Consider the following 72,089-nt stretch of genomic DNA (forward strand, 5'->3'; position numbering starts at 1 on the left):
CTGCCTTCCAGCCGTAGCCCACCCCCTTCCCCATGCAGATCCTGGGGGGAGAGGGGGAGGGAAGGGGAAGGCAGTGCCATGCTTTTCACAGCAGTGGTATGGGCTGTGCTGTGCTGCATTCAGGCCAGGTGGTGGTGGCGCTGAATGGTGGGGGTATGGTGAATTTTAGGTTGCCTCACGTAGCCCCACATTCCATCCCCAGCCCGCAGCGGCAGCTGGCCTGGCCAACATGCAGATCCAGGGGCACATGCCCTGCTGTGCCCTCCTGGGGTGTGTGCCCCCCCCCTCCCCGTGACCCCCGGACAAGCCGTTCATGACTTTGTCCCAAACCCCACCTGTACAGGGCCTGTTTCTGCTCTGGCCCCCTCCCTCCCTCTCTGCCATTGGGGGGAAGATCAAGGCCCCAGTAGTGAGGGAGGAAATGGAGCTAGGGCTGGGGCCTTGATCTGACCCCCACCCAGCCCTTTCCCCTGCCCCTTCCCCCACAGACTTACCTGCTGCGGGAGGCATGCCCCCAGATAATTTTTTCTCCTTCTGTCTCAATCTGCCCCTCCCCCTTCCCTCCTCACAGACTTACCAGCTGGGCTGGGGCCAGGGGTTGGCACATGGTAAATCTTGGGAAGCTAGAAGACTGTGGAGTGGATGCCTCCACGGTCAGGTGGGTGGCCAACTGACTTAGGGACTGCACCCAGAGAGTGGTGGTGGATGGTTCCTTCTCAGCCTGGAGGGAGGTGGGCAGTGGGGTCACACAGGGTTCAGTCCTTGGACCGATATTTTTCAATATCTTCATCAGTGACTTGGACAAGGGCGTGGAGAGCACCCTCTCCAAGTTCGCTGATGATACCAAGTTATGGGACAAAGTTAGTACACCGGAGGGCAGGGAGCAGATTCAGGCTGATCTGGACAAGTTGGATCAATGGGCAGAGATAAATAGGATGCAATTTAATAAAGATAAATATAAGGTACTCCACGTGGGAAGGAGGAACCCTCAGCACACCTATAGGTTGGGGAGTGTCCTTCTCAGCAGCTCAGAGGCAGAGAGGGATCTTGGAGTCATAATTGACTCCAAGATGAACATGAGCCGGCAGTGCGAGGCCATCAACAAGGCCAATTGCACCTTGTCATGCATTAGCAGGTTCATGACTAATAAAACAAAGGAGGTGATGTTCCCCCTCTATGCGGCACTGGTCAGGCCGCAGTTGGAGTACTGTGTCCAGTTTTGGGTGCCGCACTTCAAGAGGGACGTGGGAAACTCGAGAGGGTCCAGAGGAGGGCCACTCTCATGATTAGTGGCCTTCGTGATAGACCCTACGGGGGGAGGTTGAGAGAGCTGAATCTTTTCAGCCTTCACAAGAGACGGCTGAGGGGAGATCTTGTGGCCACCTATAAATTTATTAGGGGAGGTCAACGGGGAATAGGGGATGCGCTGTTTACTAAGGCGCCCCAGGGAGTGACTAGGAATAATGGGTGTAACCTAGCTGAGAGTGGATTTAGGTTAGATATTAGGAAGAAATTTTTCACAGTAAGGGTGGCCAGGATCTGGAATGGGCTTCCAAGAGAAGTGGTGCTATCACCTAGCTTGGAGCTCTTCAAGAGGAGGCTAGATAGTCATCTGGCTGGGGTCATCTGACCTCGGTCCTCTTTCCTGCCAGGGGCAGGGGGTCGGACACGATGATCCATTGTGGTCCCTTCCGACTCTACAATCTATGAATCTATGAATCTTGGGTTGCTTTTAAATGCCAAAGGTGATCTCCTACTTAAAAAGGTTGGAGACCACTCACTTAAAGGGACTAACTCTCATTAAAGGCAGTTCTGTTATTTCAGTAAGAGTGTTTGTGGCAGTGCACTTGTGGTGCCTGCCACTTAAAGGGATGGAGCCAGCAGGTGCTTGATTAGGGTGGCCATTTTAGGACTCAGCGCACACAGTCTGGGGCAGCAGTCTGCTGCTAGTAGCCAAGGGAGTAACATCAGCTGGCTGAGCAACTGCTCCTAGAACAACCTTGGAGGTAAGGGCAGGAGCTTTGGGGATGGCAGGAGGCTCCTGGGCATGATGTGAAATGTCACCTTTCCAGGGAAGGGGGGGTCTGGTGGGACTGTCTATGGTGGGACAGTTCCCAAGAAATACCAGACCAGTTACCCCCTGCCCCAGGTGAAAGGCAGGTAGGGGTGCCTTAACCTCAGCTCCCACCATTTGGTGGGTAATTGTGAGAGCAGGATGGGGCCAGGCGCACCTAGAGAGGTACCTGAGCCCAGCAAGGGTGTGAGATCCCAGAGGCCCCAAGAGGGGTAGTATTTGGTGTTGAGGCAGGTACAGAGCAGGGTGCAAAGAAGCGTGCAAAGGATTGTGAGTGAGTGGGGTTCATAGTAGGGCTGCTGAGGGAAGTTTGAAGGGCTGCACCACGGGTGTATTGAGTAGGGCTGCGAGGGGCAGCTTGAAAGGCAGTACATGGGCCATCCACAGGAGTGAGATAAGGATTCAGTTGCCCGGTGTGGGGCTAGGGGCACAGTCAGCTCAGTGTTTGGCACAAGGAAAGGCCACGTAGAGAAGGGGAGCTCGAGTGAACCGAAGTTGCTGTGTGCTGACCCAGAGTTAGAGTAGCAAAGCCTGTTGGCTGAGTGGGGTCGCTCGAGAAAGCGGGGTAGTAGAGAGTGGCCCAATGACGGGAAGTGTGCAAGAGGCCCCTGTGAGAGTGGGGTGGAGTGATTGTGAGTATGAGAGAGGCCTAGCAGTGTACTGAGTCTGCCCCGGCCTAGAGCTGGGGAGCAATAATAATCTGGATGCCATCTGTGGGGCATGGGCCATGTTGTAGGGGAAGGTAGGGAGCTGTGGATAGTGCCCCCTGGCATTGGGGTACTGAAGAGGCAGCCTCCCGTTTAATATATTATGCTAACTTTCAAGTTATGTGTCACAGGCCAGCTGGACACTGTGAGTGCATCAATTTTATCACGGGCCAACTGGGCTGTTTGGTTCAGTTTCAGATCAAGAAGGCAAAGTTGGGAGTGAAGTAAAGGCAAATTTATTATAGCTTACACACACGCAACAGTTAGCAGAAAGATAAATGCGATAAACAGATAATGTACTATTAAAGAGCTAATAGTAAATAACAGATAATAACAACAGATAGATCAATTCTGTTGCAGACCAACTGGGCACTGCAAGAGTATTAGCCACTGGGCTGTTCAAAACAACAGATAGACAGACATGCGTTGGCAACTTATCTATAATCCCTCAATGCCAGGTACGCATCAAGTGATTCCAGTGAAGTCAGGCGTCCCCAATTGCTGTCAGAGGGATTACCGGGAAAGGTCCCTTGATCAGGATCTGATCTTCACTCACACCAGAAGTCTGGGGTCCGGGCATGGAATAGAAATAACTGTTCTGTTCCCTCCTTTCTGCTGGTCACCTGATGCATGCACTTTTTATACCTAGTTTTATGCTAATCTGTTGGCTTTAGAGCCACTCACAATGTTGTGGCTGTTACCCTATGGGATTGAATAGCTGTTACCTTATGGGATTGAAAGGTGTTAAAAATTATCATAAAAGGTTACTACCTAGACTCAGGTTTATCCAATAAGCAAATCATAATGCAGCACCTTTAGGTTTGAAATTGACATTGCTCCGCTTAAGCCCCAACCCCTTTTAGGTTTTCTTTGAATAAGCTTTCCTGGAATGTGTTGGGTGTGCCAGGCAGTTGGATCCAGTTTTTTATCATTAAAGCTGAAACCTGAGCAGAAACTGTGAGGTCAGCTAATCTTGCATCTACAGCTTTGCGTATGGGACTCAGTCAGTTCCACGAACAGTTAATTTTATCATTTTGGTTAAACTTATGACAGACAAGTTACATTTTCAGTTTACAAACTTACAAGTTTTATATTAACTAGTATTATCTGTTTAGGCAAAATACCAAATGCCTCTAAGAAGCACATATTTATTGTTTATTAATCCCTCTGGTTCTGGCCATCACAGTCATGGCAGGAAAGTCAGGGCAGACTGCCCTAGGCAAGTGAGTGGGCTATCATGAGTCCTAGCCCCAGGAAGGCCCACTGTCACAGTGTTAGAGGGTGATCTGGCTCTATGGCTAGGGACAAACATTACACATAAACTGGTTGAAGTGATCAGAAACTGGTTTAAACCTGTAACAAAACAGATGTTCAGTGCACACAAACAAGTTTCAAAATGGCTGAAACCAGTTTAAGATAAACCTGGTTGAATGTAGTATCAGACTTAACTGATTTGGCTCAAACTGGTTTATACAATGTCTGTCCCAGACCCCTGACTGGTTTAAGTTAAATCAGACTCCCCCAGCATCCTGGCATGCTCTCTGGGCTGGGCAGGGCTCTCTGCTCCACAGCAGGGCTGGCCCCTCCCCTCTGCTCCCTGGCAGCAGCTCTGGCACAGACTGCAGGCATCTGCCTGGCTTTTGTTCCCCGCCTCCCCTCTAAGTAGGGATACCCTGTCCCCTCTGCCTTATACAGACACCTCTTGGCATTAGCTAACATACCACATGCTAGCTATGGTCCATGCTGTGGCAGATGGGACAAAGGCAGAATCAACAGGTAGCTGATAATGTCTGTCTGTTTTCTTAATGTAGTGATAAACACCAAGTTAGGGGTGATAAACACTGTGTCATCAATTCCCTAATCAGAGCATCCTCCCGGGGCCTGGCCACACTCATCTCAGCTCAACACTGTGGAAGGGAAGGGAGGGTTGCTCTAGCAGCCCCTGGCTTCTAGCCTGAGCCACTGCAGGCTTGTGCCTGCATGTCTGGGATGCCTGTGCAGTTACAAACTGATTTAGTCTACCCAGGTTAGACTAACCTGCAAAGATTGAATCAATTCAGGCTCAGGCTTTTTGAATGTCTGTCCCTAGCCCTGGATCTATGAGAAGCCAGGGTTCAGCTCCCACCTATGCCTACTTAACTGCCTCCCTAGGTTATTCTTTTCATATAAGAAGTCTGTTCTGCCCACTGAAGGCAGGAACCTATCAGGAGCAGGAAGGGAATAGGAAAGCTTTTTTGCAGAAATGCTGGATATGTGGCAGAAAATGGCAGGAATTTCTTTACAGTGGTTTCAAAAAAGAGGTGGAGTAAGAAAGAGAACCTCACCCAAAGTGTAGGATGTGACTATGGAAAAGTCCTAGAAAAGCTGAGGTAAGAAGTGGCCCAGGGAGGTAAAGCGAAGGCGTAGATGGACCTTGGCTGCTTGGTACAGGTTTTCTGGTTTGAATCCACAGCAAACAGAAAGGAAAGTAAAAAATACCTGACAAGAGATGGAAGAACTATCAAGCTTTGAGTGAGGCTGAAGACTCAGTGTGAGATTGCTAAGTGACTGTCATGTTTGACTGTCTACTCCTCTTGGAGAGGGAGGTAGTCTTATAGACTGATATGTTGAAGTGTAAGAGATTCAAATATCTGAACTTGGAAGATTTGGTCCTGCAGCATATTAAAGATCACATATGAGAGGGAAAGGTGATTTGTCCTTAAGTCCTTAAGTGTTACAACAGCATTATTTCACACTTGATACCTTTTCCCCCTAAGAGTGAGAAATGGCAACATGGCATATTTTCCCACTAAATCAAGGGTTGGCAACCTATGGCTTGTGGGATAGGTCCACCTATATTTCTTTTGAAAGAAGATATTGGGGGCTTTAGTAGATGAAGGACTTCACCTGTGTCACAGCCAAGCAGAAGGGAGGTGTGGTGGTAGCAGAAGCAGCAGTGGCCAGGTCCTAGCACTGACCCACCTTGGACCTGAGCCAAGTCATTTTGGCCTGCCTCTGCAAAATGTTACTGACTACTGCATTAAATGGCAAAAACTTCAGGGATGGAAGAGTGAAGGCACTGCTCTTAAAGAGAAATTCCTTAATTTTGCCTGTCCTTTTCAGAAATGTTGTTATCACTTTTGCTAAATATTGAAGTTATCCATGCTAATGTAATGATTTCTCTCTCAGAGCTTAGATTAGGAAAAAAGCTCTTTTCAAAATAAATTTCTTGTGCATTTCCAACCTAGTCACTGGATCTTTCTTAATTCCTAGATATGTAAAGCAATATGGTGGGAGTCTGCAAGAAACAGGCATTTCATTCAGCATATTACATCTCTCACCTGTTACCAGTGTCTAGGGATCAAGTGACAGATGAAGCTGGGTATAGAGGGAGAGAGCTAATTCAAATACAAAAGATCTTTAGTACTACTAAAGGGGTTGAGGGAGTGCAGAAAATTAATGGAAAAATAAATTACTTTTGCATAAATGTTCTTTTTTTTCAAATTTGTCCTACTGTAAGACTCCCTCTTTGAAGTAAAATTAGCAGTGACATAGTACTTGGTGTTTAATCAATGTTAAACCTTCAAATGAAAAGACAGCTAGATAGACAGGGAAAATAATTGCATAATCTGAGAAACAGTAGCAGCAATTATCTAAAGAATTACATGGTATTGGACCTTGAGAGGAAATGAAACTGCAGGAAAGAGTAAAATGTATTTATAAGATTTTAGGCATATGGGGTGAAACATCATAATATTACTGCTGCCAATTTGACATTGAGGAGAAAGAGAGGGATATAGTCCAAATGGACAGAGTTCTTTTCTAAGAGAACGTAATGGGCAAAGGAGGGAAATAAACAGTATAATTGATTTAGTTGACTGCTAAGCCCAGCAGTTGCGATGATTGCCAAATTAAAAAAAATACCTTTGCACTGGTTGTAGATATTAAAGATTGTAAATGCAGAGAACATTCTCTTCTCACTACATCCTGTGACTCATTGTGGAACCAGACAGCAGTTGCACAGTACAATGACCTGAGAAGGGGTCTATAACCATACTATTCTGATGAAATTCTGACACAGTTTATTTGATCCTGGACTGGGTTGAGTGGGAAGTGATAAGCAGAAGACACTGCAGCTGAATGTATCTATTCACACTTCTAGTTCCTTTCCTCCATGTAATGCTGATTTTAAGTATTAACAACATTCCTCTCTAGCTGAATGTATCTGTTCACACTTCTGTTTCCTTTCCTGCGTGTAATGCTGATTGAAGTATTAATAAAATTCTCCTTCTCTAGGTTTACAGCTAGTCAATTATAGAGAAGGAACATAATTCAGTGATTTGAGCATGGTTCTGTGAGCCAGGAGCTCCTAAATTCTACTCCCAACTCTGATACAGATTAGTTATATGTCTTTGGGCAAGTCATTTAGCCCCTGAAGATATAATACCCAAAATAATAAATGAATAAGTAAGTAACAGTCCTGTCTTACTAATATCAACCAACTGTATAATCAGTCAATAAAAATGTCCAAGCCACCGGGTTTGTCTTTGACACATGATTCTTTAATTGACTGGCAACTACATTGGTTATATAGCTATAACATCATTTGACTATTACATCTATTGATCTAGGTTCATTATTGTGGTATTTGAATACTCTGAATAGGTTTCAACTCATAAACAGTTTAAAATGTCTTCCTTGTTTTAATACTGATGAAGTCAGTGGAGTTAAAACCAGACTTAAATACAAGTCAAACTCTCCAGTAATTATGCCATTGGCTCAGTTAAATACCATTTTTATTTTGGTCAGCGAATCACTATGGACCTGATTCTGAAATCCTTGTGCAAGAGGAGTCTGCCACTGATAGACTATTTACAGAATAAAGTTCTGTTCAGTGTGAATGCTTGCCAGAACACCAGGAAGCTAATAGAAAACCCTGATTGCATGTGTTCTACAATGATACACCTATGAAACTGCGCGTCTTTGTATCCAGATTGCTATGTCTTTTGCACAGTATGTGTGTCCTTTAAATGAGTAGTATAAGGCCTGATTGACTAAGAATATGTTAATAACTTTGGTGGATCATTTAGCAGCAGCCCAGGAAATGAAATGGGGGCCCTAAATGTGTAGATGAAATGGGGGCCCTAAATTGAAGTGGTGGGTGTGGCAGGGCACTGCCAGGTGCCTGATGAGGGCAGCCATTTTGAACCCTGGGCTGCCCATATAAACAGGGCAGTTTTGCTGCTGAAGTGAGGCAACAACATTGCCTGGCAGCAGGGCTGCTAATATCATCTGGAGGTAAGGGCAGGAGTGGTAGGGGATGGTCAGGAGGCTCCTGGTCCTGGGCATGACCTAAAACTGCACCCTGCCAGGAGTGGGTAGCCTGGTGGGGCTCTCAGTGGCATGGGAGCCCCCAGGAAATGCCAGGCCAGTTACCACCCCAGTGAAAGTCGAGTAGGGTAGGAGTAACATCGGTAGTAGCACCACAACCTGCTGCTCGGGGGGGGGGGGAGTGAGAGTCCCCTGTGAGACCCTGGGGCACCAGTTGTGCTGTGAAGTACCCCAGCTCCCCCACATCAGTGAAAGGGGACCCAGGGAGAGTGTGGGGCTAGTGAGGCCAGGAGTCAAGTGCCCCCTCGACTGGCCCATGCTGGGGCCAGGACCAAAAGGGCCAGGGGCTCACCGCGAGGGGTACCCAGAGCTGTGGGCCTGGGACCCCACCTGGCCTTGGAGGTGAGGCCAGGGCTTGTGTGTGGCCAAAGGTCCTGAGCGGGGGACCACACCCGAGAGGGGAGCCAGCTATGAGGAGCTCGGCAACCTGGATGAAGGTGGCGTAGGCCGCCTGAGTGGAGGGTTCAAAGGAGGGTCCCACCAGGAAGATTCTGGAGTCCAGTGTGCGGCTGGGGTACTTGTTAACATCTGGATGCCATCTGCAAGGCTTGGGCCATGGTGTAGAGGTGGTACGGAGTCACGGGCACCCCCCTAATATCAGGGTGCGAAGAAAAATGGGCAGCCTCCTGCCTTATTTACCAGCTTATTAATTTCCAACAAGGCGTTGCGGGCGAGACAAGTGGGTGGCATGCCCAGAGGCAGGTGGGGGGGCCAGCGACAGCTAACCTGCGTGTAACCCACTTTGCCACAGTGGGTTTTTAAAAATACCACTTCAATTTAGGGCCCTTTAAACCCCCCATGCACATGCCCAAACTTTCCTGCCTCTCCAGCGTTGGGGAGGGGAAGGTGAGCTGCTGGTGGGTGGAGGTAGGAGGGGGGGAGTTTGGTGCTTCCCTCTTTGGCAGTGGCGGCTCCCCCCAGGTGGCATCCACCCACAGGCACCCGACTTGGGCAGTTCCGGGGTGCACCACAGCTTCAGAGGGAAGCACCAGGCCCCCACGCAGCTCAGGCAGGCAGGCTCCAGGGAAAAAAGGTGGAGCCTGATTTCCTGGGCTGCTGCCAAGCTGCCTGCACAGGCTTCCTGCAGAGCCTCTGAGCTGCACAGAGCCCGGTGCTTCACTCCACAGCTGTAGGGCAGCAAACTAAAACTCCTCGGAGGAGATCTAGTTTGCTGTGCCCCAAGTCATTTAAGGTGCATTACGCCGCTGAATTTGCTACAGTGGCTGGAATTTCTGCACAATACACCGCCAATGCATGCAAACACCAACACTATTAAAGTGATGCAAAAGCATTTAACCCACTTCAAAGTGTTGTGCACATATACCCCTCATTTCATCTATACACGGTTTTAGTTTCCTCCCATTTACTTCCCTGTTCTCTCCACCTCTCCCTTGTGTCAATAGCCTGGGTTTCCTATGTGGATTGGATAGGATTCTTTTGTAAGTCCGTTAATGCTGCAACTTACTCAGTGAAAAGGCCTGTGATGAGTGATAGAAAGCAACTGCTCTACAAATGGGAAAGAATCAAAGGGAGAGGAACAAAAATTATTAGAGATCCAGAAGGTTTGAGAAACTGGGGTTAAGTAGTGTGGAGAAGAGATGCCTGAGGGATGATTTGTTAACAGCCTTCAAGTACAAAACAGATTTTTATGAAGAGGCTGGCAATTAATTGTGTGTGTGCATGTGTGTGTGTGTGTGTTCACAGGGGACAGAACTAGAAGTAATGCTCTTAAGTTACAAGAAAGATTTAGGTTTGATACTAGAAAGAACTTATAACTATGAGGATGGTTAGGCACTGGAACAGATTATCAAGGGAGATTTTAGAAGCACTATTACTTGAAATATTTAATGCAGGTTTGATACATTTGTCTGGGATGTTTTAGACAAGGGTGTAGGATTAAGTGATCTTCTGAAATCCCCTCCAATCCTTTTTTTTTAATTTTTTTTTATGTTTCACTGTTTCTACATAGGCCAGATACAGACATTACACTCTTTTACCATTAAAAGGGATCGGAAACCAGTCTATACCTGTAGCAGAACAGAAGTTTGGCGCACAGACTGGCTTAAAAATGATGGAACCTGATCTAAGATTCATGTCCCCACCCCAAAGGATAAATGCATGTTCTGTTCACTACCAATCTAAACTATGCCATTTAAAGCAAACCGTGGAACTTAGATTGATTCTGCCTCTGGCTTTTTGATTGTCTGTACCTAGCTATTAGAACTCCACAGCCATTTTTAACATTAGAAGTGACTGAAATTTCTGCTTCTGCCTGGGCTAAGCCAAAAGGCAATTTATGATGATGTGAATGTGTTTTCAATTAAATACTTTCTTCTAGAAAAATAAAGTTTCCAATGGTTCACTACTTACTTCCATCTCTGCCAAAAGACATTTTTTAGGTAAATGGGTTTATAAAGCTCATCTAAGCTTGATACAGTCCCTGTAAAAAAAATTGCTATGTCTAAAACAACAACTATCACTTAATGATGTATTATGTAGACAGGTCAGTATATATCGAATTGCTTTGCGTACCCTCACAGGAAATACTCATGCCTTCATGTACTGTGAAATTCCATAGGACTAAATGAACTGCATCTGTATGCAGAGATATGAAGTACTTCCATTTGATCTTTAAAAGGTGTAATGAGAATCTGATGGGCTTTTTTTCATTATATCATCTTTGTGGTATCATACTGACTAGTTACAGAAAGATAAATTTACAAAATATCACCTAGGTAAATTATCTCCAAATGTTTTTAAAATGTGTCACATTTATTTGATTTAATTGATGTATTGGATCATACTGACTAGTCAATAGGTGTGGCCACATTCTCTTTTGGGGTAGAAGTAATCTTAAAACAATGCTAAGTGCTAAATAATATCAGTTGTTTTCTGAATGGCTGATCTGGCAGCTTTCAGTTCTAAACTATGTTGCTGCGTGTTACGCGCAGCAGATATACACAGGAGAACCACACACCAAGGCTTAGAAGTAGTAGAACTAAAGGAACTTTGAGACAGCAGGAGCTAAGTGAAATGACCTCCTAGTTGAATACAGTAGAAATATTCAGTCCTCATATTTTAGGTATAGAGCCAGACTCTGCCCTCTTTTAAACCAGTATATTTTAGTTCTATTGACATAACTGGCATTACTCTGCATTAAAGCAGCAGGAATGAGCCAATATATTTTGTCAGCCAAGCAAAAATGGCTACAGCATAATAGTAAGTAAATGGATTATCTGAGTCAAAATACAATTCAAAGGCAATTTGTCTTACATAGGTCACTGAAGCAAAATTAATGATAGTCTGATCAAAGTTTACATCTAAATTTTTTTTGCAAAAGATGGATGAAGGCTGAACTATAAACCTCAGATTCCTATATCAAATCAACAGCTTTGCAGTTAATTTCTCCCCCGTGTATTCACTACACATGGGGTTGGGATAAAAGAAGTTGTGAGGTTGTTAAAAAGTATAAAAGATTTTAGCCTACAAGTTGTACATAAAAAGGAAGAATATAAATTACCACAGTGCTTACTGTGTCAAATATCTAAAATGTCAATGTTCTAAGTGATCTTAGTCTGAGGACTGAGCCATTGTTTAGCCCATTTGATTTCAGGGAGCCCCAACCCTATTTCAAAAACATCATGGCTCCACAACTTCTTTTCAGCTTTAAGTTCCTTTATCCTTTGGCCCAAGAGGCCTTTGCTTTCAATCACAAAAATCATTAAAGAAGAAATATCATGTTCAATAAAACATGAAACAATTGGAGAACCTAACTCCTTCCTCCTAATGGCACTTTGATGATCACTTCTAGTTGTAAGGTTTCTAGAAGCTTTGCCAGAATTCAAGACTTAAAGCTATCCCATCCTCTCTTTCAGAACTGTGGGATTTCTGATTTATTTTGTTCCATTATTTAAATGCTATACATTGAGGATTTGAACTCTGAGGCCATATCCAGATGAGTGCGGATGTGCCTCTTTCCCCGCCTCAAACACCTTTGAGGTGGGGCAAGAGGCACGTGAGGGAACGAAAAAATGTTCCTTGCGCTGCAAGTTTGCAGTTTAAAATCTAAGTTTAAAAAAGTGGAGCAGGGCACAGTCCCAGACCTGCGCCCTGAGGCAACCGGAGGCTGAGTCCTCCATGGAGATGCTTTGGCTGCCAGAGCATCTTTGTGGTTGGCCCCTCGCCCTGGTGCTGAAACACGCGGCTGGCCAGGCCGCGTGTTTCAGCACCAGGGCTCCAATGCCAGTGAGTAAGGGGTCAGGGCACCTGGAGGAGGGTGGAGTGGACCACGGGGGGGACCCCTGCAGGCCCTGTACGCTCCCCAAGCCTCCCTGACCTCTACCCTGGCTGGCCCCTCCCTACGCCAACCCCCTTGGGGCCCTCAACCTCTGCCCTGCCTGACCCCATCCCCTCAAGCCCCCCAATCCCTGCCCCCCACCCCATAGTTTAAAAAAAAACAACCCAAAAAACCCTGGCACTTACTGGCAGCTCCAACTGCTGTCTGGCTGACTGGGGTCCCACCCGCACAGTGCCGGGCAGAGGGACAGTCCCAACAGCCCCAACCCAGGCCCTCCTGCCCACCCCTGCTGTCCTGTGCTGCCTGGGGGGCTCTGCCAGAAGGCCCTAAAGCACCCCCACCCCTGCTTCTAAGGTAAGCAGAGGCTTTTTTTCCCATTTTGGGGGTTTTTTCCTGTGGTTTTTTTGGGTTTTTTTTAATTGATGGTGCCTAGAGTTGTGGGGTAGCCAGGGGGGCCTGCAGGTGCAAGTTGGGGGGTGAGGCTGGATGGGGCAGCTATTGGGGGTTCTGGGGAAGCAGGGGGTGGGGCTGAGTGGGGCAGCCATTGGGGGCTGCAGCAGCTGGTGGGGGATGGGGCCAGGTGAGGCAGCAATTGGGAGGCTGGGGTAGGGCATGTGGGCCTTGCAGGGGGGTGATAGTCCCTTGTGTGGGGGCCGTACCCCCTCTGTGGGGGGCATCACCCCTGTGGGAGGGCAGCAGAATATATATTCATGAAACATGTATTTAGAGATCACTTTATTATGATAAGAAACATGCTTTAACACTGTAGATATATCAATAAAACATTGCCCAACTGATCGCTGTCTCTGTCTCATTCACTCTCTCTCTCTTTATAGTGGTGTTTTGTTTTACTTGTGGAGAACATGGATTGGGGGGTATTTTACAGAGTGACTTTGGGATTTTTTTTTTTATCAGGGATTTTTCAGTTTCCCAATAGGGAACACCAGAATTCCTGCTAGGGAGGCCAGTGTCAGGACCCTGCCTGCTCAGAGCTGGCACCTTGAACCCATCTGGCTGTGGCTGACCTCCTGGCCAAATGGGGCCAGGAGGACATGCTTTAACAGTTCAAAGCAGGCCACCACACCCGGAACATCTTCTGGGCAATAGCTTCCCAGATGGCCGGGCAGAGGGCACACGTGGCAGTAGTGCCAGTAGAGTAGCCAGTCAGGGTCAGATGACCCTTCACCTGCCCATATAAAACCCTGCAGAGGAGATGAACATATCTGGGCAACAGGGCTCAATCTCAACTCTGACTGAACTTCAGGGGAAGGGGCCTGGGGGCAGGGGCTGTGATGTAGGGGGACAATATATGCACCCCCAGCTCAGATTGGGCAAACCCCAGCCCACAGTTCCCTCCCCTCTCCCATCCTCCCTATCTTCCTGCAGACAACACTGGGGTTGGAGCTGGGCTGCATCAGCTTAGACCCAATCATATGCAGAGATTGACAGAAGTTACCTAAGGTGCTCCGCTTTGGAGCACCTTCATCTGATTCCCTCATTAGATGAGGGTTAATTTGTCATGCGATTGGCCCCTACGACCAGGTCACAAAATCCTTAGACGCAGGTGTCATGGTGGATGTACTCTTTCTGGACTTTAGGAAGGCCTTCGACACTCTCTCTCACCCCACTCTCATCAAAAAATTAGGCGACTGTGGCATTGATGCCTACACAGTTAGATGGGTTGCAAATTGGCTGGAGGGCTGACCCAGACAGTGGTGGTAGACGGGTCATTTTCAACCTGGAGGGATGTGGGCAGTGGGGTTCCCCAGGGCTCGGTCCTCAGGCCCACACTGTTCAACATCTTCATCAGCGACTTGGACAAGGGGGTGAAAAACATCTTGTTCAAGTTTGCTGATGACACTAAGATGTGGGGAGAAGTGGGCATGTTAGAAGGGAGGGGCAGGCTACAAGTAGGCCTGGACAGGTTACAGGGGTGGGCAGATGAAAATAGGATGGGTTTCAATAATGACAAGTGCAAGGTACTGCACCTAGGGAGGAAGAACCAGCAGCATACCTACAGCCTGGGGAACTCCCTTCTTGTTAGCACAGAGGCAGAAAAGGACCTTGGAGTCACTGATTCCAAGATGAACGTGGGCCACCAGTGTGAGGATCTGGTTAGTAGGGCCAACTGCACCTTGTCATGCATCCACAGATGCATCACGAGCAGGTCCAAGGAGGTGATCCTCCCCCTCTATGCGACATTGGTCAGGCCACAGTTGGAGTACTCCATCCAGTTCTGGGCGATGAACTTCAGGAGGGATGTGGACAGCATCAAGAGGGTCCAAAGCAGGGCCACTCACATGATCAGGGGGCAGCAGGGCAGACCCTACAAGGAGAGGATATGGGACCTGAACCTGTTCAGCCTTCACAAGAGAAGGCTGAGAGGAGATCTGGTGGCTGTCTATAAACTTACCAAGGGGGACCAGCGGGGAACGGGAGAGACCCTGTTCCCCCAAGTACTACCAGGAGTAACTAGGAATAACAGCCATAAGTTGACTGAGAGTAGGTTCAGGCTGGACATCAGGAAGCACTACTTCACAGTCAGGGTGCCTAGGATCTGGAACCAACTTCCAAGGGAAGTCGTGCTTACTCCTACCCGGGGGGTCTTCAAAAGGAGGCTACATAATTACTTTGCTGGAGTCATTTGACCCCAGCATTCTTTCCTGCCCATTGCAGGGGGTTGGACTTGATGATCTGCTCAGGTCCCTTCCGACCTTACCAACAATGAAACTATGGAAACACTCTGCAGCCATGTACATGTGTGGCAGCATGGCTGTAGAGCATTTTCAGGGGACCAATTGCATGAAAAATTTCACTTCTCTCAACACCCTGTTTGATCTCCTGGCTTCTTGATTCAGCTTGCCCTCTGACTCCATGCTCTGTCTCATCCACAGGTAGCCATGGCAGTGATTGGTGACCACCCACAGATGCTGCTGGCGGTGTTGGTGGTGGGGTGGGGGAGCAGCAACCACTTGCAGGTGCCACCGGCAGTACTTCTTTCAGGGGGTGTACTGTCAATCTCAGGTGGTGCATGCACCCCCTATGCAACACCAATGGTCACAAACTGTGCATAAGTACCAAAAACTTCACTCATGTAATACACATGTGGTGAAATAGGATTTAGTCCTTAATGCCAAGAGCAGATTTGATAAATGTATTGATTGCAGGGAACTTTTTTTTTTTAAGTTCCTACATGGTCTAGGTCTTCATCTCGTTGGAAATCAGTAGGACTTTGATTCCAAACTATCTACAGGAAGATTTCTTAAAAGTATTTAGGACCTAATACTGCAGACATCTGACTAGAGGAGGCTTGTCCAACATATGACCCGCAGGCCGCCATGCGGCCCGCCAAGCCATTTTCTGTGACCCGCGGTGCTGCGATGGAAAATGAAAGTAAATGCTGTTTACTTTTGTTCCCACCCATTGTCCCTCCCCCAGCCCCTCAGCAGCTTCTTAATGGCTGCTGAAGGGTTGGGGAATGGACAAGGTTCCTACACGCACCGCGTCAGCTTGACATTGCCAACATGGTGCGGCTCCTCTCCTCCCCCTCATTTCACGCTGTCCCTTCCTTGCCCTATCCCTCCCTTCCTCATTCGCATGCCAGCTCCTCCCCTCTCCCACATTGCAGGGTTTCTGTTCCTAGCCCTGCCCCTCCCTTCCTCGTTTGCATGCTGCCCCCCCCCGCACCGGTGCCCACCGGCTGCGTGGGCTGGAGCAGGTCACACTGCAGTGGGCACGGATGCTGGCTTGGAGGGATGCTGCGGCCGGGCCTGTGGGAGATGCTGCTGCCGCTGCTGCTGTGGCTGTCGGGGCGGGAAGCCGGCACCGCTCCCACCTCCCTGCATCCCCCCATGCCCACAGACATTGTGCTGGGGGTGCTGAGGGACCCCTGCCACTTGGGCTCCGGTTGCCCCAGGGGAGAGGGAGCAGGGGGGTGTCCCTGCACATCCCGCACTCTCTTGTAGAGTCCCCACATGTCTCCCTGGCTGCTGAGCCCAGGTGTGCAGGTGTGGGAGCATCCTCAAGGCTGCCCAGGTGGCAGGGAGGATACGGCAGGGACAGGCAGCACCCCTTGATGCCTGCGCCCCCAGGCTGCAGCCGGACTGGACAGACCACACGAGTGCCTGCTCCTGCCGGCCCACTGGGTGATAAAAAGTTCATGATCTGGCCCCACATTCAAAAAGGATGGACACCCCTGGACTAGAGGGATTTCAGACTTGTGTGGGCACCTAACATGTCCATTGACTTCGGTGGAATTTAGGAATCTCGTTTGCTGAGATACTTAAAAAATTTGTCCTTGAGTGAACTTAGGCTCTCAAATTGCTTAAGAATTATTGATTATTTTACTCTGTATCTCGAAGTGGAAATTTTTATCAGTAACCTATAAATACATGGTGCATCCACACTTTGAATATTGTGCCCAGTTCTGGTCTTCATACCTCAAAAAAGGATATAGAAGAACTAGAGAAGGTACAGAGAAGGGCAACAAAGATGATTAGTGGTATGGGGGGACTTCTATCTGAGGAGAGACAAGAGAGATGCTTAAGGGGGGACATGATAAGGGTATACAAAATACTAAATGGTGAAGAGAAAGTAAATAGGGATTTATTATTTACTGTTTCTCCATAATTCAAGAACTAGTGGTCATGTAATGAAACTAGTAGGCAGTAAGTTATAACTAACACAAGGAAATATTTTTTCACACAGTGTATAGTTAAAATGTGGAACTCATTGCTACCAGGTGTTGTGGAAGCTGACAGTTTACCCAGATTCAAAAAGGGATTGGACAAATTCTTGGAGGAAAGGTGCATCAGTAGCTCTTAAGTATGGGAATTAGGGATACAGCCTCTGAATCAGAACTTCCTAGACCTTACATGCTGGAGGCTGCAAGTAAGAAAGGAACAGTGGAAAAAAACCCTTAAACACCTGATCATACCCAGTTCACTCTCCATTTCAGCATCCACACTGCCGTTGTGCGTGCAGACAGAAGTAACATTTGTCACATGATTGGCCCCCTGAAAACACTCTACAGCCATGCTGTGACACATGCATGGCTGCAGAGCACTTTAAAAGTAGCCAATCATGTGACAAATGAACCTTCATTTGTTGAGGGATCAGATGAAGGTGTTCCACTTTGGAATGCCTTAGGGAAATTCTGTTCCCTAGTGTTAATCTATTGTACAGTCAGGGCTGGGCTGCTGCAACCCAGCCCTGTCCCCCAGAGTTGTCTGCAGAAAAGGAAGGGAGGAGAGGTGAGGAAAGGGAAGTTGAGGGATGGGGTTTGCCCTGCCTGAGCTGGAGGGGGAGAGGGGTGGATTAGAGGCTCCCTACTGCCCCCCCCCAACCCTCTCCAGCTCAGGCCTGGCAAACCCCAGCGTGCAATTCATTCTCCTTTCCTTCTTCCCTCTCCCTTCCAGCAGACAGCACTGGAGTCTGGGGGGCTGGAGTGGTGCTATGAGAGAGAGGCTGCAGATAGGCTCCTTGGGCTCAATTTGCTCCAAAGCAGAGCTTGATTTTCCTCCCACCCTGACCCAACAGGTGAATGTCTGTTGAGTCAGGGGAGCTGCTCTAACTCATGATGCTTTAATGTAAAGCGCCATAAGTTAGAGCAGGGGCTTGCACTTCTGTCAGGCCCTGTGTGACACAGGAGACTGGACATGATGAACCTATAGTTTGACCCAGCAAATGGCAGCTCTTATGTTCTTAAATTTTGCTCTGCCCCAAAGGTAAATTGGAAAGCATTTGTTTTTAGCATAGATACACTGTATGAAGACACTAACATTCCCGATGCATAAGGCTGCCTGTGGGAGCAACAGAAATATTTCTAATTTTGATCCTTACAGATCACAGTGTAGAAATATCAGCATGGTAATCTCAAAAACTGCTGCATCAATGGAGGTGATGCTATAAAACAGCATTTGGACCTGTGTAAAAGTGTGGCACTTACCATGCAGTCCTTAAAATTGATAACTACTGTAGGGGGCACAAAGAGGAACTTAAGAGCCATTTATGCAATTGAGAAATATGAGGCTCCTAAAAATATTGTAGTCATGCAAGCTTACATGTTTATTGCCACCAGACTCAGGTAAGAAATAAATCTGCTGAACTTCATTTTCTTTACCAACAAAGAAAATGGCAGGTAATCAGTAGGCTTTCTTACGGTTGTAAAAGGGGAACATTTGCTAATCAAAAGTATATACATTTCTCAAAAGAAACACAAAAGCTATAACCCGATATACATTGAGATGTTGTTGTTGTGTCATTTCTTAATGTCACTCAGAAAACGACGAACCTATACAGCCACCACTCCATAAGCAAAAAGGTTTGTCATAGTACCCATAGGATATCTCTGTTAAGCTCAGGAACAATTTGCATTTGTATATGCTCCGCTTATATCATTGCAGCTGAAGGTTGCTTTCTTTTGGCCATAGAAGTGCCAAAGCACTCTCTGGGGATGTAGTAGCAATGAACGCTTTACACACTGATCCACAGCAGCCCAGGCATTTAGCAACTCAGTCACTTAGAATCCTAGTGGGAGCCATTCAAGTAGTGTTTGAGCCTGTAGATTCTTGGAAACTCCACAAAACATCATGTGGTGGTGTGTTTTTTTAAATGTGTGCCTAATAACTATTTTGGTAAACTTCTATCAGTTAACAAACAGAGTCAGACAATCTGTTCAATTGAATGCAATGTAAGAGATAATTAACAATTAAATCAAAAGTGCCAGATTATGCTCTCTCTCTCAGGCTTTGATTATCCTATCCCCTCCTATTGTTTTACCAGACTCCCTTACACTCTAAGCCTACAATCATCAGTCTGAAAAAAGTTAAGCTTCAGAATTCCTGCCACACACATTATCACAGAGCTGATATCTTACTCCAATGATTAATTTATTTCTCCCCATGCCAAATTGTATAGAAAAGGCAGTTAAGGGGAATGTCAGCCATATAAAGACTATGACATTTATAAAAAATAGACAGACAGCTTGGGAAATGATTTGCCATTTAAGTCAGATGTATTTAGAGATGTGTTGCTCCCTTTAGGTTCAAAATTGTGTGGTTTTTTTATGGTAGAAATATGATATGAATGTGAGGAAAGCAAGACTTATTCTTGACCGTAGAGTTGTTCTGTGTTTACAATATTGTAACACGGCAAAATTGTCACCCTAACTCTTCTACCTAGGCCTGATGCACCAGTGCAGCAGAGGCACATAGGAATTTAGTTATCTTCCCCCTATTTAAAAAAAACACAACACTTTAAATTGTCACAACCCAAGGGTGTGATTTTTGTTTGTATGTGCTTCGGCACTGCTAAATTATTTCCCGCCACTCATAGCTTTCTTTGTAGGGTGCATTTCTTAGTTGCAAAAAGAGAAATGCACGCTGCAAGGAGTTCCCGCCATTCGTATTCAAATTTGCGTCCCACTATTGGCCAGTTCTAAATTATTCCTACGTGGCGGCTAGCGATTGGCTTGCTAGCCGTATAAGAGGCTTGAGTGGTTTCCGCCCAAGTTGGAGAACTCCACGACTATCAGGAGGAGGAGAACTTCACGTCTTGTGAAGATCTCTAAGCGCTGCGGAGCCTATCGGACCCAGCGTGTATCTCAAGAAGGCTACAGGGGTCTGATCAACCTCTCGCCTCTCCCCGTCGCCGTCTGATCCCTCGACGTACCCTTCCCTGCGCGCAAGTTCCACGGAGCCTAGCAAACTTCGTGTGAGTTTATTCAGAGCTCTTTGCTTCAAGTACTTTCTTCGGTTGGCGTGACAGGCTCGCGTTTTAGAGCCTCCAACCGGATTGGGCTAGAAGGTTCACGGGAAGGAACTCTAGTCCGCCTCTCTTCTTTTCTGTCTGTAACTGCAACTCAAGCAAGTTTTCCTGCCTGCACCGCGACCATCTTCGGTGTAAGTAAAATAATCTTAAATCAACCACTAAGCTTCCGTGCCTAATTCTAGCATGCCGCCTGCCTTCCCTGACCCGGCGTGTCTGGGCTGCTGGCCACAGCCCGCCGCGCGAAACCCCCCCCCCCCCCCGAGGGCCTCGGACAGCTCCCGGCCTGCACATAAATAAGAACCAGTGAAGAAAGAATCACTACTGAGGAAATATTAAGCTCACTTCATTGGAAGCACATAGGGTGTGTGTAGACAAAACAAGGGCCCTAAATTGAAGCAGTGGGTTTTTAAACTCATTGTTTCAATTTAGGGCCCTTAAAACCTCAGTGTCATGCACATACCCTGAACTTACCTGCCTCTCTGGTGGCGGGGAGGGGAGGTTGAGTTTCTGGCAAGCGTAGTGGTCCCTGGGCTGTGGTAGGGGGACTGGTGTTTCCCTCTGCAGCAGTGGCAGCAACCCCCCCCCCCCCCCGGCAGCACCCACCTTCAGGCACCCGGCTCAGGCGGTCCTGGGGGGCACCACAGCCATGGAGGAAAGCACTGGGCCCTTGCGCAGCTCAGGCAGGCAGGCAGACTCCGTAAGCGGGGGTGGGGGGTGTGCAGTAGATCAGGCTTGCTGCTTTTTTTTTTTTTTTCTTGGGTGGAGCCTGTCTTCCCAGGCTTCTGCCAGGCTGCCTGCATGGGCTTCCTGAAGAGTCCGTAAGCTGCATGGAGCCTAGTGCTTTGTTCCGTGGCTGTAGGGCAGCAAACTAAAACTCCTTGGAGGAGTTTTAGTTTGCTGTACCCCAAGTCATTTAAGGTGCATTACGCCACCAAATTTGCTACAGCGGCTGGAATTAATGCACAATACACTACTGAGGTGTGCAAACACCGACACCACTAAAGCAGTGCAAAATCATTTAGACCGCTTTAAATTGTTGTGCACACATGCTCCTCATTTTGTCTACACACAGCCATAGATACTATGGCAGAAAATACTGGAGCCAAGTATACCAAGGGTATTTTTCTAAGAAATGTTTATTTTTTAGACTGTTTGGAGAGCTTTGTGTACTTCATAAGTGAAGAATCTTCTCTTCCAGTGCATATATATAAGCTTCTGCTGAGATCACCTCTGCATGGATCAACACAGGCCTTGTTACGCAGTAATTTTAGGATCTCTTAACCCCTAGATTGTACTTCCAAATACTTCCAGTCCACTTCCAGGTCCACTGCTGAGCATGCAGGGGGGCCCCCTGTGCTCCTGTGGGATGCTCCATCTGCCCTGCCATCGCAGCATTCACAGGCCACACCTGCTACATCAAGGTATGTAGAAAAGACATTTAAAGCTGTGTCTATGGCTGAATTGCTGATTCTCTGAATCAGCATCAAATCTTCAGATTCATATTCGGCTGAATCAAATCGGGACAGTGATCCAAATCAACAAATTGAATCACTGTCCCTGATTTGAGCCGAATCTGAATCTAATTTGGCTCATTTTGCACACCCCTACTGAATATATAGATATACATATACTATTACGCGTACTGCATGCTGTCTCTGTTAGTATGTATGAAGCCTCACTGTAATAGAAGCTGTCTCCATTAGTAAGTATGAAGCCTCACTGTGAAAGATGAAACAAGGTGGACAAGGGGACTGCTAATCACTCCTTTCTCTTCCAGAGCCATTTCTGTGGAAGAATCAGTATTTTCTGCACCTCCAAAGCAGATCCCAATTGGCCTCACTTATAGACGAGTACCTTTGGCCAATTTACCAAGCTTGACAACCCTGCTCAAACACAGATGACTACGCTGTACAACTGCATTAGCAAAGGATCTGTACTATAACTGGCAAGAGCAACGCCAAATTGCTCAAGATTCACTGCCATGTATGCTTCCAGCTCAGCGACAAATGGTGGATGCAATCTTGAAAGCAGTGAAGAACCAAGAGCCACTTTGTACATTTGTTGATGCACCTGGTGGTACAGGAAAACCATTCTGCTTCAACATGATTTTTTCAGTAGTGCACAGGGAAGGGAAGATTGCATTGGCTGTGGCATCCAGTGGAATTGCTGCTACCATGCTTACAGGAGGCAGGACTGTCCACTCAAGGTTCAAGATACCTCTAAGTGTGTTGAAAACCAGCACTTGCAGCATATCAGCACAGTCTGACCTTGCTGAGCTGATTTGAGAAGCAGCTATCATCATCTAGGATGAAACTCCAATGGCTGATTGGTACATGCTGGAGGCTGTAGAACAGACGCTGTGAGATTTTCTGCAGAGCAATTTACCTTTTGGTGGAAAGGTGACGTGCTTGGGGGTGACTTTTGGCAAATTCTGCCTGTTATGAAAAATGCCTCATGACCACAAATAGAGAGGCATGCTTGAAGCAGTCTGAGTTGTGGAACCACTTCCAGATTTTTCAACTTTGTGAGAACATGTGAATATGTAAGGGAGGTTTTGATGCACAAAGTGCAAAATACACTCAGTGGCTTTTGGATCTGGGAAATGGTCAAATTCCAAATATTGACGAAATCATTGCCCTGCCTCCCGAGCTCTGCATGCCTCTGGAACTCTTAGCAATGATAGAATGAACATTTCCAAATCTATTGGATAATTATCAAAATCCAGGATGGATGTCTTAAAGAGCTATTTTGGTGCCACATTACTCTGTCGTACAGGAGATCAACAATCATAGAATCATAGAAGTAGGGTCGGAAGAGACCTTGTAGATCTTCAAGTCCAACCCCCTGCCTGGGGCAGGAGGAAAACTGGGCTCAGGTGACCTCAGCCAGGTAGGCATCGAGCCACTTCTTAAAGATCCCCAGGGAAGGAGCCAGCACCACTTCCCTTGGAAGTTGGTTCCAGATCCTAGCCGCCCTAACTGTGAAGTAGTTCCTATGGATGTCTAATCTAAACCTACTCTCCAACAACTTGTGGCCGTTATTCCTTGTTATCCCGGGGGGCGCTAGGGGAAACAAGGTCTCCCCCAAACCCTTCTGGTCCCCCCTAGTGAGTTTATAGACAGTCACCAGGTCCCCCCTCAGCCTTCTCTTGTGAAGGCTGAACAGGTTCAGGTCCTGTAGTTTCTCATTGTAGGGTCTGCCCTGCTTGTCCCCGGATCATGTGGGTGGCCCTCCTCTGGACCCTCTCAATGTTGTCCACATCCCTCTTGAAGTGGGGTGCCCAGAACTGGACACAGTACTCCAGCTGCGGCCTGGCCAGTGTCGCGTAGAGGGGGAGGATCACCTCCTTGGCCCTACTTGAGATGCACCTGTGAATGCACGATAAGGTCCCGTTAGCCCTGCCGACCGTGACCTCGCATTGTCGGCCCATGTTCATCTTGGAGTCAATAATGACTCCAAGATCCCTTTCTGCCTCCGTGCTCTCAAGAAAGGAGTTTCTCATCTTATAAGTGTGCTGCTGGTTACTACTGCCCAAGTACAGCACCCTGCACTTGTCTGTATTGAAACGCACCCTGTTTTTGTTAGCCCACCCCTGCAACCTATCCAGGTCTTTCTGCAGTCTTTCCCTTCCTACTAGCGTGCCCACCTCACCCCAAATTTTGGTATCATCAGCAAATTTGAACAGGTTGCTTTTCACCCTGTCATCCAAATCACTGATAAAGAAATTGAACAGCGCGGGCCCAAGGACCGAGCCCTGGGGGACTCCGCTGCCCACTTCCCCCCAGGTTGAATATGACGCATCCACCACCACCCTCTGAGTATGACCCTTCAGGCAATTCACAATCTGTCTGACCATGTAGGCGTCGATGCCACAGTCACCTAGTTTTTTAATGAGGATGGGGTGGGAGACAGTGTCAAAGGCCTTGCTGAAGTCCAGAAAGACTACTTCCACGGCGACACCTGCATCCAATGCTTTTGTGACCTGATCGTAAAAGGCAATCAGGTTGGTCTGACATGACCTGCCCCTAATGAAACCATGCTGGTTGCCCTTGAGCATCATCCCAGATGCCGGCCCATCACAGATGTGCTCCTTGATGATCTTCTCAAAGAGTTTCCCCAGGATCGAGGGAAGACTGATGGGCCTATAGTTGCCCGGGTCCTCCCTCCTCCCTTTCTTAAAGATGGGGACCACATTGGCTATCTTCCAATCATCTGGCACCTGGCCCGAGCACCATGAGCGCTTGTAAAGCCGTGCCAAGGGCCCAGCAATAACCTCTGCTAGCTCCCTCAACACCCTGGGGTGGAGAGCATCTGGACCTGCTGACTTGAACACATCCAGCCCCTCCAGAAGCACTCTAACCCGGTCCTCCTCAACCTTAGGTCTTGAGGCGTTCCCCTCAAGTCCATCTTGAAACACGGTGGGGGAGTCCCGGTCCCTGCACAAGAAAACAGAGGTGAAGAATTTGTTAAAGAGGTCTGCCTTCTCCTCTGGTGCAACCACCAGATTGCCCAGCGCATCTTGCAGGGGCCCCACATTTCTCACTGCCTTCTTCATCCTCCCTATATATTTGAAAAAGGACTTTTTATTATCTTTGATCTTGGACGCTAGTCCTAGCTCTATGTCCACCTTAGCTTTCCTAACAGCCCCCCTATAGGCCCGAGCAGTGGAGTTATACTCTTCTTTGGAGATAGGCCCCCCCTTCCACTGGGTGTACGCTGTCTTTTTGGCACCCAGGCATTCCTGGATGTCCTTGGTGAGCCAGGGAGGCTTTCAGGCACTCTTGCCCCCAGTGCTATTGTGGCAAAATTTCCAGGGCAAGAATGGATTTGTACAAGCGCAGTTGCTCTTTCAGAGGATGAAAGTGTTATGGCTGTGCCGATTGCATACCTGAATTCCATGGCGGTGTCAGGTTTGCCTCCACATCAGCTCCACGTTATGCCTGGGTTGCTCATCATGCTTCTGCGAAACCTTGCCCCCAAGGATGGTCTGTGCAATGGAACGTGGCTATTGGTGCAATCTATCATCAACAGCAGACTACTTGAGGCAAAAATTGTTGGATCAGAAACAACAGTACTAGTTCCTCGGATAGCACTGAAGCCGTCTGACGACACATTTCCCTTCACATGGACACGTTGACCGTTCCCTGTGCAGGTGGCATTCAGCATGACCATCAATAAAGCCCAGGGGCAAACATTAAAAACAGTAGGAGTGTTCCTTTGGGATCCTGTCTTCATCCATGGACAACTATATGTGGCTGCTTCCAGAATCTCCCATCCAGAAAACATCCGATTTGCAGCGACTGCTGACTTGAGTAACAAAATCAGGAATATTGTGCATACAGAAGTGTTGTAAAGCTCTTACAGTAAGAAAGTTTCAGGATTTTGTGTTTGCGGAAGTGTTGTGAAGCTGTTGAAGTGTAGTAAAATGTGATCTGAGCCCCTAAGGTCTGGAATAGCCTGCCATCCGAGGTGGTTCAAGCACCTACTCTGAATGCCTTCAAGAGAAAATTGGATGTTTATCTTGCTGGGATCCTGTCACCCCAGCTGACTTCCTGCCCCTCGGGCAGGGGGCTGGACTCGATCTTCCGAGGTCCCTTCCAGCCCTAACGCCTATGAAATCTATGAAAAATTGGCTCATTCAATTTTCAAGCAAGCAACGCTGCATGGGGCATCTAGTATGCATATTATACACACACACACACACACGCTACTCTGCTCACACACACATATATGTGTGTGTGTGTGTGTGTGTGTGTGTGTGTGTATAATATGTATTTATGTATATTCAATCACTGTATATATAGTACATACTCAGTTTAAGACTGGCATAATATGGACATTAAGGTCACAAATAGTGATAGCTGCATGCCAAAATGGGCTGCAATTTATTTTTTTTTCCAAAAAAGAGAGAGCTACTTTTCTGACAAGTATAAAAGCAATGCTCTGAAGACAAATCTAACTGATATAATAATGTTTCTATAATTATATTTATCCAAGTATCTTAAAGCATTTCATAAGCATTTATTAATGAAGATTTATCTGGTTCAAATTGTGATTATCCCTATTTTACACAAAGAAATGGACACACACACAGACAGGCACAAAGTCGCACATTAGAGTCAAAAGCATGGTTTGAACTAAGAAGTAGAAGCCTTGTCACCCAGTCAAATGCCTGGACAGGTTTTTGGTACAGCAGAAATAGGCTTCATAAAATGGTTTCCTGTTTCAATTCAACTCAGCCTAGTCTTTCTTTGTGTCTGTCTTCAATCCATCATTATGTTTGTCTAGTGTAATATTCTACATGGTAAGATTTCAGACTTGGGAATATGAGGAAGGTCATCTTCATGGAAAAAAAAAGCTTATCTTTTTTTTTTGTTTAATCCTTACTTTGGGATAAGGTCTTTAAAAGTCTTACTGAGTCCTGGACATTTATTTTGAATAAAATTGGAAGAAAATGAAAGAAGTCATATCCATCTTTACTGTATTTACCTTTCCCAAAGATTTATGCATTCCCATATATTTGTGTGTATACACCTGAGCTTCATCTTTAAATTTTGATTAATTAAAGGTTTTTGGATGGCTGCTATAGTGATACCTCAATATTTCAATTTGCAATTCAGTGATTTAAATTCTCAGGTGGAAAATCTTGTTTGGAGTTTGTCATGTAATAAGATTATTTTAGATTTCTCTCAGTAAATTTTAGAACTTGCAATTAAGCTACAATTGCACCAACTTGTGGAAATTAGGATTTAAAAAGATCCCAGAACTGGGAAAGAGGGAGCACACTGACTATCTGATCCTACTTTTCACTGAAAAAAAAGAATGTGAGGAAGAAAATACCTCCCTAGAAGTAAGTGCTGATCAGGGGAGTTTTCTATAATATTTTGTGCTGATATTTTTCATCTAAGACTTTCAAAACACTGTACAGAAGTAGTTAAGTATTATATTGCTGGAAAGGTTGGGAAAGAAATAGTTTGGGAAGAAAATATTTTCATGATGAAATAGAAAATCTCAAAAGATTTCTGTTTTTGCCAACGTTTTCAGGTAGCATAGGTGTCAGGGGATTTTTTGACAAATATCAGAAAAATTCCCCTAGGATCCCCCAGCCCCAGGCATCCCCAGGGAGATGAGGGGAATTCTCCTCCTGAACCCCAAAGCTTCTAGTTGCTGCTGCTGTGAGTCTCAGGGATTGCTCTAGGCAGCCTCAGGGAGCAAAGGGAAATTCTTCCATTCACCTGCAACAAGTTTGGTCTCAGACTCACAGCAGCTCAGGCAAAACTGGCTGCAGAGGAGCAGGAGAATGTCCCTCCATTCCCTGAGGCTGCCTGAGACTTGCAGGGGCTGAGGCAAGCCACTCTGGAGTTCAGGAGGGGAAGAATTCCCCTCAGCTCCCTGGGGCTGCCTCAGGCTGAGGGACTCTGGGCTGGGGTGGGGGGAAGCCCCCCAAGGTGGGGGGTCCCCAGTGTCCTCATGCTGGGCTGCAGAGGCAGGCTTCCAGGCAGGGGTATGACTTCTCCATCCCTCCTGTGGTAGCTGCTGAAGCAATCAGCAGCTGGAAGGGTGAGGGGGCAAGGGAAAAGGGCTGCTGAGGGTTGAAAAGCCCCCCCCATGGGGGCTTCCCTCCCCCCACATGCTATGTAGACCCTGGCTAGGAGAGTTTGTGGGGTTCTGTTTCCCTGCCCCACCCTCCCATCCCTATGGGCTGACAGACATAGGCAGGAAGCAAGCTAAGGAGCAGAGGGGCAAAGCAGTCCCTGCTCCACTGGAGCAGACAGCATAGCCCAGGGCTGCAAAGCATCCTGGGATACTGAGGGAGTGTGAGTTAACTTGAACCAGGAAGGGATCTGGGACAGAAGTTCCACAAACCAGTTTAACCTAAATCAGTTAAGTTTGATACTACATCCAACCAGGTTTATCTTAAACTGGTTTTGGCCATTTTGAAAGTGGTTTATGTGCACTGAACTTCTGTTCTATTACAGGTTTAAACCAGTTTCCAATCACTTAAACTGGTTTATGTGTAACGTCTGTCCTGAGCCTTGACAAAAATAAAAACACAGCTTTTTTTCCCTTGAGAAGGGAGGTATATATTTCCTAACTAAGCATGTTAATTGTTTTTACAAGCAAGTATGTTTGACAGAGACAGAATTGGTTGCTTTAAGTTATTCTGACTGATATTGAGGGATACTTCATTCTTGATTCAGAAAGAGCACAAGCGCACTATTCATGGAAAGTGGCAGTGTCTCCTCACTCTTACCTCCGGCAATATTTACATTTATATCAATTTATGCCAACCATTTTTTTCTAAAAAGAGTTAATGAGCCAATTTGTGTAATGCTCTATCAATCTAGCCACAAGACTAAGTCACAAAAACAAAAGCAGTGAGGAGGAGGAAAACCCATCCACCTTTTGCACCAACTGTTGTTTCAGGACCTTGAGCCAGTTGAAATAGGATCGCACTTAGGCACATTAGCCCATTTAAATGAGTGATAGGTGGTATGGGAGTCCCACCTTGTCCAGGGTGTTCTCATTTTGCACTGGCCATTAGGCTGGTAGAGAATATTACTCTCTCCCTCCCATATTGGTTTAGAGCTCCATTCAATGAGACTGGTAGAAAAGGGATATAGGGCCATGCCTTCACCTACTCTTTAATTTTTTTTGCCCCCTTACTCTCAGGAGCAGAAAAGAGAACAGTCCATGCTCACAATGGCCTTCCTCAATATACTACTCAAGGTGTAGGGGCTGTGACTTCCCGGCAGGCCCTTACCTATGCACAGCTGACAGGATAGCACACAACACAGCCCAGCAGCATAGCAAGGGATGGGTGATTGGGGTAGCAATCCTGTGCACTCAGAAAAGATGCAGAAATGGCAGTTGCTGTCACTGTTGCTGCTACAGCCATCCCAGGTCCTGCTGCCACCCCTGCAGCTACTGCTCAGGTCTCAGACCCTCACAGGTAGGCCTCAGGGCCAGCCCACTAATTCTAACCTTTGTGTGGACTGTGTTTAGATGAAGGGAAATATAGCTACTCACACTGGCACCTGCCAAATGTTATTTTGGAGATTTGAAGAATCAGTGCTAGAAAAAGTGACAAGCTGCCTATCAACAGTTTTGTGAATGCAATTTGCAGTATGTAACACCTCAGACATTCTTGTACTCTGTAGATTGATCTGCCATTGCTTCCAACATTGCTCCTAGCATGGAGGCTGCGTAGGCACATTATCCTCTATGACAGTTCAGGGAAAACCAGTGGAAATATAGTCCCTGTGAGACTTATGCTGCTGTTAGGGCTACAGGAGGTGAACACCTCATTAAAAACCTAAAGAAAAACCTGTATCTGCTGCTTCATTAATACAATGCACTGCCTGCACATTATAATGCTGTTATAAAGAAGGTAGTGTCTGTTTCTTAGTGGTTCATTTCCCTTAGCTTCTCTCCTTGCTTTACATTCAGGATGTCTTTCATGGGCTTGGGACAGACATTTAAAAAGCCTGAGCCTGAACTGATTCAGTCTTTGCAGGTTTTTCTAATCTGGGTAGGCCAAATCACTTTGTAACTTTACAGATATCCCAGAAATGCAGGCACATGCCTTCAGTGGCTCAGGCTAGAAGCCAGGGGGCACTAGAGCAGCCCTCCTTTCCCTTCTACAGTGCTGAGCTGATGGGGGGTGTGGCCAGGCCCTGGCAGGATTATGGAGGGAGCATTTATCATCTCTGTTATCAGCATTTATCACTCCATCAGAAAACAAACAGCCTCTCTCATTAGTTCAAACTCTTCTTAAACAAAGAAAGAACAGAAGGACATTACCAGCTGAGCTTTGATTAGCTCCAAAAAGCCCTAAGCTGACACTGCTGTCTCCCACAACATGGACCATAGCCGGCATGTGGTCTGCTAGCTAATGCTGAGGTGCTGTGTAAGGCAGAGGGGGCAGGGGACCCCTGCTTAGCAGGGAATGGCGAATGGAGTGGGGAAGCAGGCAGAAGCCAGGCAGACACTGCTGTGCCTGCAAGTCTCTGCTAGAGCTGCAGCCAGGAAGCAGAGGGGAGGGGCCAGCCCTGCTGTGGAGCAGAGAGCCCTGCCCAGCCCAGAGAGCATGTCAGGATGCTGGGGGAGTCTGATTTAGCTTAAACCAGCAAGGGATCTGGGGCAAACATTGCATAAACCAATTTGACCCAATCAGTTAAGTCTGATACTACATTTAACCAGGTTTATCTCAAATCAGTTTCAGCCATTTTCAAACTGGCTTATGTGCACTGAACATCTGTTCCATTACAGGTTTAAATCAGTTTCTGATCACTTAAACCAGTTAAAGTGTAACGTATGTCCCTAGCCTTTAAGTAAGAAGATAGGGTAGATATGCACCTTTATAGACTAACTAACTAAGATATATATGTGGGGGCCGAGGGGGGAGCCAAGGATCAGGAGTCCTTGGGAACGCTAGCTGGGGTTGCGGCTGCGATCCCGCGATGGGAAGATGGGTACTCTCTATCACCGGAGCGGAATTAGGCACAAACGAGACACGCATCAATTGGAAAAACAGAGATGGCTTTACTTACACTGTAGAGTCATATACAGCGCAGGCAATCATAGTTGCAACAATTCTATTCTTTTAATCGGTATTCAAGGAGCTCTTGTAGACGGGGTAGCTCGGGTCTAACTCGGGCATGCAACATGGAGGATACGTTGCAAGGCTTCGGTGGCGGGGAGTCGTTGGCAGGTGATCAAGCTGCCAGAGTTCTACTCCAGGGAGAATCGCAGAGTTCTCCAACTAGGGCGGAAATGCCCCTAACCTTTTATACCACTAGCGAGCCAATTGCCAGCAGCCACGTGGGAATAATTTAACATCGGCCAATTGTATTATGCAAACTTGCATTTCCTCGGCGGGAACTCTATCCACGCTGGAACTCTTTACCATGCCGAGACTTCCCCTGCCTTACCGTGCCTTGTGCTAGAAAGTTTCACTGTGTTGAGGCACTGATTCAAATCAGCTCTGACAATATAGAGAGAGCATAAGCTTTCATGAAACCAAGTTCACTTCATCAGATGCTGTGAAGTGAACTTGGGTTCACAAAAGTTGTGCTGTCTATACATTTTTAGTCAATAATAAAAGGTATATACCAACCCTGCCTTCTGACTGACTTCAGACTAATATGGCTAACTACCTCTCTCTTTCATGATGTAACCAGAGTCGGATCTGAATTTATTCACAGGTGGGATTTCTGGCTTCAGGGGGTCACTGTAGTCCATTTTATGTTGAAGGAGATATGTAAATTTCAAATTCAGATGCAAATTGTAAACTCCACAAAATTCAGTTTGCTTTGAGGTGGGGGATAAATCTAGTGTTCTAAGCCAATAAAAGGCACGAAGGGGAATGATGACTTGTGGTTAGGGACTTACTTTGGTTTTAAGAATCTCAGTTTAATTCTTGACTATTCCACAGGTTTCTCTGAGCAAGTTGCTTAAGGCTGTTTTTGTGCCTCTGTCCCTCCCATCTGTACAAGGGGTAACAAGCCACTTTGTCTTTTAGAATATCAGATATGTATTTGTAAATGCTACTTCATGATATATGTGCACAGCATTTACCTCAACAGGGCCTTGAGAGCTAAGCTGGAGTTACTGTAGTTGACACTGTAATTAATAAATAATAGGTTGTATTATTGTACAATAATTGCCATGTTGGAGGATGGTTAATAGGGAAAGACTGAGCCTTTCAGATTCTGATTCCTACCCAGATAGAACTGTGGCCTTCTACTCCAACATTCATTCCTGCACTGCTAGATATATATTTAGCTCTATTCTTCATTTCCAAGCAAGAAGGGGGCAGTTAAGGTTCATAGGCATATGAGAAAAACAACTTCAGCCTTACCTTTAAATTGGTGTCTGGAGAAATCAAAACTGAGGCTGAACTACCCTGTCAACACAAGTGTTGTCACCTCAAGGGGAGGATTGAGGCATATGGTTGCTGCAGCATGAGGAAGCTTTCACTATAGCTGCCAGTGCTGTGTGTTTGTTTTGCAGATAAAGGACTTATGGTTGATAAAAATGGATCTTTGATAAGCATTATATACAATAATTTTTAAAAATCTCCCTGCGGACAAACCTGAATGGAAATTCATGTGCATGCAAGCTATATGTGATAGTGCTTATGGTATCTACTCATTTAGCTAGAAGGTTTGTCTAATGTCTGTAGGACAATTCATAGAGACTGACTTCATAGAGCTACTCACCAGGCCTCTCCCTTTTCTAATAGCACAACTCCCCACCTGCTATTTCTCATAGGCTGTGGATGACTAGACCCATGTGATGGCTACCATTATGGCCTAGTCCTATACTTTTGTTCTGTGGTAAAATAAGTACTCAGAGCTGAGAGCTTACTTCTCTGTTCTGGCACCTTTTGAGGTAAGGCAGAATTTAGCATCTTTCCCAACTCTTACCCAGCTGCAGAGTTCTCTTCTTCAGCTGTGGTGTGTGTGCTTGTAGTGGTCTTTTGTCAGTTTTTGACCATGCAATTTAAAGCTGACTGGTTGCACAGGGGATGCACATTGATCAGACCACTGTATAACCTGGTAGCAAGGCAACAATCTGCTCAAATCCTGTACTGGGAACCTTGCCAATAAGTTGTTTCAGGATATTAGAAGTGTTGCTTCAGGAAATTAAAAATGAGACTCCGTGGTAAACCAAGGGGTGTATCTGCCTATACTGATATGCGATGCTTGGAACACCTGAGCTGAGAATCCGAAATGCTGCCAATTAAATGGCTGCTGGGGCTAATAAGGAAGTTCAAATCATTGACAATGTGACTGAAAGTTATCACCTTTTTGGGGACAGAGACACTAGGAAGGACAGCTTAATTCAGCCCAGGAAAATTAATTAATTGGTTATAGATTACTCAGTATAAAAAGAATAGTAGAGAAGGTCAATGGGCCAAAGGAATGCAAACCATGTCAACCACTTGAACAGAAGTCTTTGTTTCAGAGAGAGCTAGAATAATTTTGAGGATTGAAAAAAGAAGAAAGATGAATACTCTACCTGCAGAGTGTCAGGAGAGAGCTTACTGGCAATTCAGGGTACAGTCTGCTCTCAGTAGAGGACCATGGGTGATCTAGCCTCTGCAGCTGTACCTGGGGGAGCATAGGACTGGTTACTGGGAACTAGTCACAGGTATTTAGGGTCCTGATGTATGGTTGTTTCCCTGTTTCCTATTCCTAGGCCTGGCCTCCTAGTTCAGGTCTTTGGTTTGACCCTGGCTGCATATCATGGCTCTAACCAGGGGGTTGAATTACCAATCCTCTGGTTGTTACAGGAAGCCCTGAGCTATTTGTTTGCTTTAGTGCAATACTGAAAATCCCATTGTGAGAAGAAGGATACCACCTGCATACAATCACCTAAATACTATTAGTCACAAATGAAGAAGTAGCAGACTGGTGCTCCACCAGGGAAAATAAACAGCAGAAGAGTAAGCTTCTCAGAAGGAAAGGGAAGGAAGATTTATAAAGGCCTGACTGGTGAGAGAAAGAGAGAGAGAGAAAGAAAGAAAGAAAAAAAAAAAAAAAAGGGAAGTCTGTTCTTGCAGCAGAAATAAACTACATAATAGATTAAATTTGGGATTTGTGGGCACACATTTCAAGGAAGCATGTTTAATAACATTTGGTTATTAAAGTGCCTGTTCCCAACTGCAAAGGATTAATCAAAGAAAAGAGCAAAGCAGGAGGCAAAAGTGTATAGAAACAATGTGATGGTAAAAGACAAGGTTTATGAAGTGCTACTTATGTAAAACAAGCAGATAGCTGTGGCTTGAGCCACTGGGAAAGATATATCCTGAAAAAATTATAATTTATATACACACACACTTATATATATATATATGGCCCCATATATGTGTGTGTGTGTGTGTATATAAATTATAATTTTTTCAGGACAGTTTACTTGACGTGTTGATGATTTGTAGTCCCATGCTTTTCTGTATTGTGGTTCTTTTTTAAGCAAAAACTAATATCATATGTTTTTCTTTTTCTAAGAACAAAAAGACTGGGATGAAGCCATCAAGGTAATTATCTTATCAGTGTATATTTGAATGGAAGTTTTCCAAAATAAAAGGCCATTATAGTAAACCTGCCTCTTAATCATTCAGATTTTTCCACAGTAGGTGGCAGAAATATGCGCTTTATTTTTTTCTGAGTATTTGCCTTTGTTTTTGTTTGCTTGGTATATGCCCCTCCAGAACAGGGTCAGGTATAGTTGTTCCCTGGAGTTTCTCCTGCCTACCTTTCATTTCTGAGGTGCCTGACAGTGGCTTGCCCACCACACCTTAATGGGGTAAGGTCACATGAACTGAGCCTCACAGGACACATGGGTTGCTGAATGCTGGGTTTGTGTCTGGTTGGGGTCAGCCAGGCCCCACCCAAGTTTGCTCTAGCTGCACTGGTCAACTTGGGGCCCACTGTTCAGGACCATAGGCTCCCTTCACAGTGAGATGTGCCCCAGTGCAGGATTGGCAACCTGGAGTCAGGTCACCTCTGCCGGGCCTTCTGGGTCCAGCCTCTCACCATCCTTGTTCCCATCAGTCAACACCTGCTTCTTGCCCACCATACTGGACATATCCCTCTGTCTCTGTGTTGCTCCTTGCAAGTGCTGGGCTTTTAGGGTACTGCCCTTGACCCCATGTTCATGACCTCCTCCACCCCTTCAGCCATTTCTTGTTCCACCAAGTTGAGGACCCCTATCCGGGCATCAATTTGAGCACTAACACAAAATTTCCCTACCATGGGTCAGCCTCATCCTTGGGCCATTCTTCTTCCAGTCCAACCATAAACTGAAAAGCAAATAAGGCTTGACACTTATATTTCGCTGTGGTGCTGTTGTCAGTCTTCCTTGTCCCGCCAGCATTCAAGCCTGCCTGCAGTGATTTTTGTGGCTTTTCCTTTATCTCTGTCTCTTTCTCTCTCTCACTGCCAGGAGCCTTGCTTCCTGCAGGACTCCTGCAGCTTCTCTATCCCTGACCTTGTCCGGGGCTGAGCTCACGTGTTCAGCATGGGTCACCTGATTCTGGTACTTCTGCCCTGAGTCCTCTGGGGCCATCCACTCCTGCACCTGGCATACATCTCTCTCTCCTGCCTCCTCTGCTCAGTGGCATACTGTGGTAAAACCTTCATCGGTTACAAACAGGTACATGTGTGTGGAGGGGGAGGAGAGGAATGGGCTGGAGGGAAGGAGCTAGCTCAGTCATGGAAGAAAAAGGAGTGGGGGAAGCAGGAAAGGCAGAAGGGGAAAGCACGCTGAGTCTTGGGGAGACCAAAGGGCTGGCTTAGACCCTCACACCCTCCAGTAATGGGGAAGTGGCCCCATTACACTTGGCTTTGTGTCTATCTTTATTCAGTCTTTAGAGCAGGGGTAGGCAACCCATGACACAGTGCCAGCATATGGCATTTCGCTTGGTATGTGCACCTTGGGGTGGATAATAGGAAAGGGGCCGGGGCTGTACTACCACAACAAGGATTGGGCCCCTTGTGGCTCCCCTGACCTCCATCATCTTACAAGTTGAGGTTGCAGGTGTTTTTAGCACTCTGCCCAAAAATATTGCTGATCCCTGCTTTAGAGTAAAAACAGATTGACACTGATAGTATTTGTGTTTATATATATATATATATATATATATAAAAAAAAGCCAATGAAAGTGTTGCCATTTGCTTACTTGAGACCAGAATTGTACACCTTGCCTTAAATCTAGCTTCAGGTTTGAGGTTTCTGTTTGGATCCATAGCTAGTATGCCTGGGCCCTTTCTGTAGATTTGTATAGAAGGATTCATCTTTCTGAGGGTTATTAATGAAAGACAAGTAATTGCTATGAATTATTTATCTTTGTCTCTTCTGCCATAATCATCACTCTCCCATAGTTCAGTATATAACTCATACTATCATCAGAAAGATGAGTAGGTTTGACATACCTCTTCTGGGATAACATTGCATATAAAGAGGCAGATTCTTATTTCACTTAGACCAGTGCATGGATTCATACTTAGCTTATCATTATATGAGACCAGAATTAAAACCATGTGTTATAGTCTGGGAGGCTGTAACTCCTTTTAAAAGACTTTGTTGAAGAGTTGGGAGCCAACTACAAGAGAAATAGTTCCTTCCAGAATCTAATTATATGAATCTCTCAGAACAATATGATATTCTTTCAATATGTGAACCCATTGGCTGTGTCCACCCAAGCAGGGGAGTGCATTTGGAGCAGCACAAATTTGTACTGCTACTTTGTACCGCAGTGCATGCCTCTGCTCCATGTGCTGCAGAGGGGGCTGGTTGGGGCACAGGGTGCCTCAGTGTGAGGCTAGTCATTAGGCAGCCCCCATACTGAGGCACCCTGTGCCTCAGCCAGCTGGGGAGCAACATATGGCTCTCCTGGGGAGCAGGCAGCCCAGGACTGCGCACTGTGGAACCTCCATGCTGAGGCACCCTGTGCCCAGGGAGTGACTGGCTGGGGCACAGGGTACCTCAACGCAGGGTCTCCACACTTGTCCTGGCATATGTCACTTTGGTATGCTTTGCACCATTTGTTTTTCTTCCAGGTTTTTTTTGCTACTGGGAATCCCTGTAGCAAATTTTGCCCCAGCACAGAAAATTAGCAGGACCACACATGGTTCAATGTGCAACACGTGCAGTTTGTGGTGCCACAAATAGGTTTGCAGTGCCACACACCATGTGCCTGCACATCTGGATCCACCCATTAAGTTTATTTTCAATTTTCAGTGTACATAACTTAGTTGAGGTTTGCCAAGTTGGCTATCTCAATGTCTACTTAGTGGTGTTGCTACATTTTCCATTGGAGCCTTTTCATACCAAAATAAATACTAAAATAAGATGGCGATACCAGTGTTTAAAAATGTTGTAATTTATTTCTCTCAGTATATTCCTCCTTCACTCAGCATCCAAAAGAAATATAATGTCCTTATATATCTTCTACAAACCCTTCATAAAAAATAATTAACTTCATATTATCTCCTTATAATTCTGAGTGTCTCTTTTCTTGGTAGGCGTAGATAAGGTTATAACTTGTTTTCAACCACTTCAGAGGTTATAGCAGCAAGCCTGCAATTAATAGCAACTGTTTGACTTTATCCAATCTATATCAAAGAAAAATACTATGTTAAAACAACACCTATTCTGTATAAGTTCTTTGTTAATTTCATGGTGCATCATTTTTTGAAAGATCTAAATTACTTTGTACTATTTTTGGTATTTTAAGAAATGAGACAACAAAAAATATTAGAACTGTGGGTATTACAATAATCCTCAGTAGGATTAGAAGCAAGATTCACAAAGGGTAAAAAAAAATGCATATATAAAAAACACTCAACACATACTCACATACCACTCTGTGATCTGTATAGTGAATAGAGATCTTAATTTGTCATGTGTCAAACTGAGGTGCAGAAACTGATGGTACTTTAAATTGTTCCAATGCAGGTATGTCAAAAAAACAGCAAAAGCAATTAAAAAGAGTGTTAGAACAGTGGATTGAATAATATTCTCAAACCATGGAATCCTTGAATTTTGATAATTGTATACCAGTGTTTCTATCCAGCCTGTTTAAATACATGCAGTAAATTGCAGTGTGATATTATCAGAATTCTAAATAGTTCCAAAGGTTGCGTTCAGTGCTTTGAAAAAAAAATTGACATGTACCCAGCTATACCCTTTGGAACATATCTATTTTTAAACTGTCACAGATGACTGTGCCCTTGCTTGCTTTAGAGCATGTGCATGTCAGTATTTCTTGTCACTTTTATTTTCTTCTGACTAGAATAACTTGTAGAGGGAATTTGAGAAGTAAGCAGTTATGACCTGTGCACTTTTTTCTTTGATAGAAAGCAGTTTTAACCCATAGTCTGAATCAGTTTTATTACTTTTTCCTTTTATTTTATTTTTTATTCAGCTGTTCTAACTGTTCAGCTCTGTTTGGCATTGTGATAATGAAAGTTCAAAAGGTGGTGAGAATGGAAGGGAATTCAAAGAGCTGCAAATACATGATTAAAAGGCTGGAAGGACTGGTCTATGTTATCACCTTCTGTAGATCAGTTATACACAGCAGTTGAGTATACAGTCCTGTACAAATTGCTTAAATCGACATACAAAGTGTTGTAATATGTATAGTAATGAACTTGATTAATCATTTATTAATCCAAATTTATGCCAAAGTAACTTCACTGAAATCAACTATCACCCTAGTGTAAATAGTACATAACACACTCCTGATTCAGGATCAGTATGTATTAATACAAAGGCAAATAAGGGGTTAACCAGGGTAGAGCTTCAAAATCAAAACTAGAAATAGAATGAGATAAGTTATTTTTAGCAACTGGAATCACACACAGTTTATTAAACTGGCAGGAATAAAGCTAGTATTGGAGTCAGATAAATGAATAAATGGGAATCAAGTAAAAAAGTATAATTTTTTATCATATTTCAGGTTCATAGGCTGGACTATATTTTATCTCAGAATGGTTCAGCCTGCAGTAATATACCAGTAACCAACTCTCAGAATCAAAATGGAAGTTATATGTAAGAATAAACATTTTCAGAATATAAATTTAAATATTGTTCTTCCTCAAAGACCGTTATAACCCAACCCTTCCTCCCCACACACAGGGTCAATAAGCCCTCATATATGGGAAGCTCCTGATATACAAGCAGCTTGTCCCTCATAGACAATAAACCATTACCACAGTGTTCCCTCACCTCCAGTCATCCTCTCACATACAGGCAGTGCCACATCACACACACATTCTCTTGTGCATGTTGTCCCACTTCCCAGGAAGTCGGCCCCTCACGCACAAATTATGTCTTCTTCATGTATATTGGATCTTTCACATATAAGTCAGCACCTCCTCCCTGACTTGTACATCAGTACAGTCAGCAAATCACAAGCAGACAATAATTAATCCATTCAATGACAAGGCTTGTAAATCTGCAAGCCTTGAAAAATATGAAGACTAGGATTTTTGGGTAATGAAAGGGGGGGCAGGAAAGGGCTTGGGTTTGGGTATTTTGGGGGGAATTTTTTAATCACCACAAGGAACAACTGTGATAGAATTAGAGAGGGTCAAAAGTGATCCTAGTTACACTAGACCAGGACTTGGCATTCTCTTAGCTGGTTGTTTAAAATGGAAAAAAATATAACTATGTTAAGGAGAGAGGTTTGAAACAAAACAAATGATAGGTCGTATAAATCCTCAGTCACATGGTACAGAATAGAGAGCAGTAACAAATGTGTATCAGACTAAGCAATGGATTTTCCATTCTAGGAAAGATGCCATGATTTTATGTACCCCTATTCTGGAATGGAATGAAAAAAGAATTTAGACATTTTGGTGGAACAAAATTATGTGAAATAAAAGGTTTCAGGTTTATTAAAATGTATCATTTAGATTAAATCAAAACTCTTTTTGATTTTGACATTTTTAATCTCATAGGCCATGTGTAAATGAAACGAGGGGCATGTGTGCACAAGCCTTTAAAGCGAGTTAAATGTTTTTGCACCACTCTAATGGTGTTGGTGTTTGCACTCATCAGTGGCGTATTGGGCAGCATTCCAGCCGCTGTAGCAAATTTGGCAGTGTAATGCACCTTAAATGACTTGGGGTGCAGCAAACTAAAATTCCTCCAACAAGATTTAGTTTGCTGCCCTACAGCCATGGAGTGAAGCACCAGGCTCCCTGCAGTTCAGGGGCTCTGCAGGAAGCCCATGCAGGCAGCCTGGCAGCAGCCCAGGAAGACAGGCTCTGCCCAAGCGAAAAAAAAAAAAAAGGTGGTGAGCCTGATCTTCCTTCCCCCACCGGAGCCTGCCTGCTTGCCTGAGCTGCATGAGGGTCCAGTGCTTCCCTCCATGGCTGTGGTGCCCCCCAGGACTGCCCGAGCTGAGTGCCCGTGGGCGGGTGCTGCCTGGGGGGGGCACGCCACTGCCCTGGAGGGCAGCACCAGCCCCCTTCCCCCGCATCCCAGGGACCACTCCACCTGCCAGCGGCTCGCCCTCCCATCCTCACCACGAGAGAGGGAGATAAGTTCAGGTGTATGCACAAAACAGGGGTTTAAAGGGCCCTAAACTGAAGCGGTGTTTTTAAAAACCCGCTGCTTCAATTTAGGGCCCCTATTTCATCTACACACGACCATAAATTTCAAAATGAAAAATGGATTTGAAATAAAAAAAAATGTGTTGAAATAGGATATTGTTCTGATTTTGCTTTAAATGAAAATTCAGCAAAATAAATACATGACTGTAAAGCTTTTGGCAAATTGGTGTTTTCCTATGAGAATACATTTCAATAGATAATTCCCAGCCCATTCTAATGAAAATTCAGAGAAGAAACATTGTCAGATCAAATTTGGCCCAGAGCTTCAAATTGGTAAAACTTTTATAAAACTCAAGTCAATAAAATAATTTGATTTTATTTTTCTAATTCTAAAGAGGTTTTTCTACTAAAAAAAAATGAATCAGTCCTCTGCAGTGTTTTCAACTTGATGATAGTGCTAGTGAATCTAGTAGAGAAACTAAGGAGTAATAGCTTATAATGAAGCTAAAATGGACTAGGCTATATTCATTGCTTACAATGAAAGAGATTAAATAAATAAGCATGCTAAGGCTAGGTGCAGACATTTGGGGAGGTTGCAGGGAGGTTAGGTTGCATTAAAAATGGCCACCTGATCTAAGGTAGGTCAGGATGGGGGGGTGCTAGCAGGGGGAGTTGGAGGGACAGGAGGGCAAGTAGGTTTGGGGGGGTTGTGGTCTGTGGGAGGAATGGTGGGGGGCAGGTGGGATATGCAAGGAGATCAGGGGTGAGAGTGGTGGATGGCATCTGTGGGAGTGATTGGCAGGGGGCAGGCAGCATCTGCAGAAGGGATGAGGGGGAATGCAGCATCCATAGGGGATTGCTGGGATCCAGGAGGGTTTGGCAGGATCAGGGGGCTTGTAGGGGATGTTTGTGGGGAACCAGGGGCTATTTTTAGCTGCACAATCCCTCCCCCTCCACCCAGCAAGCCTACAGCCCCATCCCCCCCACCTCTTCCTCCACTAGTACTTACCTGTTTGGCTCCCAGCAGTGGCAAATGCTGATAAATCCAACACCTGGAATAGCTTGCAGGATGGGGGTTAGGTGGGATGCTGGCTGGTCTAGATTGATTTGTGATCACTGAGACTGGGCCTAAGTGTAAGAACTGCATTTAGGCAAAGTAAGTTAGATTGGGCGGCCATTTTTAACCTGATCTGACCTTTCCCTAATCCCCTCAAATGTCTGCACTTAGCCTATGTTTAATGCTACTTCTCCTGAGGAAGTAGTAGCATGTACCAGGAAGAGTAGCCCAAAGAAAATGTTTCTTTGAGTGTTGTTCATTTGGCCTAAGTGATTAGCCAGCATTTGGGGCCTTGCTGGATGGTTTCTGTTAGGAGAAGAAATTGATTATATGAGTCAGGTTCCACTTGGTGTAATCCTGTATCTGTACAAAGAATAATTGAAACCTGCTTTGTCTAGACATAGAAGAAACAAACAGCAGGTGGGAGTTTCCTTGCTCACCAAGCCTGCCTATCTAAGAGAACCTAATCCCTGGGATCTTTGTCTCAGACCTCCTTTTTGCTTCTCCCGCACACACAGCTTGTCAGACTTTCCTGAGAGTCTGTGCAATTAGTCACAGAGAAAGCTTTCTTATTCTTCCTGAATTTGTTTTTGGTCAGGCTTTGCCTGAAGCATAACATTTTGCATAGGCAATGGGTAGAGGGTGCACAGGGGTGCATGTGCCCCCCCGATGGGGCCGGTACCCCCCCGACAGCTGACAATGATGCTGTTGGTAGGGCTCATGCCCCTGACAGGGCCGCTGCTATCAGCAGCTTCTGCAGGTGCCCCGCCCAGATTCAGGAGTCACCAGTCACTCATGACATTTTGGGTAGCATTTTCAGTCTTTACAGCCACCCCTATGTAAAAGGGGCTTGATTTCTTTTTTCCTCCATCCCAGAATGAAGTGTTGTTGTACATACAACAACTTTACTGAAGTCTGTAGATGCCTAGACTCACTTGATGGCCACCATGATGACCTACTCCCAGTCTGTTGTTCCATGGTAAAGTAAGTACTCAGGAGCCGAAAGCTTTCCTATCTGTTCTGGCACATTTTGGGTTAAGGCAGAGCTCATCGTCTTCCCAACTCTTAGCCCAACTGCACAGGGGCAAAGGGGCATCTGCTTCACCCCTACCTGTCATAACCCAATGAGTATTTGGGTGTGTGCTTCGGCGCTGCAGAATTACTTCCCGCCATCTGGAGCTTTCTTTGCACGGTGCAATTCTCAGCTGCAGAGAGAAAACCCCGGTGCAAAGGAGTTCCCGCCACTCGCATGCAAATTTGTGTCCCACTATTGGCTGTTTCTAAATTATTCCCACATGGCAGCTAGCGATTGGCTTGCTAGCCGTATAAGAGGCTTGAGCAGTTTCCGCCCAAGTCGGGGATATCCGAGAATCTCAGGAGGATCTTGAGAACCCCGATTCTGAGAATTCCGGGAGAAATCCGAGAGAATTCCGGCAAGGAGTCCACAATTACCTTGTGGATTTCTACGTAAATCTCGGACCGAATGGTGGTTTGATCAGCCATCAAGAGTCTCTCCCCATCACCGAATGATCCCTGACGTATCCCTACCCTGCGCGCTCGTTGAGAGTCACAGCTCGGACTCTTGTATCGGTTCAGAGAGCTCTCATCGTTCGAGTTTTCTTCTTTTCTTCTATCTACAACTGTAACCAAGCAAGTTTTCCTGCCTGCACCGTGACCGTCTACGGTGTAGGTAAAACAATCTTTAATCAACCTCCACGCATCAGTGCCTAATTCTAGTCCGCCGTGCCGACTTCCCCGGCCCACGTGCCCGGGCTGCTGGCCACAGCCCCTCGGCCGCGACACCACCAACCCAACATGTAGAGACTGGTGACTTGTCAGAAGAAATGAAAGCCAATTGGTAGCTTACAGCCTGAGCAGCCTATTAGAATCATGGGCAACTGGTGCCACCTTAGTCAGGGGGGCACATGCCCCCACAGTGACCAGTCAGCAACCGGGGGGCAGGAGGTCCCCCCACAATCCCCCCACATTTCACTGACCGGGGCGGGAGGTCCCCCCACATTTCACTGACCGGGGCGGAAGTCCCCCCTGCAGCAAAACTTACTGACTGGTGAATAGCTGCGCTGCTCCCAGAAGTGGCTGTGGTGCTCTCAGAAATGACTGCGGCCTACATCCAGTGCTCCCACTCCCTGGCCAGCACTTGCAGGGGGGGCACCGGTGCTCCCGCCTGCCCATCACCTAAGTGAGGAGTGTGGGTGGTCAGGGGGTGCACCAGTGCTCTCAGGGGGTGGATGTGCGCCCCTGTGCACCCCCTATGCATCACCACCAATTAGAATCTTGCTTATAATGAATAATAAAAAAGTAGTTCAGATGTTTAGATCTATTGCCAGTCTTATTTTCTCTTTACTTGATATTTAACATAAAAAAGGAAGTCTTTGTATATGTTCATTGCATGTATGTATGGAGTGAAATCCTGGCCCTCTTGATTTCAATGTCAGTTTTGCATTAATCAATAGCAAAGATCCTACTGTCTTCAGCAGAGTCAGATTTAATCTAAAAGAGTCTTTTGATAAGTGATGTAATAATTGGCAGGTATTCAAGCTGTAGCTGTATTGGTCTGGAGGAAAAAGCAATGAGGACTCGTGGACAGAGGTGATATCTTTTATTAGACCAACAGGATTTTTGCAAAAAAAATTCTTAATGTAATATTTATTTTTAATATATATTTTATTATATAAAATGATGTAATAATTGGCTGCATTACTGGGTAAGGTTTTAGATTTTAAAATTGTTCAAAGAGCTCCAATATCTCCTTTGTATTAATGAAAGTGAAAATATGAATCCAGTGAACACTGAAAGGTTATGATACATCATAAGGACTAAGCAAATCTAGGCCGTGTTCTCCCTTTATTTCCTTCTGAAAAATAAATGGTTTATATGCACAATATGATAGGTAGATTAAAGTGCCCATAGCCTTTCCCCTCCCTCCCTGCCACACCCATGAAGAGTCGCACTCTAATTTCAGCACTCTGCACATAAATCTACTGAATTAAATTTATTTACTCCAAATTCACCCTGATCTAACTGAGATCAGAATCTGGCCTGAGGAGAAGAAACCTTTTGTACCTATGTACTGTATGTTCATTTCCTTTATCACTCAAAATAGAAGAGCATGAACTCTGGTTAACAAAGTCTGTTTCCTATTACATTTTGCCCCCTATGGGGTTGCTTCCACCATATTTTTTTGTTTTCCTTGTGTGCAAAAGTTTGGTGTTCTATGACTTTATCATTCCACACACTTCCCTGCAACTCCTGGATATCTCTACAAACAGTGATTAGCTTTAAGCACTTACTCAGCCATCCTAGAAGCCAAATTTGGCTTCTTCCTTTTTTTCTGCCTTAAGCCATTTTCTCCAGGCACATCTATGATGTACTGTCCATCAAGCAATTGTTTCTGCTCTCTTCTTCCAACACACAGATACATCTTCACTGAACAATTCACCTTGTCATCAGTCTAGTAGTAATTTATTTTATTTTTAATTTATTTTTGGTCATCTGTATCAAAACCAATGAATTCCTATGGATAGGAAAAGAATGTCACTAGTTTTAGTGGCTCTAAATGAGTGGGTTATTCTCTCCCAGTGCACTGGGATTTGGCTGATAAATTCAAAACAAACCTACGTTCTAGGACCAAGCCAGATCAGATTTCTAAAGACAGAGTCTATCTATGACGCACTAGGACTTTGGTAATCTTCTTCACTGATGCTGCTACTCTTACTGTTTCACGGATCTGCTCCTTACATAAATGAGTGGTTAGGCCCTATAGATTTCTGCTCCATGAGTAAAAAGCTTAGCAGCACTGCACATTGCCAATGTGTGACACAGTCGTAACCATCCACAGGAATCTGTTGTAGAGTACCAGTAGGCTGGTAAAACCACTGAAGAGATTAGCACTGAAAGAAATCACTTCATGATAGTTCTTTTATCAGACAAGGTTCCTAATGTGAACTTGATCTGGTGCCCATTCTGAAGTACTGCTTTATATAGTTTCAACAAAAAATGTTAGATGTTTTTGTTTTGTTTTTGTGTGGAGGAGGCAGCCCAAAAGAGAGAGCATTTTTGGATAATATCCTGTAGGAAACATTATTTATGGACTCATTCCGGCAAGATGTTGAGAATATAATCCCCAATCTAGTATTGCATTTAAACTTGTATGTAGAGACGGTGCTGTAAATGTGATGATGTGCATACATAAAATTAGGAGTATGCTTAATTACTTTGATGGATCAGAGGCAGAATGTTCAGCTCCTTGCAGGTCTAAGCCATTGGAAACTAATGGAAATATTCTGGATTAAACTAAAGTTATTTTGAAGCAAAAGAGAATGGACTCTTTTTCATTATTTTTTAAAAAGGCAGCTAACACATTTACTTAATAAACTGTCCATTACTGTTTGCTTTGCCCACAAACACTTCAAACAATACTTGCATTCACCACCCTGTGATCAGGGTAGTGAATTAAGCATGGATTTATGGTTAAGTCTCCTGCCACCGTGTGACTAATCAAGCTAAAATCCTCATACAAAGCTACAGAAGTATATTGAGAAGGAGTAATGAGAACACGGTCAAAACAACAAGATGTGAACTTCTCTTTGTCATTTGTTTGCGAATTTACTCTATCATGCGATGCATAAATACTGTAAAGAATGCACTTTGAGGGGATCTTGTTTTTATTGCTGTGTTACAAATACAAAGGTCAAATTTTAATTTGGAAGGTCTTCAGATCTCCTGTGGGAAAAGTGATTTATCATTCTGTAGCAGACCAATAGTGTGAGAAAATAAGGCTAAGGTCTAATTTTAATGGATTTTACTAAGCCTTCTTGGAGAAAGCCAAATAAAAGAAAACACCTCCAATATCAGAATACAAAAATGGCTGTTCACACTATTTCTAGAGTCACACTAGTGCTGAAGTTTTTAAGTTATCTCATTTATTTTAAAAAATGACACATTTTATTTTTCCCTGTCTTAACTGCAAAATAGGCAATTGTATTTGAGAAGAAATCATATAGATTCTAGAGCTGAGAAATTCCCTGAGAATATTCTAACAGGTTAAAAGGAAACATTTTTCTCATTTTGGAAAACAATTCAAAATACCTGTTTCCATGAGTAAGATTGATTAATATTTTAGACAGGATATAAGAAGTAATAGCGTATGATAGCATAGAGTTTTAAATTGTTAGTCTATTTTATTTAGGCCCTTATTGTACTCACCACCATGAGATGAGAGCTTCCCATACTAATTTATTGGTTGCTTAGAAATAGGGTGGAGAAAATGTCCATTGCTGCTGTCGGTTGGGTGTTCTAGCTAGGGAGGCATCCCAAGTCTGAGTGACCTGGGCTAGGGACAGACATTACACACAAACCAGTTTAAGTGATCAAAAACTGGTTTAATCCTGTATCAGAACAGATGTTTGGTGCACATCAACCAGTTTGAAAATGGCTGAAACCAGTTTGAGGTAAATGTGGTTGAATGTAGTATCAGACTTAACTCATTTGGGTCAAAGCCGTTTATGCAATGTCTGTCCCAGACCCCTTGCTGGTTTAAGATAAACCAGACACCTCCAGCATCCCAGGATGTTCTCTGGGCTGGGTGGGGCTCTCTGCTCACAGCAGGGTTGGCCCCTCCTTTATGCTCCCTGCTGCAACTCCGGCACAGACTGCGGGCTGCTACCCCCCTCCCCGTCACCACTCCCTGCTAAGCAGGAATTCCCCCCTCCCCTCTGCCTTGCTGAGGAGGTGTCTGTGTATTAGCTAGCAGATCACATGCTGGCTATGGTCCCTGTTGAATCAACAGCTGGAATCAATAGGTAGCTTGTAATGTACCTCTGTTGTTTTCTTAATGGGGTGATAAACACTGAGGTAGGAGGTGATAAACATTGTTATCAATTCCCTGCTGGGCTAATCAGAGCAGCCTGCCGGGGTCTGGACATGACCCCCCTCAGCTCAGTACTGTGGAAGAGACGGGAGGGCTGCTCTAATGCCCCCCAGCTTCTAGCCTGAGCCACTGCAGGCACGTGCCTGCATTTCTGGGATGTCTATGTAGTTACAAACCAGTTCCACCTAGCCAGGTTAGACTAACCTGTAAAGATTGAATCAATTTAGACTTGGGCTTTTTGAATGTCTGTCCCTAGCCCTGGACATTAATTCATGTACCTAAGCTCCAAGGAGGAAATAACATTTAGATATCTACCATAGCTAAGTACAGATAGTCAAAAAGCCCGAGGCTGAATTGATTCAGTCTTTGCAGGTTAGTCTAAGCTACAAAGATTGAACCAATAAGCAAATGAACAGACATTCATTTGTCTGTTCATTCAGGAAATGCAGCCACATGCCCACAGTGGCTCAAGCCAGAAGATGGCAAGGTACTAGAGCATAGCTCTCTGGCACATAGCCATAGTATAGCATAGCTCTCTGGCACACAGTATGTTTCCTTCCTCTTCCTGTTGCCTCTGAGGTCTCTGGGATTTGCAGTCCACAATCACAGCAGCAGCACTCTGCAGGGTTACTCATAACGTCCTCTTTCTGCTTCCAGGTGCCTCTGGGATTTGTAGTCCACAGTTGCAGCCAGCAATAAGTAAACTGGCAGGGCAGGGCAGCTCTGTACTTGGGGGAAGGTGAATTTAACCCCACTCTCTGGCCGCAGGTCCCAGCTGAGATTTGCCTGGGAGGGGCAGTGAGCCAGCCAGCAAGGCCAGTGAGCCAGCCCTCTCTGCTCCAGCTAGGGAGCAGAGGGGTGGGGCCAGCCCTGCACTCTGGAGCAGACAGCACAGCCCAGTCTGGGGCTGAAAAGCATGTTGGGATGCTGGGAGACTCTGATTTAACTTGAACCAGGAAAGGGTTTGGGACAGAAGTTTTATAAACCTAAGGTTTGACCTAAATCAGTTAAGTCTGACTCTACATTCCACTAGGTTTATCTTAAACCAGTTTCAGCCATTTTGAATTTGGTTTATATGCACTGAACTTCTGTTCTGTTACAGCTTTAAACCAGTTTGTGATCACTTAAACTGGATTATGTGTAACTTCTGTCCCTAGGCCATAAGTCTAGTGTTTCTACTGGATATATATGCCTCCCTGCTGATTGATTAACTGACCTGGATAACTTGTAGATGGCACTTAGATCTGCCTGCTTACTGGATGAGAAACCTATGTTATAAGAGAAAATTATCAGAATAAGCATTAGAAATGCAACAGCTAAGGTTTATGCAAAAATGCAATTTGACCTCCAGTTTTATTTGCTTTTCAAGTTTATCTTATTAAAAGTAACATATTTTCTAAAGGACTATTTGTATGAATAGCCCTTAATGTCAAAGAGTATGTAGGCTGCTGAACCTATTTCCATTAATATTAAATGCAAACATAAAATATTTTAAAAGTACCGTAATAGTGTCACACAGAAGTTTTCATTGCTGTTTATTAATTTAGATTTAAATATCCCATATACTTATATTTTACATGTTTGTGTTTAAGTTATAAGGTAAGGATAGTTCAACATATTTTTAAATATCTGGAGTAATATACACTGTTAGTTTAACAGCTGTTCATAGGTAGGAAGAATGTTTTTCTTAAATTGTACAGAAACATCCAATATTTTGAATGGTAAAAAATAATTAAATTTGCCTGAAAATGTAAAACCGCAACTCTATTGAATATTTTGTTATAAAATATGCTTTTTAATATGCTGTATTTGCACTTTGTTCAGTCTGGGACAAAATGGGCCGTGATTTGGCTTCAAAAAGTTATTTTTGGTCTTTGACAATGATAAATCTCATTTTACATGCTTGAATGAGACTAAATGAGGTCCAATGGATGTGGAATAGCTTAAGTTATAGCCTCTCCAGATACAGAACTACTGAAAACAACAGATACATTTATTTTCATATATGTATATCTGCTAATGCAAAGCTTTCAATGCAAACAGCACACAAGAATGCTATGTAGAATTGAGACAATCCTTGGAGGATTTGATTTGCATAAAGCCACAAAATCTTTTTGGCAGCTTGTGACAGATATAATTTTGCTCCAATACATTTCATTTCAGAGCTCTGGGATAAGTTAGGGGTAGAATTTCATTTCATGTGTAAGAATAGAACAAACATTACACAGGATATGAGAGAGGAATTATCACATTTTTTGGCATAAGGTCTTTGAGAGAGGGACAATTTATTTTGTGTTTTTGTAGATGACACAAATGGCTTCCTGGGTCTAATCCTAATGGTGGCGTGTAACAGTTGCTATAGCGATGATCAGTTTAATGATGGTAATGATGTAAGTGAAGCTAACAGCATCTTGCATACCTATTTTTCATATGTGGTATAGAATGTAGGCCACTGGGGGCCAACTTTTTTGGCAGCCATACCACAAATTAGCCCTGCACCTCCCCTAGTGCTCCTCCTGTCCCTTTCCTCTGCCCCATCTCCTGCTCTGCTGCCCCCTGCCAAGGAACTGTGGCATAAGAGTATGCCTCTAGGCAGTTATTAGGGCTGTGTGATGCCCTAGTTTAGCTTTGAAACAGCCCTAGTTTAGCTTTGAAAAAGTCCCTGATTCAATTTGGCCCGATTTGGAGGCTGAATCTCCAAATCTGAATAGAATCAGGAGACCTTTTAATCTCTACAAATTGAATCAGAACCCTCTGAAACAATTTGGAGAGATTCAGAGATTTGGACATAGACAGCTTTAAATGTTGTTTCTACATACCTCAAGGTACCAGGAGGCTTGTGAATGCTGTGATGCTGGGGCAGATGGAGCATCCCACAGGAGTGCAGGGGGCTCCCCAGCGTGTTCAGCAGCAGACCCAGAAGTGGACCAGAAGCGCTTCTGGGCCCCCCACCCCTCATCCTCCCCAGCTTAGCGACTGGTGCCTCCTGGGTCGGGAGGGGCACCTGGGGTCCCCCTGTGGCCGATTCCCGGGCCAGGGGGGCCCTCCTGCGCTCTCCCTGGTGGACCCAGAAGTGGACTGGAAGTACTCCCAGTCCACTTCTGGGTTTGATGCCGAGCCTGCAGGCCACCCCCCACCGCGCTCCTGTGAAATGCTCCATCTGCCCCAGCATCGCAGTGATCATGAGCTGTGCCTGGTACCTTGAGGTATGTAGAAAAAACATTTAAAGCTGTGTCTATGGCCGAATTGCTGATTCTCTGAGTCAGCATCGAATCTTCAGATTCGGATTCAGCTGAATCGAATCAGGGACAGTGATCTGAGTCAATGAATAGAATCATTGTCTCCGATTTGGGGCAAATCTGAATTGAATATGGCCCATTTTGCACACCCCTAGCAGTTATCATGGAGCAGTTGAAGCCTGGGAAATCCCTGCCATCTTTTATCTCATGGTAAATTGTTTCTGTGTTGATACCTGTAGTCTACTACCTGCCACAACCACCACTGCTTTCATTTGAGATTTTTCTTTTTGATCAGAGTAGAACTGACTTGAAGGAAGATTTACCTCAAGACTGACCATTTTCTTGCTTCCTGACATTTTAAAAAATATTGTCTGGTATTTTCAGAAGGAAACTATCTTTGTGATTACCTGTTTTGACTAGAGCTAGGCAAATTAATATGGTTGAAGTGCTTTCACTGTTGTTTGAGCTAGCATTTACAATACTAATATTACTAGCATGTATTAACTTCTTACTGTGATTTTTCTTTTCAGATAAATGTGGGATTCAAGTAATGCCTCAGATCAGAGACAGATGAAACTTTTGAAACATTTCCAAGTACAAAAGGTTTGAAAACATTACAAAAAAGTAGTGTTTCCGATGTTAGACATAACTACAGCCCCTGTCATATACCTCCATTGGAGACCTTCAAAATTGCCACTGCTGCTTGTATCATTGTGTTTTCCCAGCCAAGGGGTTCTGCAGAGGGCTGTAGTGGCCTCCAGCTTTATGCCTCCCACCCACCCCTCTTCTCCATCAGGCAAGTAAGTGGGAGACATGTGGCAGGCAGAGCGGATTGTCAGTCACTCTGAAGCTCCTGTCTCCCAAGGCTGCAGCTCCACTTTCCTCTCTATGGGGGTGGTAGTATGGAGCAGGAAATGGAGCTGATATCAGTGGATAGTCTCGTGTTCCTCACCTCCTACTCTTCATGAGTGACCTGCCCCTAAGAGAAGTAGGAGACTGGAGACCCCCTTCTTCCCTCTTCCCTCCCTTCCCCCTACTCCCAAACCAGAGGTTCATGTAGATTGGGGGGGGCTGAAGAGCCAGAATCTCAGCTTTGGCTCCAGTGGGGGAAGTCTGGGGATGTGGGAAGTCTCAGGGCAGCAGGACAGGGCTCTAGAATTTTGGATGTTTTGGGGGCTATGGCAAGGGCTGGGAGTGTCCCAAGTGCTGGGAGGTCCCATGTTCTGGACACTGCAAGGAACTGGCACTCCCAGCAGTCTATGTTGGAACAACAGGATGTGTGGGGTGGGAATCTATCTGACTCTGGCAGGGGCCTACCCAAATCTGGTTACATTGGCAGGGTATGGGGATCTACCTAGGTAGGAAGCAGCAAGAGATGGAGGCATTGGCAGAAGAGAGCCCACTGACAGTCTGTGTCACTCTCCCTCCCGCTCCCCATGTGTGCATCTGTAGGGAGAGCAGAGCCCTGAGGGATGCAGGAATCTCCTGTTGAGTTCCATACATGGTACACATGGAAGCAGTAGTGAAGCACTTCAAAATATTTTGTTGCTCAAACAGATACTATTTTGGGGGATTTGGTCAATTTTGGAGAGCTTCAAAGGGCACGAACATTTGCATGGTTGCCATTTAAAGGTGCTTGATATACTTTAAAGGTTAGAGAATGCTCTCCATGTTTCCGGTACCTTTTGAGTATACAGGCACTCTGAGGCCCTAACTCATTCCCTTATTCTGTGTCTGTCAGTCTGAACCCAAAGCACTTTGAACTATGAAAACTCAAAAAATCCAAGCATTTAACATAGAATTTTGGATTGAACTCTGGGGATCAGGCACCTACCAGTAGATGTTACAATACTAAAAATAAACTTGGTTCCTTTTTAGGTCTAGCCCTAGCTTTTCTCAAAAATGACTTATTTTTACTCCTATATTATGGGCTTAGAATAATTTGTAGTCTGGTTGCCAGTCAACTATTACCTGGTTTGAATCTCTTGTATTTTAACATCTTTTATTTGCAAGCTTCCAAAACAGCTTTAAAACGCTATAGATTTTTCATTCATAGGTGTAATAGATACCCTGAATAACTACTATAAATGTAAAGTGTGTATATGTATAAGTCCAAATTCTAGACCTAGAACTATGCTTAGTGAAGCCCTGCTGAAGTGCAATAATATGAGGCATTATTACTGTTGTTACCACCAAATGTTATAGCATGATTGACAATTCATTGAGCAGCTCTGAACAAGGATTTGAATACTACCCAAGAGTTTGGCTCTAGGGTACGGACATATCAAAACACGTTTCAAATGCTTTTGTTTAAAAGCAGCTAACTACTACTACAGGGCTCAAGTCAGTTGAGTCAAGATTTAGCTGAGTGACCGATTAACTGTACAGCAACTTCTTAAGCAACTGTGGGCAAAATATATGTAAGATTGTTTGTTTGTTTGTTTTATTTTATTACACCAGCTCATTATAGTGTGATACCATTGATGCAGACAGAAGAATGCTACTGCTGCAAAACAAAAGAAAGAAGAGCTGTACTGATATTGGGTTTCCTTCATTTACAACTTGTTTTTTAATGTCAAAACTGGTTAAGGACAAATATTTTTGTGGTCAACTGGTGACTTAAGTGTTCTCTCTAGTTCACTAAAAGATACCATGTGGATCTTTGTAAAGATGGCTTAGCTTTATATTCATAAAATAAAGAATAGTGCTCAACATTTTAAAAGATGGCATCACTACCTCTGAGTGCAAAGCCTATGCAGGGAAGCAGAAGCAAGGCTATAAAGCCATATTTTAATGGGCCACAATATCCTTTTATTAAGTTTGTCTCAAACAGTGAGTGAGAGGGGAAAACTACTGTATAGGGAGCTAGGGCAAATTCCATTTTATGATCCATGCCAATATTAAAAAAATATTGCTATTGAAGGAACCAAAAATGCACAGTACATCAGTCAGTGTCACAGGAGCAGTGGTCATAAAATTAACATACTTTCCAAGGGAAGCTTTAGAGACAAGCACCATAGCACCATATTTTTTAAAACTTTTTTTGACAAGAGCAAGAACTAAATCTTGGCCACATACAGGTGGTCATTTCTACCAGTCTGAATTTCAGAGAAATTCCAGAAAAATAGCCTGGGAGCTGAAGTACACATGCAATCTAGCCTCCCCAGCTGGAAAGCTACAGAGGTAGACTGGAGGGCTGTTCCTAGGTCACCTCCACCATTAGGGGAGCCCATGAATTGACAGCCATACCTCTCCCCTGCGTAGGAAGGGGGCAGGCTGTCAATTGTCAATTGGCTGGTGCTGGAAATCAGCAGAATCCTCCCAGTTCTCCTGACAGGAGATTAGCCTCTGATTCTTGCACTTCTCAGGGCAATGTAATGGGATGTAGGGGCACTGTGCATGGTAACAAAGCTCCTTAAGCACGGGAAGACTTGCATCCACCACACAGCTATCTCCTGCTCCATTCTCCCTTGGTGACACTCCTACTGGCACTCTGAAGCTTGCTGCCAGAGGAGAATGCCCTGCTTCACCTGCTGATTGCCTGATTTGGCAGGACGAGGAGGGAGAATTCTCTTATGCAGGGTTCTGGCAGTGAGACAGCTCACCCCTAGGTGGGCTATTGGGGAGCCGGTACTCTCCCTTCATCTTCCTTTAAGAGGACTGTGGGATATCAGTCCTCTACACCCATGAAAAGTGGACAGTCATTCAAGTTAGACTGGGAAGAAAGAGCTCTTTTTCACAGGTAAAAGAGCCAGTTCTCTTTTTCAAGAACGGCCTTGAATGGCTATATGCTCTCTTTTTGTGCTGGGACAAAGGATTTTCTCTCAGCACAAATGTAACACCTGCTCATGGCCCTCTATTTAGTCAGTAGGTGTGTGCTAGTAGGGACGATGAGAGGGCACAAAGAACTCATTTCTCCCCTAAAAGTTTCTCCCTCAAATTCCTTCCTGCTTTCACCTACCCTGATCCTTATGCATGAAAAAAATCACTCAGTGAAGTGTGTAGACACCAGCATATTTTCTTTGAAATCCCTCTTTAAGACTCATGTCTGTTCTAATAACTTCCTGCTAATAATGGAGTGACAAGTTTGAGTAGGGACACGCACATTTGGAACCCTTTCAAAAAAGGGAACATTTCAAAAGGGCAGCAGCTGTTTCATTCTAATCGTGGTTTGTGGACAAGCCATGAACAATACATGGAGAAAAACTGCTCCAACCTGAACACTGCTTCATTCAGAACTAAAGCTGGAGTGTTTTTGCCACATTTGAATCATTTTTCACCTGTCCACACATAACAGTGAGAGTATAAAGGCTGCTGCTTTTTTGAAATTTTCACTTTTTGAAAGGGCTTCAAATGCACGTGTCCTTATCCTTACTGGATTTCCTGTTAATTGTGAAGAGACATCAGAACACACGTGACTTAAAGAGGAATTGCGAAAAGAGTAAGGCCATGTGTAGACGAAATGAGGGGCATGTATGTGCGACACTTTAAAGCGGGCTAAATGCTTTTGCACTGCTTTAAAGGTGTCAGTGTTTGCATGCTTTGGCAGTGTATTGCGCATTAATTAAAGCCGCTGTAGCAAATTTGGCGGCATGACGCTCCTTAAATGACTTTGGGTGCAGCTAACTAAAACTCCTCCAAGGAGTTTTAGTTTGCTGCCGCTACAGTCGCGGAGTGAAGCACCGGGCTCTGTGCAGCTCAGGGGCCCTGCAGGAAGCCCTGCAGGCAGTCTGGCAGCAGTCTGAGAAGGCAGACTCTGCCCAAGAAAAGTGGCAAGCCTGATCTTTTTATCTTTTGTTTTTTCCCCCTGGAGCTTGCCTGCCTGCCTGAGCTGTGCAGGGGCCCGGTGCTTCCCTCTGTGGCTGCAGTGCCCTTCAGGAGTGCCCAAGGTGGGTGCCTGCAGGCAGGTGCCACCGGAGGGAAGCACCAGCCTCCGCTGCAGCTCAGGGATCGCTCTGCCCATTGGCAGCTCGCCTTCCCCTCCCCACCACTGGAAAGGCAGGTAAGTCAGCAGGGTGTGTGCATGACACCAGGATTTAAAGGGCCCTAAATTGAGCCCTAAATTTAGGGCCCCCATTTCGTCTACATACATAAGATGCTATCTGCTAGTTTTGTTGTCTATACCCTAACAAGCCATTAATGCCTCTTTGCCCTTCCTTTTTTCCTGCTCCCAACAATTATTAATTCTCACATTATTCCCATTACCCTTTACCCAACCTCAAAAATTAAGTGCAACAACCACAAAATGTGACCACGGTGTGCCACTTTATTTGCTTGTACCTCATATGCCATTTTTGCAAAGTTTCATCTATTTGTTTCTTCTTAGAATGTAAGCTCTCCCATTCTCAATTTTCACTTAGAATAACAATTATAAAGAAATAAGCCACATTATTTTAAATTAACTTGAATTCCTGTGTCCTTAGCCCCTTACCCTCTTTTCATGTTTAACATATATTGAACTTATATTGTAAGCCAGTACACAGTCTTTTAGCCCTGCAGGCCAGAAGGCTGGTGCAGGGGTGCTGGTCCATGGACCAGATCCTCTTTGCTGTTGGCCCATGGGGTTGGACCCCATGGGCTGCATGCTGCTGCAAACCAGCCTAGCCCCATGCACCAGTTGTGGCTGCATGCCTGAACAACCCCGCAGTCATGTGACAGAGCAACCCTGCATGTCCACTTGTGGCAATGCACTTGCTTGGCCTCATGCACGCAGATCTGGCCACATCCTGGTGTGATTTGGTGTGCTTGGCCATGTTATCACCCCACAGGACTCATGAGTCTGGGAATTTGGCAGCAGGAGAGCAGCAATTAACACTGCTGTAGCTCCCCAGTTGCCACATTTTTTAATTCTTAGGCCGCTGCTTAGGCCAGATGACCTGACTCTGTGTTCCATATCTGGCCTATGGACAAGGGTTGAGCACCCCTGTTGTTAGCTCTTGGGGCAGGAACATGGCTTTTGAAATATCTGTGAAGTACCATGCCAAATTAGGTTGTTATATAAATTTATCAATAGCAATAATTTGATAATTGTTCCGATTTCTGTCCCTCATTTATCATTTGCCTTTAATCTGTGAACAATTAAACTTTCATTTTAATCATCACTACCTTCACAACCTGTTGCATGGGTAATGCTTAGTGAATTAATACTTGGGAAGACCTCTGAGATTCCAGAATGAAAGGTTGTTATAAATTGCAAATTATTATTATTATTCAGGGCCTTTCATGAAATGTCAGTATAGAAAAATATTTTGAATTATACAATTATGGGTTATTTTTCATTGAAAATGTTATATTTATATTGCAGTTATTTATGTGTACCTTTATATTCTATTTATAAATGGCAATACACTGAAGTCTGTATATTTGTCACAGACACAGAGTTCTGAGGATCTTTTTAACAGGGACTATGCAAACCAGGATATATGAGCCATTATTTGAAATACCTGGAGAGTGAGCTTCAAGGAGTCAATTATTACCTGCTAGATATTTTTCTTTTACTGTGTATCTAAGGCAGTTCTTGAAATCTGAGGCTGAAGGTATCTTGTTTAAATGCATGTAAATCAGGGGAAATTCCATGGAAGAAAGTATACTCATACTGGTATAAAGCCACTACAAGTGACAAGAAAATCTGGCACCTTGCATTAAGTCAGCTGGTAAAACAAGGATATCTTACACTGATTTTATGGACAAACGTACCTTTTAATCATTTAAAAAAGGGAGGGGGAGCTGCTATCAGGAGCAAGCATCACCTGTTGCAATCAAAATGTTTCATCTGTATAATCCTTTAGCACAGGGGTTCCCAAATGCTGGTACGCATACCCCTGGGATATACAAGACATTTCTGGGTCATATGCAGGAGAAATTGTGTAATGGTGGATTTAATTTTCATTATAATAATTGGCATTTAAGGGGTTAAAATATAAAATTTATGCTGGTAGGAGTATATAGGCAGCTGGTAAATCTGGAAGGGGGTATGCAATAAGAAAATCTTTGAGAACTAGCTCTAGCATGTAAGTTAGTGCCAATGCCCTGACTTTGGCCCCCCACTACAGAACAAATGTGGACAAATTGGAGAGGGTCCAGGAGAGCGCAACGAAAATGGTCAGCAGGCTGGGGGACATGATTTATGAGGAAATACTGAGGGAACTGGGCTTATTTAGTCTAGAGAAAAGGAGGCCAGGAGATTTAATAGCAGCCTTCAAGTACCTGAAGGGGGTTTGAAAGAGTATGGAGCTAGACCAGTGGTCTCCAACCTTTTTAGGTAGGAAATCACCTCTGGTATTTAAAAGCAACCCAAGATCTACCGTGCGCTGCTGCCATCCCCCCACTCCCCGAGTAGGTAAGTCTGTGGGGAGAGAAGTGGGGGACAGATTGAGGCAGAGGGATAAAAAATTTGGTGGGGGTGCGCCTGCCCAGCAGGTAAGTCCCACCTGGGAGGGGCCTCACTCAATTTGCCCCTGCTCCTGTCTCTGTAGCACTGTCCCCCACCACAGGGGCCTTGATCTAGCCCCTGCCCATTCCCTCCCCCATTGACTAACCTGCTCGGCTCGGGTACGTGTGTGCATGCATGCGGGCACTCAGCCCCCTGCCCCAACCTTGGATCAATTCCAAGAGACTCTGAGATCTACTAGTGGATCGACAACCACAGGTTGGTGACCACTGAACTGCCCCTACAGCTCTCAGTGGTGGCAGATGACAGGACAAGGAACAACGGTCTCAAGTTGCAACAAGGGAAGTTTAGATTAGATATTTGGAAAATCTCTTTCACTAGGAGGGTAGTAAAACACTGGAACAGGTTACCCAGAGAGGTGGTGGAATCTCCATCCTTGGAAGTTTTTAAGACCCAGCTAGACGAAGCTTTGGCTGGGAGGATCTACTTGGGGATGATCCTGCTTTGAGCAGCGGGTTGAACTAAATGACCTCCTGAGGTGCCTTCCAGCACTAATTTTCTAGGATTATATGACTCTGACCCTGAATGAAACAGGGTGAAAGTTGCAACAGTTTGTTTAGTTGTATTGCTAAAACCCTCCCACCAAAACAAAACAAAGCCATGCTGATATAACAGCTTTATTACAACAGCTTATATCGGTGTCCTTTGATAAGAATACAGTTGTTACATCTGCCTCTACCAACAGTCTGTCTCTCTTTGTGCAAACTGTGTTCTTTTTGCATTCACTGACAGATGCCAGATTGGTACATAGTATTTTTGCCCTTAAATCCTTAAAAGGTGCACTGTATTCACATATAACTTTTATTGCCATTTTGTCAGCAGTGAATATGGAAGGGAAATGCACCTGCCTCTTTCAATTTGCACTGTATTTTGCTTATTTTGTGACATCCACAAATGCAGCCCACATTCATAAAAATCCAAACAAAGCAAATAAAAAAGCATCATTAAGATGATACTTTCTTCCTACACCCAAATATCATTGCACTTTCATTTTTACATTAGCTTATCATACTATGGCTAATTTGTATTATAAAGCAGACCCTTTGATAAAGTACAGGCATATCAGGTGTTTTATTTTCATATATTTGCCATAGGATCAAAATATTGTACATCCTACAGGCAGTAGCACTTTTATATTGATATATATATCTATATCTTCACTGAGACAGCAAGGTGGCCCCTAAGTTCAGTTTTGGTGATGCTTTTTTATAGCACTGTTCACACTGTTCATAGGAAAAGCTTTGATTTATCCAGACAGAGTTAAAATAATCAATGGGTGTTGCATGCAACATATCTGATTCCAAAGAAATCCCAATATATTCAATAATATTATCCATCAGTCCCTTATCATGTTGCAGAAGTGGATGAGGAGGAGATTTTGTTCATTTTTTTCCTATGAGTGGCATGCACCAGGAAGTATAGACTAATGCTGCATTGTAAGTGGGCTAGTGACATCCAAATTAATGTATATAAATCCTATATCATTATAAAACAAACAAAACATGTTATACTAATGCATATAACTTCTCAGGATTCTGATACCCATTTTAGTTTCCCCATACTGATGCTATTCTTCTTGCATGTGATCTGCTTTTCTCTGGCCCTTTGCCTAGCCACAGTCCTTCAGCTGCTAAAGGTTGCTTCTACTGTGCTATGAGTTAATGCCCCTCCCCACTGAGTAATCTTTCCTAATAAAAACATACTGATTGCTATAGTGGAATAGAACAAAAGAACCTCAAGTCTAACATCCTGTGTCCAACAGTATTGAATACTGGGTGTTACAGAAGGAAGTGTAAAATCTGTCATGCATCTAATTGTGCAATTTTTGTTTATAGGGGAACAGAATTCTAAATTCAGTTCAGTCAGAGGATGAAAACTGATAAAGCAATTTTACCCTTGTTAGTGTAACAGCAAATGTTATAAACCTGTTGCTTTTCTGGAGCCTATGAGCTGAGGTATAACTCTCAAGAAGACTGATCCCCCATCAGATATTTTTTTCAATCATACTATAAATGCTGGATGTGTATTACTGATTATTGTTCTAGTACAAACAATGAATGACCTTTATTTTAGACAGTGTTGAGTGTTACTTTTCCAAATGAATTTATCATCTTGTCATACTGCACTTGACAAATGCAGCTCTTGATAATTATTTTTAAAGCTTTTATCTAACGTGACAAAATCTTGAGTTTTTTTGTGTGTTTGTGAAATGATAAATCACATGTGGTGAAAAAATGCTTCCAAAACAATTTTGATGCAATTTTGAAATCATAAATTCAGCATCCTTTATGGCTTGGCACTCATTTTATTAACTCACATAAGTGGGTATTAGTACCCACATAAATGTTTAATATGTTTTTTGTTTCATTTATGATATCTTAATTCAAATGGTTTTTTCCTATAAAATCTTCCAAAATTGTCCGAAACAGAACACTTTAACTGAAATCAAATAAAAATATACCATACCTTCCAAGGAACAGCTGCAGCCACTTTGAAACAAAGTTAAACAAGCATGAAAAATAAGAATGAAAACAACACCAAAGGAAAATAATTAGTCTGATACAGCACAGTCTGCAATAATACAGGATGTGTAGAGAGCGCAGTCAAATTACAGCAATGATTCACTGATTATGTGAATGACTGACCAGGCCACAACTTCATTATAATAACACAGCACACTCAACCCGTATGCCAGGAAGTCTTGGCAGTTTGAGCCATCTGGTTTCCCTTTACTTTAAATTCACTCCTATCCATCTATATGTGGACTGCACCTCTGCTACCAGTTATTAGGTAGCTGACCCTGTGGGATAGCCACCAGCAGTGTCTTTTGATATGGATTTATTCTGAATACTTTAAAGTCAATAGGAATATTGTTTTTGTCTTCAGTGGGGGAAGGATCAGGGCCACACGGTGTAAAAATTGCATTTTGAGGAAGGTACATTCAAGATTTTAAAAGCGTTAAATATGCATAGACTTGGTGTTATATCATATCTATTTAGTGATGCAGCCAATTAATGTTGAACCTAGTCGTTATTGCTATAACAACTTCTGAGGTGATCAAAACCATCTTATAAATAGCACTTCTAATCTATAGGCTATGTTGTCCAAGCAAATACCAAAAACAAATAGGCAAGGGACATTGAGAAACTCCCCTTTTGTCTCTACTGGCTCTAATGTACTTCCAAAGAACTCTTCCATACTATTTACAGAGGAGTAAACAGTACAGATTGTTCCTTTGGCCTACTCTGCATTTCCCAACATCCCCAAGTGGCTTGCTCTATTGTCCAACTGTTCTTCCACTTAAGACAGTGGAATTAGCTGTCTAGAAACATTGTAGAATCTCCTTCACTAGAGCTGTCTAAGAAGAGATTGGATAGGCAACAGCCTCAGTTTGGATAGGACAGGAGAGGATTAACATCTGCATAAGGTCTGATTTTGATACAGAGGCAATCATCTGACGAGAAAAAAAATCTTACAGGCTTTCCCATAAATCCGTTTTTGCTCCATTAAACCATTCAGATGTGTGGTAGAGCTCCAAGGACACCCATAAGCCAAGATTTACTCCAGGACTCTGCTGTCAAATATGAGACTGGTTGCTATTTGGCTAAATAGCGCAGAAAACATTAAACAGTAAGTAGAAGAAAGCCTTTAGAAAAGGGCACTGAGAGTCTATAACAACTCTTCCACAGAGAAGGAAAAAAAAAAAAGAAAAGAAAGAGAAACAGTTACACAGCAGGGAAAAGAAAGCAGGTGCACTCTGCCTTCCTTTTTTGGCTGGGCCTTATTACACCCTATGCTGTAAGCCACACAAATATTGATCTGTGTTAATACTAGCTCAAGCTTGGAGCAGTGACACGTTCAGGCCAGCAGGGGCCTGGAGGACTGAAAGGTAAGAATTCTCCCCACTCCTCCTTTCCAGAGTTCCCCTCTGCTCCCTAGGGCTCCCTCAAACACCCCTGCCCTAGGGCTCTCTCCCCTGCCTCTCCACAACCCCGGGGGGAATTCCTTGTGGTTGCCTGCAGTGTCTGTCCTGGGGGAGTAGGCAGGGTAGGGTTAACCTACCTGCTTGCTGCTGTATAGCTGTTGCTCTTTTGGTGCAGAGAGAAGCAGAAGCAGCTTCCCCTGGGCAGGTAGTTTAACTCTTCCCTGCCTGCTCCCTGGGACAAACAGCCCTGGGGAAGCCTCAAGTAAGCAGGGGAGGAGGGGTGGGGAGACAGTGAGCCTGGATCTGGGGTGCTGGGGAGGGCAATTGGCGCATTAGCCCTGATCTGGACCAGCTGGGGTGGGGTGTTTACACTAAGGTGTAGCCTAACCTGGCTACACCTTAGTGCAACACAAGCTGGGTGACAGGGATCAGTCACTCTGAGCTGCCTCACAAGTGCTTAAAACCAGTTTCAGGTGTTCACATGTTCCTGGAGCTCTTAACCCCCAGATTGTCCAATAAGAACTCTAGGAGCCACACAAAGTGATGTGTAAGGAGGCCCTGTGAGCATGTCAACATGCCTGTGGGGAGAAAACAAGGAGATCAACCAGAGAAAGTTTGAGAAACATTCTTGTAGGGTTTGTTTCTAAACTAAAAACCAGTCATTTTCCTCTTGGAAGCTAGCTGTCACTGGCCAAGCCATCATCTCCCCAGCCAGGGAGTGCTGCTGCACCCTGAGTTTTGCCGTATGTGTCGCAGGATAAAGGTTGGCCTCCCCACTTTGTTGAAGAACTGTGCTTGGCTTCCCCTCTCCCCTTAGACTCTTCTCTGCTGAATTGCCCCTCGTGTCTGTACATTAAAGGAAATCCTGGGTTCTGGCAAAGCCTGCCACTGGGAGCCCTGCAGTGGTAACAGCAATGCTGTGAAGCAATGAGTACTGCCAGGTCCGAAAAACTGGCCCTGTGCTTGTGCCTAGTAACACATGAAGCTGGGCTGCACTGGTTCAGGCTGTCTCTGTGGTGTGGCTGCTGGTGGGGTGGGGTGGGGTGGGGTGGGGTGGGGCAGGGTAGATGCCCCCAGCAGCTCCCATCCCTTTCCTAGTGTGTCTGGGTGTAGCCCCTCTTGCAGACTAGCCTTTTTCTCCTCTCAACAAAGAAAGTATTATCTGATCTGCAGCCCCTGGATCTGACCCTTTTGCTCACTGGATGCCTGGACCCCACTCCCCAGGTGAGGGGCTGCTCAAAAGATTTCCTCAGATATTTTTTCAATCATACAGCTCCTCCTCATTTACAGTCATAGTTACATTCTTGCAAAATGCAACGTTAAGTGAAACAATGTTTAAGTGAATCCCAGTAGTCACCTACTAGCAGGCGGTGGCCAAACAACGTTCTGACCGAACGTTGTGCGACTTTAAACAAGTTTGTTTTCTAATCAATCAGCAATGTAATAACGAAACAATGTTAACCGGGACAAGGTTAAGGGAGTGCTATAAATGCTACCTGTGCTATAAATGTGTGCTGCGAACAAGGCAGACAAGGTTCTTTGGGTCAATCTGATATCTTTTATTAAACCAACTCAACCAGTTGGAAAAATTCTTCTTTTGGGCACAAACACCCTTCGTTAGGCTGAGGAAGACGGTGTGAATGACTGATTCATGTCCTAGCAGAAGCAATGAATGACCTTTGTGCTAGCCAGGGCTGAGACTTACTTTCCCAAAGGCATTTGTTCCCTTTGCCATATTGAATCAGACAAGTGCAGCTTAGCCAAAGCCCCTCGCCTGCCTATGTCCAAGAGCCACACGGCTACAACCAACAGCTCTGCAGGATATCTACTTTAAATGCAGTTATGTAAAGAAGTGACCCCAGCTAGAGTTGCGGGGGGGGGGGGTGTTTCTTTTGGGGGTTTTCTTTGATTTTTTGGGGTGTTTGTTTTTTGGGGTTTGGGGGGTTTTGTTTTTTGGGGTCGTTCTGTTTTGGGGGGTTATTGTTTGGTTTTTTACGGGGGCGTTTTGTTTTGGGGGGTTGTTTTGTTTTGGTGGAGGGGGCATTTTTTGTTTTGTTTTTCAGCAGTTTGTGGGAGGCTCAATCCGGGCGGGGGGGGGGGGGGGAAGCTTCCAAAAGCATTGGAGGGGCCTTTTGAAATGAAAATGAATCAGAGCTCCTCGTGGCAGAGGTGAGCTCTTTTGTTTAGACTAATAGCTATTTGCCCCCCGCCCCCCAAATAAAAAAAAAAGTCTTTATTTGCTAGACTTTTGATTCCTTTTGCCTCCAGCCCAAGACGGCTCCAGCCTGGGTACCTTTTGCTGTACGAAAGCCCGCCTCCTTCCATTCACGCCTGTCACTGGGTCTCGGCACCCGCCTCCAGGCGTGAGAGGTTATTTTTTTGGTGTGGCGGGGGTAGCCGCTTCCCTCGGAGGCCGCCGGCTCCTGCCCGCTCCCGCCAGCTGCAGTGAGGAGAGGCAGCGCCGCTGCAGTGCGCGCGCGCCGCCCCCCCACCCGCGCGGCCCCCGCTCGGCTCCGCTCGGCTCCCCCGCGGCCGCGCCGGGCCGGCCAGGTGGTGGCGGCAGCGCGGGCGAGGCAGTGCCATGGCAGGCGCGGCCCCCAGCACCAGCGCCAGCGCCCACCTGGCGCCCTGCCCCAGCCGCTGGTAGGCACCCTTGCCCCGCGGCGGGGATCCCCTTCCTCCTCTCCCTGCCGCCCCCGAGGGCAGTGGTGCGAGGCAGCAGGAGCCACCCCGGCCCGCGGGGCCAAGGACTTGCTGACCCATCCGCAGCATCCTTCTTCGGCGAGCGCTGCGCTGCAGAGAGAAGTTCCTACTGCCCAGCTTCCATTTTGGTGCAGGCTGCCGTGGTGAGTACCCACCTGCCCTGCCCTGCCTGCCCTGGCACTGCCGCAGGGGCTCTGTCTTGCTGGGGCAAGCAGCTCCCAGCCTGGGTGCGCTGCGGGGGACATGCAGGAGTTTCCCCAGCTGCTGTGGTGTGAAGGGAAGGGCTGGCAGGTGCTGGGGGGTGCAGTGACAGTCCAATTCCCCCCTCCCAATCCTCCTTCTCTTGCCTGTCGCATAGGTGCGCAGCCTGGCATTGCCCCTTCCCTTCCCCATTGCCATTAGCCCCTGTGGGGGAGCTGGTGCCCCCCGGTGGCTGCGCCTGCATCCCGGGGTGGCTTCGTGGGGGGGCCTGTCTCACCCCCTGTGACGGAGGAGAGGTTCAGATGCAGGGGATGGCTGGAGCAGTGGGGAGGAGGCTGCGATCTGGACTTCTCCCCCACTCCCCCAAACGAAGGTCAAAGCCAGACTCATGCTGTGCCCCTTGATTGACGATGGGATGAAGCCAGCCAGAGCTCACCGTATGCCTCTGTGATCTAGTTAGCCTCCAAGGTGCGATCCTACCCTAGCCTTATTCATTTTCTCCAGGCAGCAGACACCTATTATTTTGTTCCTCCCTTTCCCTCCCACCTTCTCCCCCCCCACCTTGGGTTTTCTCTCTTACTGAAGCACAGTGATGCTTGTACAGAAGAACTGTCATTTACTGGGTTGGAGCACAGGATCATCCTACCCAGTACCTTGGCGCACAGGGGCAGAGCATGGATGCTGAAAGGAAGAGTGAAACTGGGCTGGCCAGGGGTCTGTAATGTGGAAATGTTTATTAAGAGTCTCTAATCTGGACATAGGGAGAGAGTAGGCTCCTCCATTCACTGTGCAAGCAGGTTTTCTGTAGCATGGGGATAAGGCATAAGAAAGAGTGGCGTTATTTCCAAACTGTACGTTTGTAGCTGCCCAGCAGTTATATCCTGCTGACTTTCCCACATTTATAAAAGCAGCATTAATTGGCTGGACCCAGTGCTAGGTCTCAGTGTTTGAATATATTTGCATTAGATTTCTTTATTGTGATTACCGGCCAGATGTCCCAATAGTTTGGCAGGTTTTTAAATAATATCATTATCCGGGCAATGCCATCACAGCATGTTTTTCTTTAATGAATAGAATGTTTTACTATGGGTGAACTAACTTCTGGGAGGACTTTGAGGTTTGTAATGGAAGATATGTATGGCAGCATTTCAGTATATTCTTTCTGCAACTACGGTATATAGCATCACTTTATTTATTTATTTATTTTTTTTTTTTTACAGAAGAGAACACATTTTGCTAGTATCAAGGTCAGCATATTGTAACTACTGGGGAAAATACCATATGGTTTACGATGACTTGTCTTAGGGAATCTAATTTAGTCACTCTGAGCTGTATGGTTTGGTTTATATTTTGTTTGAGATTTATGTAACCGAATTGGATCACAAAATTAAGCAAAATGTCTTGGATTGCAGGTGCCACCCTAAGTAGGTTCATAGAGATGTAAACTGTACCTATGGATTTATGTTGATAGAAAGTATGCTTGTGTTGTTTTTTTTTTCCTCTTCCTTTTTAAATTCATCCCTTCATCATCCCTCTGTGAAAATGTCAGTAGGTGGCAGAGTGAAAGTTATAAAGGCTAGAAACTTTTATTTCTAGAACAGGCATAATGTGGGCATTGGTAATGAAGGTCTTTCCCTTTTCTGTGACAAGATGCCTCAGTCCTGTTCAGGAAGGGCTGTTTATAAGAGGGAGAAGGGAGTTCATTTTCCACATTCACCCAAGCCTTTATAGTTTTGTCCAGACTGTCATCATAGCTTGCCAGTGTGTTTTTGATGATGTAGCTGCCAGGCCAATAGGGAGTGGACAGAGATCATCAACTGATTTTATACAGGTCACTGAACTGCCATCCATCACATATTAATACCATCTGATTATTAACAACCTGAGAGGAATCTGAATTTAAAACTTACAAAGGAACGACTTTCCTAACTCCCTGAACCATGATGTGCCCTAATCTGTCTCTTTTTTTATTTTTTAATAGAAATAATTGTATCAGAGCATGTGCACAGAGGTCTTCTGCCCTGTAAATATGTAACTATTTGCTTATCAGTCAGATTCCACAAGCAGACGGCTTATTAAAAAATATATTTAGACTATAAATGGGAAGATTTTTTTTTTTTAAAGTACAATGACAAAATTGGGTTCTAAGATGCGAATATGGAACATACATGATACATTTCAGACAGTGGCTTCCTGGGACAAGTGTACAAGACTTAATTTGCATTCTTGGGAGGCATTTTAGAACTACTCTTTTAGACAGGCCAATATTTCTTATGAAATGTTCCCCTTTGTAATCTGTACTGTTTGGAAACAAAATAAGGTCATAGTCTATAACTTTCCAAACTGGCCAGTTTTTCCCTCTGAGTCCTAGCAGGGCAGACCCCCCCCCCCCCCCCCCCATGAAAAAAAGCCCTACTGTTAAAAATAATAGTGAATTTGACCAGGTGCTTTGACAATTGACTTTTAAAAGGGACTTCTCTGGGAGAAACGCACAAATAATAAAAGCCAGCTATGAGAATGCAATTACATACAGGGATCCTGCATCACTACCCTGAGAAATGGTAAGGAGAACAAGAGCTACAATAAATATAATGTTTGAATAAGGTTTAAGAAAACATGCATGCATGGTTGACTTTCAAGAAAAGCTGTGTATGCCTAATACATAATTGTCCATAAACAGTTTATCCATGTGCAAATATGACTCTTGTATTGTTGCCAAAATCAGAAAGACCTCTATCGTGATCTGATTAGTTACTGCTGATTGCACAACACAAACTATTTAACTAGGACATCCAATTCCCTTGATATTTCAGAAACCTGAAGAATCAAATTTTAGCCTTGGATAAATGCATATGCTTCCACTGAAGCCAAGAGGTAGAATTTGTCCCATGGGCTAAGTAAAGACAGTCAGTAAGCCCAAGGCTGAATCAATTCAATCTTTGTAGGTTAGTGTAAGCTGTGTAGACTGAAGTGATAAGCAAGTGAACAGACATTCACTTTTGATTCTGGAAATGCAGCCACAGGCCTGCAGTGGCTCAGGCAAGATGCCAAGGGGGTGCTAGAGCATGCCTCTGTGCTAGGCTGAAGCAGATAGTTTGGGCCAAGGCTAGCATGCCCATCCTGTGAGGAGGATATACGAGGGAGATGCAAAGCATCCTGGGATGCTGGGATGAGTTAGCTTGAATCTGGAGGGGATCTGGGACAGAAGTTCAATATACTGATTTAACTTAAATCAGTTAAGTCTGCTACTGCATCCATCCGTGTTGATCTTAAACCAGTTTTGGCCATTTTGAAAGTGGTTTATTTGCACTGAACTTCTGTTGTGTTATAGAATTGAAGCAGTTCCAATCACTTATACTGGCTTATGAGTAATTTCTGTCCCTAGCCAAAGGGTGCATCTACAAGTGCATTTAAGTATCACTAAATTTAATGTACATTAAGCCATTTTTGGCAGGTGTCCACACATGCAAGGACTTGGCACTAAAGTTAGTCCCAAGTCCCTGCAGCCCTGCCATGTGCCCCTGTTGCCACTGGGGGAAGCTCCAGCCTCCAGCCCCATGGCTACCAGCACTTGGCAGCCATGTTGAAGCCAGAGCCAGCTGCCAGCACCTGGCAGCCATCTGAGAAACTCTGAACCCTGACCAGCCCCTTCCATGCCCAGGAGCTGCATGCCCACCACAGGGCAGCATGCAACAGCTCCCTCCTTGTCCACCCTGCCTCCCTGCACCAGAGCTGCTCCAGCTCCTGCTCCTACCTGTTACGCCCAGTGCTCTACTGCTTCAGCCTGGCCCCTGCCAGTGATGACCAGTGCCCCATGATCCTGCTGGCCATGATGTTGGCTGTGCTGGCTCCAGCAGGCCCCGCCCTGCCTAGGCCCCAGGACAGCTGCACACCTGCCAGCAGGGGCCAGGGCACTGGCTGCGGGAGGCCCTGGCTAACCTCCTCCTCCTGTACTCCCTGCTTCAGCCCTCCTGCCCCACCTCCCCCAGACCCCTACCCTCTGCCTGCCCCAGCATCACTCTTAGGACATGCACATGGGTGAAACAAAAAACACTTTATTACCCTCAGAATCCTCACCCCCATCCCTCCCCTCTCAACAAACAACTCCTCTCCCCTCCACCACCCTCTCCACCCATCAACAATAAAAAACCCTATTACAAGTGGGAAACTATACAAGGGGAAAACCGTTTACAATATTTTGGGTCTTCAAGCCCAGAGTGGGGAGCCTAGGGGGGCAGGGCCCTGGGTCAGGTGCCCAGTACCCCAGCCCCTGGATGTTCCCTGGGGCTGAGCTCAGGCAGGCCCTCTTCTGGCAGGGTAGACCTGGCACTAAAGTTAGTGGTGGGTTGTGCCTACATGTGTATTAATGCATATTAACTAATTATGCCTGAATTTGATACCTGCATTTCCAGGTATCAAATTTAGGTGTGATTAGCCTAAATTAATGAACTTTAAGGGCCTACACATGTAGGCAAGCACCTGTAATGCACATTAACTTAGGCCTATGTGCATTAACGCGTCTTGTGTAGATGTGCCCATAGAGTCAAACACATATATTCAATATAGTAAATAAGCCATTCCCTTTAAGACACTTCCTCTACTTTTTGTTTCAGTCCATAGATTGTGATCTTGTTTATTTGGTAGGTTTCTGTGGGGGTTTTTTTGTTTTGTTTTTTTGTTTTAATAAGCCTGGATCATTCATTAGTAAAGTATGTTAGATTACTTTTGCACTATCAACAGCCTGAAGGTGGTTAATGTCAGAGCATTTCCTAAATCCTTCCAAGTTTCTTGTACTCATGAAATGGCAGTAGCTTAGTTTCAAAGGAGTTCATTGAGTTTTAGGAGAGACGAAGACAGAGAAAGAGAAATATACCACAAGATCAAACCATTTTCAAACTAAGATCCTTAAGACATAAGAAAGGCAGTTCCTTGACAGTGCAGAAAAAGCAAATGCATCTTGGCTTGCTAAGACTTAAGGCATGCTTTAACTTCAGGCATTCATTTCTGAGGATGGACACGTGCATATTCCACTAACAATATTTGCGTTACACAAATATAACAGAATGCATAATTTAGTACAGTAAGTATCACTGAGACTTTTTAAAGATTTGTGATTCAGATAGCAAAGGCCAGTGGTTGTCATCTCTTGTATATTATCTGACTTGGCCTTTCAGAGGTAACTTAACAATTGTATTCTTTGCAGAACGTTTGTGATATTATACTTTGATGTATGCTCCCGTAATGAGCAGCACCTCATATGGAAGACATTTTAAAATTTGCTGTGTAAGCTGGCTTTTTGTCCACCTAAAAGTGGTAGTTAAATGAAAGGATATTTACTGGAAAGACTGCAAAGACTTGGCCTATTGAAATTAAATATCAGTATTTCAACAACAGGTTTCTAGTTTTCCTTGTGCGTATTCTATGAGTTGGAATATGTTAGATGTACTGGCTGCAGTGGTAAATGAATTTGTCCCAAAGTTGGTTAAAGAAATGCAGTATCTCATTTATTTGTTATCAATAGGTACACGAAGTATATGGGTCTATGTTTAAATTTCATGCTTATTCGTTTCTGACATTATATCTGCCACAGACTGCAGCCATTACTGTCTCCAGCTAGGCATAACACATAAAGCATTACCTCATAACATTGAGTGTTTTTAAACATGCTCTGGGGGTCACCGGGGGGGGAGGGGGGGGCACTTTAATTAGAAAAGCTCCAAGAACTGCTCTAATTAAAGTGCCCAAAGTGTCTCATGTATTAGTGTCCCCACACTTCAAAATGGTTGTGGGGCCCTTTATTTAAAGCTCGTTGAACAAGATTTAGTTAAAATGCTTCTGCTGCCATTTTGAAGTGCGGGGATGCTGATACATGAGACATGGAAGCTGGCTGGAGTGCAGTAATTACCACGCTCCAGTAGACTTGATTTAATTGTGTCTGCTCTGACTTACTGTAATTACAGTACATTAGAGCAGCCTCCTGACTCCTGTACAGGCACCTATTCGTTTTGGATTTGTCAAGATCAAATTTGCTATTGGATAAGTTCTTGTCTGCTGACGTAGAAGAGCAGAACATTGAAAAGTTTTTAATCTTTCAAGTGGGACTTTTTCAGTGTCATCATTGAAATGTTCTTCCAGTGATCATCTAAGTAATCTTCCTAAAGTTCTTCGGATCCTCTAAGGAAGAGAATTCTGGCCTGTCTGGCTTGTTGAAATTTCTAACTTGGGGCTTTGGAGTGAAGCAGTAGTCTGTAATGTCTTTCCAAGCTTATTGTTCTCTTAAGATGACTCCCACTTCCTTACAATTAAAGTTTTTTTTTTTTCTGGTATCATGCATCAGAAACATTAAATCTTCCAGGTTTAGCACAATCCAAGTTTAGCAAGCCCCCACTTGCACCTGGTCTCCCACACACAGATCAAGGATCTAGCAATATACCTACTACAGGGGTCTGATTTAGCCTTATACGTACCTGTTTTATACTGTTATAGTTCCTTTAATTCCTGATTTATGCTGGTTTAGAATCATCCCACATGTGTCAGAATTAACAAAGAAAACACATTCTTGGGATATTATCCTTGCTTTTTTGATTTTGCTCATTTACTTGCTAATTTGTAAAATTTAGTAATTTTCAGTGGGTTTTCCTATCACTAGTGTAAACTAGCAAGGATTTACTGTATTACATTTGCTGTTGACATCTGGTACTACTAGAACATACCACCTCATGGCAAGACAGTAGCTGCTGTTGGAATTTGCTTACCAGTAGAAGCTCATTTCCGTCTCCCCTGCTAAAATACTCAGGCATACATGAGTCTAGTGTCTTGACAGTTATGGGGAAAGGTGTTCCCTAACTAATGAGTTAAATGTCTTGTGTTCCCTGCCATAAAGTTCCTGACAAATGCCACGCTGAGCAAAGGAATAAAACCTTTACTTTGATGGCAGTGGGAATGGTCCCCTATCTTTGTTCCCAGCTTCTTTCCCTCACAGAACTTATCTGCCAGGACCTGAGAGCCTCCTTGACATCACCATCCAATTAAGCCTGTAGCTGCTCAATTAGTTGCTTTGATTCCAGCACTCCCCAGTCTCAGTTTTAGCACCCCACCCCTTAATCAGCTCTCTAAGTTGTACCCCCCTCCATCACCCCTAGTTATATTATTGATTATAACATTTTGCCAGGAGATGGTTAGGGTGCATGCAGTAGCCTATTTACTCTGATCAAACAAGGGCCCCAGGATGGAAGTAGACAAAAACATGTACCCTGGTCTAACTTACTTGTAATTTCGGTGATCATTTAAAAGTGAAGATTGTAATAATTAGAAAGAGTTCAGTGAGGTGCATTTTT

The 72,089-nt window shown here is 44.8% G+C and overlaps 1 protein-coding gene and 1 long non-coding RNA gene across 3 annotated transcripts in view; both read left to right on the forward strand.

The window, feature by feature from the left end:
- The first annotated feature begins 33,146 nt into the window (after positions 1-33,146).
- On the forward strand, positions 33,147-53,193 carry LOC109282245 (uncharacterized). Its single transcript, XR_002089180.2, has 4 exons — positions 33,147-33,720; positions 34,234-34,262; positions 51,004-51,076; positions 52,934-53,193. It is a non-coding gene; the product is annotated as an uncharacterized LOC109282245 (long non-coding RNA).
- Positions 53,194-64,323: 11,130 nt separating this feature from the next.
- The window catches only part of MYRIP (myosin VIIA and Rab interacting protein), a 419,729-nt gene continuing 411,963 nt past the window's right edge, over positions 64,324-72,089 (forward strand). Inside the window, exon 1 of one of the 2 annotated variants that reach the window (XM_019483500.2) lies at positions 64,324-64,694. The gene's annotated coding sequence lies outside the window, so the exon portion shown is untranslated. The remainder of the gene's footprint in view (positions 64,695-72,089) is intronic. The other variant, XM_014602610.3, reaches the window with a different exon arrangement.

This window comes from Alligator mississippiensis, chromosome 5 (genome assembly GCF_030867095.1).
Source record: "Alligator mississippiensis isolate rAllMis1 chromosome 5, rAllMis1, whole genome shotgun sequence".
Lineage (NCBI taxonomy): Eukaryota > Metazoa > Chordata > Crocodylia > Alligatoridae > Alligator > Alligator mississippiensis.